We start from the raw sequence: 72,089 nt of genomic DNA on the forward strand, positions 1-72,089 counted from the left end.
GCACCTTGTGGTAGATATGGTTGTCTTGGCCTTGTGTGGAGCTCCATGCATCTTTCCTTGAACGCAAGCCCTACAAACACGATCTTTGCAAAAGGAAACATCTTCTTTTAGTCCGAGAATGTGGCCCCCTTGTGGACACTTTGCAAAGTCCTCATGTTGACATGGGCTAGTCGGCAATGCCATAACCAACTCTTGTCACCTTTAGCAAATAGACAAAGAGCGGATGAAGTTGTCTTTTCGGAGAAGTCAACAACATACAACCCGCTCTCCATATATCCAACAAAGGCTACACGGAGTGTCTTGCTACACAAGAGAACCACCATATGTTGATCAAAAAGATACAAAGACCCATGCGTGCTATTTGATGAACGGAAAGTAAATTGTAACCAAGGGTCTCGACAAGGATGACATTCACAAGTGAGATGTCGGGTGTTACCACCACCTTGCGATCCAATACCTTTGAGCTTGTGTTGTCGCCATATGATACGGTAGAATGTGATCGCTCGAGGTCAACAACAATTTCCTTGCTTCCGGTCATATGACTAGTGGCTCCACTATCAACCACCCATTTAGCACCACCAGAAGCATAGTCCTACAAGGAATAAAGTCTTGGATTTAGGTACCCATTTATCAATGGGTCCTATCATGTTAGTAACAAGGGGTTTGGGAACCCAAATAGTCCAATCAACATTTTCCTCATAAGGACCAACGAAGCGAGCACGAATACAACCATAGTAATCAACAAAAAGAACATGAGAAGGGTTTTTAGCACCGGCATAGCCCCTTGTGGTGGGATAGGGAACTCCACACCTCCTTGGGCTAGAGTCACCTCCCTCATGGGTGATACCCATGTTCTCATTGTTCTTCTTCTTCTTGGTCCTTCTTCTTCTCTTTCTCTTTGGCTTGGTAGCCACACCTCCTTCATTGCTAGAGCCCTCATTGGCTCCATCTTTAGCTTCAATGACTCCTTCCAAGTATTGGGCTTGTATTTGGAGTCTATCAATCTTGGCCTTCAAACGATTGACTTCATCTTCATGTTCCGGGTGGGGGTGAGTGATATCAAACACTTGGACCGCCTTCTCCTTGTTCACCCAGAAATGCTCTTTCAATGCATCTTCTTGGAGAGAGTTCATCTTCAAGAGTAAGCACTTGTGGCTCTCCAAAGTGGCGATGTCATGTTCATGATTGCAACAAACACGGTCCTTGCTAAAGGGAAAGTGCTACTTAAAGGCTTCCTCTTGCATGGAATTGATCTCCATGAGCTTGGCCTTCCTTCTCTTGAAGGTGGCAATCTCTTCCTCATGATCGCAACAAGTGACCTTCTCTTTGCTCATGCGGAGGCACTCCATCAAGGACTCATATTGCAAGCCATTCAACTCCAAGAGCTTGGCCTTGGTCTCCTCTAGAGTTGCGATCTCTTTTTCATGATTGCAACACGGTACCTTCTCCTTGCTCAAGCGATAATACTCATCCAAGGTTTCTTCTTGAAGGGAATTGACCTCCAAGAGCAATGTGTTATGCCTCTTCATGGAGGCAACTTGATCTAAAAGATCGTCACAACAAAAGTTAGGCACTTCAACTTCTTTCTCCTTGTGACCTTCCCCTTGAGGATGATCACTTGACTTAGAGAGAATTGCAAATTTACTCTCCAAGGATTTGTAGTCCTTGGTGAGGGTTGCCAATTCCTCAAGTAACTTATCATGGTCATCCTCAAGAGAAAGATTCTCCTTCTTGAGCTCACCCACCAAGGCAAGATCATTATCTCGATCCTTGGTGAGTTGGGAGATGATAGCATCATTGGAGGCTTCAAGGGTAATAACACTTTCTTCAGGAGACATGCGCAAGTTTTGCTCCTCCTCATGAGCTTGAGTGAGAGAGGCAATCTCATTTGCCGCCTCCCTATCAAGCCTCTCCTTCTCCCCTAGAAGATCTTGAGCCACACCAAGTTGAGCCATGAAGGCCTCATCATGGGTCTTGGTATCCCCTTGCATGTTAGTGAGAAAAGCATCCAAACCCACAATCTCACGCTTAATGGTAAGACTAGTGGAATCATCCATAGATAAAGCATTAGATGAAGATGTAGGTTTGGAAGGGGATGCTACCTCGGATGATACCTTTGCCATAAGGCAACGGGAGTTGTTGGCTACGAGGTTCTCATTAGGAGAGTCGAAGAGGGAGTTGGAGGGAGTGGAGATGGCGATGGCAGCCACTCCCTCTTCCTCCTTGTTCGAGATCTTGTCTTCACGTTCTTCACCTTCATCGGAGGAATACTCCTCATGGATGATGAAAGCTCTAGGCTTCTTGGTGAAGGAGACCTTGGCGTCACTGGCCTTGGCGGAGAACTTGGAGAATCCTTTGTAGAGGGATTTGAACTTGTCCTTGCGGATGAGCCTTCCACCATTTGCTTCCCTTCTCTCATAGATATAATCTGCGACGAAGTGACTTTTCTCGCCGCAATTGTAGCACGTTCTCCCCCTTTGCCCTTCCCTTGGGCTCTTGGAGAAATTTCTTGGAGAGTCACGAGGAGAGTATCTTGAGCTTCCTCCTGGTCTTGAGCTTCTAGTCTTGTTTCCATCCCAAAAGCTCTTGGCGGCGAGAGCCATGTGTTCATGATAGTTGGTCTTTAGATCATCCGGACCCCACTCCATGGGATCTTCATCACTTCCACTAGCTTCATGTTCCCTCATCTTCAAAGCGAGTTGGGCTTGCGGGTGTTGTGAGCACGTCCGACAAAATACTCCGCATTCTTCTTTGAGATGTCCAAAGCGATGACTTCGCTAAGGACTTCATCGGATGTCATAGCGCGGAAGGAGGCATTTTGGCGGATGGCCATCAACTTGACTTCCTCATAAGGGAGGAGAGCGTTGTAGAACTCTCTTTTGATCCAATGGTCATCCACAAAAGTTTCTCCAAGATCTTTCATTTGCACGACAAGAGCGATGAGGCGTCGGTACATCTCTTCGGGAGATTCTCCTTCAATCATGATGAAGTTGTCAGCCATTTTGTTCACTTCATCGAACGAGAGCTTTGAATGCTCTCATTTACAGGGAAGAGCTTGTCGAGTTTATCCCATGCTTCTTTGGCGGTCTTGAGAGAGCGGATGTGAGAACGGTCCTTGGGTGTGACGGCCATGTGGATCATGTTGATGGCGGTGGCGTTGAGTTGGTCATCCACCACTTCTCTTCTTGTCAGGTTTCTTGGGTCTCGTGGTGAGTAACCTTCCTGAATGATGCGCCATAGCTCGGTGGAAGCGCTGCGCACATGAGAACGCATTAAGAATTGCCAATTTTCAAAGCTATTGGACTCAAGTAGCGGTGGTGAACCATCAGACAAAATATGAGGCATTGGAATCGGAACATTTATGGTGTAATCACTTGGTGGTGGGACCGCATGATTACCCCTTAAATGTTCCGCAACCGGTGGTTCCTCCTTCCCTTTTGATGAAGTGCCGATTTCCCCAAGCTCCTCCTCTTGAGGGACTTTAGTCGATTGAGCGACAAAGCCAACAAGAGGAAATGTATTAACTTGTGGTGGGGGAACCTCGGCACTTGCCTTAGGATCTATGGCGGGGTTTGGTTTTTGGAGCAACCAACTCCATCATCATAGCCTTCATTTGGCTTACAATGGATAACTCCAATTTCTTGAGGTCATCCAACGTAGTCGTTGTGCTATCGGTGTTTTATGGTGGAGGAGGTTGCCCACCGGGAAGAGATCCATTCCCAAGCACCTCTTGTTCGGCCATTTCTTAGGCGGTAAAGCCCGAGCAAGAAAACCTGGCTCTGATACCAATTGAATGGATTGTTAGCGAAAAAGAGGGGGGGTGACTGGTCGCTACACAAATTTTATAGGTTTTTCAATTTTAGGCACGATGCGGAAGTAAAGGAGGCAAATTTTATGATAGAGGTGATCCTAGTATGATCCTAGCGATGCAACGAGTAAAGGAACCAAACAAAATTAATAGTAAGAGAGAGGGAGCGGGACAACCGGGGTAGCGGAGACGAGATGAGGTTTGTTTCCCGCAGTTCCTCCCACAAAAGGGAGTACATCTGCGTTGAGGAGGTGTGAACCACGAAGGCTCAACGGCCACACAGGCCTCACCTTGTTCCTTGAGAAAGCCCCACGAAGGAGCTTCCCCTTCTCCACTAAGTAGCCGGTCGAGGCGGCGGTTCCTTCACAAGGTTGGGGCGAGCTCCACAAACACCGAAGGCTCCCAACACCCTATGGGGTTAGAACAACTCCAAGCTAGCCTCCATAGGAGCTCTTCTTCCAAGATCCCACCATAGGAACCCTAACTCCAAGATCCACTAAGGACTAGATAATATTGGTGAAGTCTCTCTTGGTAGAACTATAGATCGGGGTCTCCTCCACCACTCCTCAAAGTTTGGGCAAGATTGGTTGGGTAGGGAGGGAGATCCTCAAGGTTTTGAGCTCAACAACAATGGAGGAGAGAGAGAAGAGTTGAAACAATCTGGGGAAGAAGGGGCCCTTTTATAGGTCCCCTCAAATCCAACCGTTATGTGCAGTTTCCGCACGATCGGTACTACCGCTTGGGAAAGCGGTAGTACCGCTCTGGATTCGACATCGGCTCACAGATCTGCCACGTGGGCTCAAAGCGGTACTACTGCTTCCGGTACCACTGAGGTACCGTCAGGGCCTCTGCGAGCCCTGAACTCCCTTCCGGTACCAGAGCGGTACCAGGGCGGTAGTTATGTAGCTTGAAGTTACGGTACCAAAGCGGTACCTTGACGGAAATACCGCTTGGGAGCGGTACTTCCGGTCGAGGTACCGTCAAGGTACCGTCACCCATACTGTGAGCCTTTTCTCAGTGCAAAGCCCAGAGCGGTACTGCTGACCGGTACCAATAGGGATAGCGGAACTACCGCTCTTGGTACTGGTAGTACCGGTCAGGCAGAAACTGCTTTTTCTCTTTCCCTCTACAACCACGTCACCTCGCGACACACACACAAAACTAGAAAACCTATAAGCTACGCTTGAGTCTTCCGATCCTGATGCGTTCATCGAGGGCACCGTGCACCTGCAAATCTATCAAAAGCAACATACGCACACGGTGAAATTCATTCTAGTGTTGTTATCAAACACACAAAACACGAGGTATAGATTTTGCTCTTTCACTCGTGCATCCAACCACCATGAAACAAACTTTGCCAATTGTGTCCACCATATCTACCTAGTAGCATTATTTCTATTCCAAGTAATTCATCATGTTTTTATTATCTTCCAAATTAAATTTTGGCATGAGAAAATTAGTCAGTAAAGCTCTCACGACCTTAATAAACTTGATTATTGTGCCTATCTTATGAAGTTTATATGTTTGCAAATTGCAAGTTGGGAGTTAGTAGAACCATGCTTTCATAGGGAACACTTTCGACATTGCACTTATATTTAGTTGATGTTATGTTCTTTTGTTTATGGATGTCTAGCGGTGCGAAATAAAATGGAAACTTGTAAGTCCACGGAGTTTGTATATGAGTTAGAGAAATGCCTGGGCCGCTAATCTAAGCCACGTATCATTCATGGTGGAAATTTGTAGCTAAGCCATAATGAGCATTCTATGAAGCATTTGCAATAAAAAGCTATACTCATAGTAAATAAAAAATTGTTGAGATGCTCATTGTTTGTTTATCTTGTCATTTTGGCATGGGATTGCTCCTACAAGAGTACCTCCATATCATCGGGCAAAAGGTACCCCGTTGGCGGTTCTCAATGATACATGTATACTTACAATGACAAGAACTTATTTGGGACCTAAGTTGAGTAGCATGAGGTTTAGGTACTCACATTCAAAGGGCATGAGATTTTCAACTTGTGATTTGCAAGCATATACCTCATTTTTGACTCACATTAACTGTAACCATTCAAGATGCTTATCATAGTGGCAATGAGAGCTCAAAGCTAATAAGTACCATACTTTTTGGAAGGTTTATAAAACTTGTTTAGCTTGCTTACTCTGCAAATAGTCTCTCTTTTTACTATTATGTTGAGTCTTCATCTTCTACTTTATGCACCAATTAAGAGATCATAATTGTTATTCTTAGTGCAATGTGCATAGTCCCAAAATTATTATTGATTGATTCATGATTGTGCTATTGCTTGTTCTTAAATTACTTGTATCTAGTCACCCTCTGAACTTTAAAGGTGTCCTGGCATTTATGTTTTTCTATTCCATAAAGGACATGGTGAGTACCACTTTGTTATGTTTTATCTATGCTCATAAATACACAGTTGCTTTCAATGCAGTATTATTCATGATCTTTTGTTTGGGTTACTCTTCATGTTATAACATAGCTGCTAAGTTCTATTGAATTACACCTATCATGCCTATGTTTAGAGTACTTTGATCCCAACTCACAATGTTTTACAATGCTTGATCAAGATTGTGTTGGCTTCATGTCACCTCAAAAAAAAATTTGTTATCACTTACCTACTTGAGGATGAGCAAGAGTTAAGCTTGGGGATGCTTGGTATGTCTCAAACGTATCTATAATTTTTGATGCTCCATGCTTATTTTACAAAAATTCATATATGTTGTGCTTACAATTCGGTGCACTTTTACATGATTTCCGGCACTAACCTATTAACAAGATGCCACAGTGTCAGTTCCCTATTTTCTGTTGTTTTTGTATTTCAGAAAAGTTGTACAGGAAATATTCTCAGAATTGGACGAAACAAAAGCCGAAGTCAATATTTTACCGAAACGAAGAAGAAGTCCAGAGGGAGGTCGAAGAGGCGCCACGGGATGGCCACACCTGCCCTTGGCGCGGCCAAGCCTAGGCCCACGCCAAGGCATGGTGTGGGACCCCAGGCACCCCACCGACCTAAATCCTCCGTCTATTTATACATCTTCTCGGGAAAACCCTGGATACCCGAGCCTCCATCCACGAAAATTTCCGTCGCGGCCGCCATCGCAGAACCCATCTCGGGGGGTTCTGAAGCTCTTCTCGGCACCCTGCCGGAGGGGGAAATCATCGCCGGAGGCATCTACATCGCCATGCCCGCCTCTGAAGTGATGCGTGAGTAGTTCATCCCTGGACCATGGGTCCATAGAAGTAGCTAGATGGTTGTCTTCTCCAATTTGTGCTTCATGTTTAGATCTTGTGAGCTGCCCTACATGATCAAGATCATCCTTATGTAATCCTACATGTTGTGTTTGCTGGGATCCGATGAATATTGTATACTATGTTGAGGTCGATTATATATTCATGTCACATGTTATTTGTGATCTTGCATGCTCTCCGTTGCTAGTAGATACCCTGGCCAAGTTGATGCTTGTGACTCCAAGAGGGGGTATTTATGCTCGATAGTAGGTTCATGCCTCTAGTTTTCTGGAAGAGTGACAATAACTTCTAAGATTGTAGATGTGTTGTTGCTACTAGGGAGAAAACAACAATGTTTTATCCAAAGTTAATTCTATTATTTACTTTAATGTGATTATCTGTTGCTTGCAACTTAATACTGAAAGGGGTTCGAACAATAACCGGAAGGTGGATTATTAGTCATAGACGCAGTTGGATTACGGTCTATGTATTATGTTGTAATGCCCAAACAAATCTCATAGTAATTCTTGTCATGTATGGTTGATATTCTGTCAATTGCCCAGCTATAATTTGTTCACCCAACATGCTATTTATCTTTATGGAGAGAGACCTCTAGTGAACTGTGGACCCCGGTTTTTTTCTTTACACTGATAAATTCAACCACTGCAATCCTGTTCTGTTTACTTTCTACAAACATCTCTTTCCACTCGATACGTCTAATCCTTTGTGTTCAGCAAACCGGTGAGATTGACAACCTCACTGTAAGTTGGGGTAAAGTACTTTGATTATGTTGTGTGCAGGTTCCACGTTGTTGCTGACGTCGGTAGTGTGCCCATGCCACTAGCCAGCTAGCAACACCTTCAGAAGTCACGCCTTTCTTCTACTAGTCGATTAAACCTTGGTTTCGTTCTGAGGAAAAACTTGCTGCTGTGCTCATCACACCTTCCTCTTGGGGTTTCCCAACCGCTTCCACAACAACTGCCAACAAGATTGTCTGGCACCATCACCGTAGCACCATCAGGTGGCTATGGAGGAAAATCTTCGTGCCATGGAGAATGATCAAAAGCTCATGTTCATGGATACCACTCACATGTATGAGAAGCAAAAGGCATATGTCGATATTTGTCGCGAGAAAGTGTTGAGGTTGAAGCAACAAGCCATGGGAGTGTGGATAATGGCTACATAGTCGGCGGCATGGGAGGTGGCTACATGGCCGGCGGCATGGATGGTGGTTTCATAGCCGGCGGCATGGGAGATGGCTTCATGGTAGATGGTGGCACGGGAGGTGGCTACATCAGAGACATTGGTGGCACAGGTGGAATGGGAGGTTGCGGCATGGGAGTTCCTCTGTAAGGTGCCATGGGAGTTCCTTTACAAAGTACAATGGTCGACGGCATTGCATATGGCAATGGAGGCACTTCAACTTCCTACAACACTCCCGTCAATGCTCATGTCCACACCAAGGAGGCGAGGTTGGCGGTCGAGAAGGAAGATGCCGATGATGGCAATGTCCCATGATGTGACCTATGTTTGTGTTGATCGTCTATGCTTTGAACTATGCATTGAGATGTTCATTTTGTGTTGAATTATCATACCATTTGAACTATGCTATGTTGGATTTGATGTTTATGTGTTGTGATGATCTAGCAGGGTTTAAATTCGTGTGTTTTTTTACATATATTCGTGGCCATGCCCTAGTTTACTTCATCTAGTGTAGCACAACTGCCAAAACCTCAAATGTAGCCTGGGCTAGTGTTTTTTTACATATATTCGTGGCCATGCCCTAGTTTACTTCATCTAGTGTAGCACAACTGCCAAAACCTCAAATGTAGCCTAGGCTACATGTAGCCCGGTTTTGTTTTTCTTTTTTCAAACTTCAAAATTTTTGATTTCAATGTTTTAGAAAACTTTGAAAAAAATAGAGGTAGAGAGAATGTTGTAATTTATGTGTAAATTTTCATATTGAAATACATTATATTTTTCCCTTATTAAAAATGACAAAATTTCACAAAATGACAAAATCTAGATTTTAGTGATCCGTTCACTACTGTTCACCAATGATAAAATCGAGATTTTTTTTTTTGCTCACTACTGTTCACCATTGGTGAAATCAAGATTTTTATTTTTGCTGAGCCTAAAATACAACATATTTTCGTTGTTAATTTTTTTAACATGTTTGAAATAAAAAAAATCATAGATTGAAAAACGATCTACATGTAGCCCGGACTACAAAAAGTTCATTCTCAGGGCATGGCCAACGCGTGGCCCTAGCATGCTGCCCTACAAACCACGTAGGTTCGGATGCCCTGGTGGCATGGTCTGCAACAAAAGGTGCTTCTTGCAGAGGAGGCCGGTTCCTCAGATCAGAAAGGGCAAAAGCAAGGAAGAGAAGAAGAAAAGGAAGAGATAAGGGAGAGGTGGAAACCAACGAGTGGACAAGTGTGAAAAAAGTGACGTGAGGAAAGAGACTAGATGATCCCCTATACGGTTGCTTTGGTTCGGATGCTTTTGTTGAATTCTCTTCTCAACGATACAAGCCTAGGTGGAGGGAACGAAGCGACTACTTGTAGCTGCCTCCGTTGCTCATGCCCTCAGCTGCGCGCTGCCCTATTTTACATCATCTTGTAAAGGCAAAACTGAGAAGGTGATGTAAACCCACTTTTTGGTGATCTAAAAATTATAGAACATCTCTTTTGGCTATCCTATTATATACCATCTATTGCCTGCACCGGCCTAAATAATGAAACTTTAGGTGCGCATCCCTTTTCTCTGAAGCAATCCATATGCTTGCAGATCATGTCCTGTTTTGTATGCATGTTAAAATAGCACAAAAGTTTGGCTGTGATCAAACACAAGAAGATTACATTGGATCAGGTAGTCAGGCTGGCGTGGTATAAAGTTTGCCCCAACAAAAGCACATAACAATCGATGATATCTTCCAGTTTCACATACATAATGAACAAGTACAAGATGGAATGTAGGAAAAGATATAGCATGGGCATTATCAACATCAACAGTACATTTCTTGTTTCATGGAGTTGCAACATGCAGATATACTATAAAATAGCTAAGGAACACATTTCAGTATTTGGCCATAAAATTACAAGTGTGCACTATAAAGTATGAACTGGCATCAATAATTAATTACCAAAAAATGCATGATTATTTCATGAAATATATATCCACCAAAGTACTATGCATTTCAATATTTTCTTCGGTATTGCTTGTACAATCAATGTAAGACATCGGAGAATGCATGATTATTTCATGAAATATATATCCACCAAAGTACTATGCATTTCAATATTTTCTTCGGTATTGCTTGTACAATCAATGTAAGACATCGGAGAATGCATGATTATTTCATGAAATATATATCCACCAAAGTACTATGCATTTCAATATTTTCTTCAGTATTGCTTGTACAATCAATGGAAGACATCGGAGAATGCTTGCTCCCCCCCCCCCAGGATCAACGGGCAACAAAGAGGCACTCAAGATAATACATCTAGTAGCAGCTCGACTGTGAGGACTCTAGCCAGGCACAATATCATACCTTAAAGGTATGAATCATAAGTCAATGTCTGCACCATGCTGTTTGCAAGGATATCACAATAGTCATATCCACAAAAATTAAGGGTATTGTCCTATCTTTGCTAACTGCTATCTCCTAAATCAGAACTTGTCATTTCAAGACATGGCACAATATCACTGCATAAACAAAACGTACATCACCTGTTTTATCCAATTTCCTTTTATTACTATCATTAGTGTGTGCCACAACCAGTGACACTATTACTCCAAGCTATTGCTAGTTGCGGATCTAGTATTCAAGCATGATGGGGCCAATGATACAATGACCACATAAAAGATACTCCCTTCTGTTAAAAATAGTAAAGCTTGACTTCTCAAAAAACAAGTACACCTTAGAAAATGGAGGTAGTATAACACAAAGAAATAAGAAGCCTTTATAACAATATGTCTTGCAGTTCAAGCAGAAGCTATAATTCTACTAGCTTGAATGTAGCTGTAAGCCCACCAAGGCAATCGAACAAATCAATAATCTCATCAATATGAAATTTTGCAGCAATTTCCTTCCCCGGTACAGACAATCATATAATGGCATAGTAAGTTTTTTCCCTATTTTATTTAATTGATGGTGAATTTCTTCATTCTTGATGCATAACAAATAAATAACTTACTTAGACTTCCAAGTAATGTCATGGCTTATGCAACTCTATGTTGATATGGAACAAGTATGTAACTTGTAATAATTGATCTAACAAATATACGAAGTTGTAAGTTTGCATATACGGAAATAGCTTATGGTCTAGGCTAGACTGAGCCGTGTCAGACGGTTGGCTGATCTGATGGTCGTGGTTGTCAGACGCCAGGTGCGGATATAACACAAGTACATAATTATAACCTAAACATCATCCTAAATGGGGCAAAGATGGTGGATATTAACAATACACCTGCTGTCCCGGAAGTAGCAGATTCAGAGTAGCAAGTAGTGTATTTAGCCATCTATAGGTCCTTAAGAGTATCAGCAATGCATAAACGCTTAGGGAGGCGCCAAAGTAACAAAAATAAATACAAAGACATAAAATTGCTAGTTAAACGCTCGCGCTCTCAAGGTGGGCACTAGTTTGAGACTCTAACTAAGCTTGTTCATTCAACCCCACTAGGCAGAAAAACTAGTTAGCGCCAGGCGATACTTTATGCGTCCATTGCTGGGGATCGAAGGCCGCAAAAGCTGATCAACTAGGATTCTGATCCTGGCATCTCCATTTTAGTGCCACGTTGTAGATGCTCTAACTGGACAACTAGGAAAAGAGCCAACAGTTTATGGAGTCGAGAAGGAAGATTCCAGCAAACTTATATTTACAAATTACACAAGTATCAGTTGCTTACACCAAACTAGTTCCTAATATAATTTGCATTACGCAACCAATATTAGCCCAAGAAAAGAAAAGAAAGGTCTTGGTTCATAGTATCTTGTTCCATTTCAATTCGACGAATTTGTTGTTTTGTTTCCACGGATGGCCATAAGCAATCACAAGGAACAAAGATCCCCCAGCCCCAAGAATCACAGGTTGGCACATATATACACAAGCATGATTTCAGGTAGAGGGACGAGAGCCGACATCAGGAGAAACCTAACCGCCGGATCGGATCCACCAGCTCAGCAGACTGTGGGAACGAAGCGCAGCGCCGCGACGCGGGCGGCAAGGAGCCCCGCGAGCCTGCGCACGGCGAACTGGGTGCAGTTGGAGAAGGCTATGAGGCACATGAGCTCGTAGACCACCCCCAGCGCCACCTCCGCCGCCGATCGCCGGTTGGCGGGGACGCCGGGCTCCGAGGAGTCCCAGCCCTGTCCAGATCCGGATCCGAACCCATAGTTCCAGCCGCCGCCGCCGCCGTTCCCGCCGCTGCCGTGCCCGAAAGGGCCGTCCCCGTCGTCGCCTGAGAAGGATTCGCCCCCGCCTGAGAGGGTCTTGGAGCGGCGGGTGCGGGGGCGGGTGCGCGCGCGGCGGCGGATGGTGGCGGAGGCGGAGGGGGAGGCGCGGCGGCGGACTGTTGTGGTGGCGGTGGTGGATGAGGTGGCGGGGGTGGAGGAGGCGTGTGGGCGGAGGAGGAGCGGCTTGGGTGGCGGGGAGGAGCCGGCGGTGGCCGTGGCGGCGGAGATCTCCATGGTTGGGGGTGTGCGATCAAAAGGTGGGAGACGTGGTGCGATGGTTCACGTGTGGCCACTGGCGAGGAGTGCGCGCGATTACGGCCGGTCGGTGTTGAGGGTTCCCACTTCCCACTGTTTGAGCCAGGGGAAATCTCACCTTGAGGTTCAGGATCTTGCACTGGGCTTCGCTCGCTGTGCTCCACGCAGCTCCAATTTATGTGTATCCTAGAATACAACATAATCAATTTAACATTCATGCTTCATTATTGGTTACATGCAGGATTTTTTTTCTCAGATCTTTTATAATTTAAGAATATGATTTCTAAAATTTTGAAAATAAAGGGCTATACTTGGCCTCCATTTGCAGTTCTCGCAAATTCCCTCACTTATAATTCGAAAAAAAACTCTCTCATCACAAGTAATCTCAATAGCTATCTTTTTTTTTTACCTGGAACACAATGATTTCATTAAGCTGGCTCAGCAGACTCGTTCGCTGCAACACACGTTAGGGCATGTACAATGGTAGAGAAGGCACGTCTTCCCTTATCTCGCCACATCATCTAGGGAAGACAATAGGCAAAAGTCCTACAATGTGTTATCATAAGCTTGAAGCTTGCCATGAAGAAATGGAGTGCAAGTTCAAAATGAGCCATCTCGAAGAGATCATTTTCTTGACTCTTGCCATCCATATGGTGTTCATGGATATGTGAAGATGCGCCGAAGAAGAAGCTCTCCCATGGTGGATTATGGAGGAGTAATCCACAAGACTTCGTTAAGCAAGCACAATCAAGAAAGGCGTTCCATCTTGTTGCGGTCAAGACCGTCATCATCAAGCTCAAGTGGAATGCGCAAGGTTAAGGTTTGCTCTTGATAGGGTTTCTTTCTCACCGGTCTCATAGTGTAGTTGGAGACCGGTTTATAGTTTAGTTGCCGTTCTATCAAGAGGGCTCTCGAGTGAGTAACTCGGTCGTATCGTTCGGAGAGAGCTCAAACCTTTACATCCTTGCATCATCTTTCTTGGTTGTTATTTGGATCTTCTCCATGTGATGTTTTAGAGCTTGTGATTATTCTCATGACAAGCTCTAGTTCATCGAAAACGGATTTCGCATAGATCACTTGTTGCGTTTTCGAGTTTGGTGATTTTCTCGGTTTCTCATGTTGAGGTGTTGCACCTCTAAATATAATAGAAAATCACCCCCCACTAGTTTCGAAAACGGATTTCGCATAGATCACTTGTTACGTTTTTCTTGGGTAAGCTCTTGTCGTCCTCTTTCCAACAAAATTGGTTTCACTCTATTCGGAGCTACTAATCTTAAGTTTTGGATTTTACAAGGTAGCAGGTTTATATCAGCAGGCTGGATATTTGGCCGGACTTTTGACCGGAATTCCCCAGGGCCGGACTTTTTTTTGGGGGGGGGGGGGCGGATTATCCGGCCCCAACTTAGGTTGGATTATCCGGCCCTGGATTTGCCCCAACGGCTCGATTTTCTTGGGGGTATAAATACCCCCTTCTTCCTCCTTGGGCTGGTGCTTCTCTCACTCTCTCTCTCCTCCATTGTTGATCTAGAGAAGCTTGCTCTATCTCTCAATCCCTCCATGATTATTGACCCCATTTAAGGGGAAAAGGGAGAGGAGATCTACATCTACATCTTGACCAATCAAATCCCTCTCTTTGTGAGTGGAATCCACTAGATCTAGATCTTGGAGAAATTTGGTGTTCCTCCTCTTATTTATTCTTCCTCTCTTATTCCCCCAATAGCTTTTGTAGCTTTGTTGGAATTTGAGAGAGAAGGACTTGAGCATCTTTGTGGTGTTCTTGCCATTGCATTTGGTGCATAGGTTTGAGTTCTCCACGGTGATTCATGGTGGTGAAAGCAAGAAGGTTGTTACTCTTGGGTTCTTGGAACCCTAGACGGATTCTAGGCCTTTGTGGCGATTTGTTGGGAGCATCCAATTAAGTTGTGGATGTGTGCCCAATCTTTGTGTAAGGCCCGGTTTCCGCCTCGAAGAAAATCCCTTAGTGGAACCGTGACCTAGGCCTTTGTGGCGAGGGTCACCGGAGAATAAGGTGAGGCACCTTCGTGGCGTTCGGTGTGTGGTGTGAGTACCGCATCTTGAGGTGAGGCCTTTGTGGCGTTGGTGTGCATCAAGCAACCACACCTCAAGGTGAGCCTCTTGTGGCGTTCGGGAGCACTAAGCCACCGCACCTCTCCAACGGAGATTAGCACTCGCAAGAGTGTGAACTTCGGGATAAATCTTCGTCTCCCGCGTGCCTCGGTTATCTCTATACCCGAGCTCTTTACTTATGCATTTTACTTTGTGATAGCCATCGTGCTTGAAGTTATATATCTTGCTATCACATAAGTTGCTTGTATTGCTTAGTATAAGTTGTTGGTGCACATTGGTGAACCTTTGCTTAGAATAAGTTGTTGGTGCACATAGGTGAACCATAGTATATAGGATTTGGGCTTGACAAAGTAAACGCTAGTTTTATTCCGCATTTGTTAAGCCCATCTCGTAAAAGTTTAAATCGCCTATTCACACCCCTCTAGGCGACATCCGTGTCCTTTCACTTATTTTTTAAGAGATGATCTTTTAGCTAAGGAAAGACAACCTTCTATTCCTTCATACTCTTCTCTCCAACTAAGCAAAAATACGACGTGGCACATCTAAGGAAATGCTGACGTCACTGAAAGGACACGGATGTCGCCTAGAGGGGGTGAATAGGCGATTTAAAACTTTTACGAGATGGGCTTAACAAATGCGGAATAAAACTAGCGTTTACTTTGTCAAGCCCAAAGCCTATATACTATGGTTCACCTATGTGCACCAACAACATATGCTAAGCAATACAAGCAAGTATGTGATAGCAAGATATATATAACTTCAAGCACGATGGCTATCACAAGGTAAAGTGCATAAGTAAAGAGCTCGGGTATAGAGATAACCGAGACACACGGGAGACGAAGATTTATCCCGAAGTTCACACTCTTGCGAGTGCTAATCTCCGTTGGAGAGGTGCGGTGGCTTAGTGATCCCGAACGCCACAAGAGGCTCACCTTGAGGTGTGGTTGCTCGATGCACACCAACGCCACAAAGGCCTCACCCCAAGATGCGGTACTCACACCACACACCGAACGCCATGAAGGCGCCTCACCTAAATCTCCGGTTGATGTAGCCCCGCTCACCGACGATGCTACACCAAGACCAACAAGTCCCCCAAGTGGACCAATGACGCGAGCTCGAGTTAAAGCTCTACATGATGAGGTGAACTCGCTCCTCACCACCCTTGATCTTAGCACCCCTTTGGATGGAATGCTACCTCATGCCGATGTGCTATGTGTCATTAGGTACAAGGCGCATCAAGACCCCGGAGAGGAGGACACGCCAAAGTCAAGGGAAGGAGAGGAGCAGCGGGACATAGAGATGATCACGAAGCTGAACCCGACGTCGCTCGAAGCGCTCAAAGGAAGAGAAGAAGTGCTGGCCGGTCCAGGACCCGGTGCAACCGGCCCCACAACCGGGTCATCCGGTCCCAGGCCCGGTCAACCGGGCGCCCAACCGGATTCCCCTGCATCGTACCGGAAGACAACCGGAAACTTCGCAAGATCCCGGTTGGCGCCCGGTCGACCGGACCCAGGACCGGACCACCCGGTCACAGGCCCGGTCTGACCGGATTCCAAACCGGATTTGACGGGAATGACTCACCAAACTGCCTAAGTTATCCATTCGCGTACCTTTTCGCCTTGCTGGCCATGTATGCCTATATAAGTAGCCTGGACCCCTCCTTTACCCCTTAGACTTGATTTGCTCTCAAACACAACTTGAGCTTAGTCTCCCTAGGGTTATCATCCCTCTGTAATCAAGGCATCCTGGTTGTTGATTTGGATATTGTTGAGTGAGATTCTAGTACAAGCTACTCTCTCTCCCTCATCAATCTCTTCTTCTCCAACCCCAATCTCTCTCCGGGAATTCTGCCGCGTGCCTCTTCCAGGAGATTCTATTGGCGTGGTCCATCGAGCCACGGGGGTAAGTATCGGGTGTATCGGGTTGGTGTGCGTGCGTGAGTACCGGCGTTCTTCGTGTTCTTCGTGTTCCTCGCGTTCTCCCACCTCTTCCCTTGGTCTTCGGGGTCAAATCGCGAGATCGGGCCACTCCCGGGATCTTAGATCCTCATCATATGGTATCAGCAGCTCTTGGTTGCCGCGATTTTGACCCTCCACCCAACCGATTTCGTTTCTAGAAAATTTTCCACAAAATCCCCAAAAATAGCCCCAAAGTGCCTCTTGACCGATCTGTGATTTGGTTGCGTTTTGAGTGGTTTTGGTCCGTGGATTCGGTGTTGTTGTGCTTGATCTACTATTTCCCCAACTTTTAGCCTCCAATTCCATCGTTTCCTGTCGATTTGCTCTTTTGGTTTTGGTTTGGGGAAGAACAGGAGAGAGAAACGTGAAACCCGGTTGAGAAACCCGGTCAACCGGACCCCAGACCGGACCAGCCGGCCCAGCACCCGGTCAACCGGGCGCCAACCGGATTCAGCCGGTCCAGAACCCGGTCCAACCGGATCCAGACCGGGCGCAGCTCCGCGCCCTTCTCCGAGCTCGATTTTCGGCTACCACCACCACCACCACCATCATCGCAGGTATAACTTGCAGTTTTCCCTTGTAACACTCTTCCTTTTGCGATCTATCCCATCGAGCATTGCTTGTTTAGTGTTGCGAGACATTACACGTGGCCCCGATTGTGAGGTGTGTGTGTCGTGTTGAGTAAAGCATCCAAGCAAACACTCGTGTGGCAAGATAGCAAAAGCAAGGCTAACGCTAACATAGTGCGTGAAAAAGCCCCAAAAACACAAAAAGAGTGCAAGTCGCACCATACATCCATACATACAAAAGTGTGAAAGTGCCACCATAGATACAAAAGAGTGCAAGTTACACCGTGTACAAAAGAGTCATAAGCTTTTAAGCAAACGAGAGAAGAGAAGAGAGGTCGCGTGTGAATCTTGTTGTCTCTTCCTTTGCAACCGAAGCTTTGGCTCTCCTTGTGTTAGTGTGACACCGAGCACCTTTGCATACACTTTTCCGCTCACTTTTGGTTGCACTAACCCCGCTTATCCCGTGTGTGTGTTCCACAACTTTTCCGTGTTTATAGTGATCTTCACATTGACATTTGGATTTTTGGACCTCACCCACTTTTAACAACATACTCGATCTTGGATTTGTCTTTTGGCTTTCCACAACACTCGCCTAACACCATATTTGCTAGCTTTTGCGTGTGGTTTTACGTGTGTCCCCGATACACTTGATCTTGCTTTTGGCTTGGTTGATTGCCTCAATACTATCTTACCTTGGTAAGAGTGCGAGGTAGTCTCCTTCCACTAACATACACAACCTAGTTCTTGTCTTTCCATCATGGATAGGAACGGAGATGAACCAAGGGAGGGAGAAGTCCTCCGCAACACCGAGAGATTGGTTACTCAACACAACCTATGGACGCAACGACAAGAGTTCAAGGAGCAACTCGCCCTCTTCGAGACGCGCATCGATGAGCAATACGATGAAGTGGCTCACAACTTCTCCGCCATGAACCAAGACTTGGCTCTCCTTCGTGAAGCTACGGACAACTTGAATGGCCAAATGGCGGCCAATGATGCGAACATGGAGCGGCGCATGGATAGCCTCGAGCGCGCCATCACCAACTTGGGTCGCCATCGCCGACACCGCTCTACTTCATCATCATCAAGCTCGCCACAAGATTACTACTCTCATGGTGGCCTTTCGCCCTCAAGCTCTTCCTCAAGGCATGAAGACCATCATCAACCTCATCGCCCACATGCTCGTCATGAAGACTCTCGCTCCAACTCTAGGCGAGGAGAAATCCATTGCCATGCTCGTCCACATGAGCGTTCTCCACAAGACCAAGTCCTACAACAAGATCGTCACCGAGCGGATCGCCATGCCCACCATGGGCGTGACGACCAACCCCAAGACCAAGGTCTTCAAGATCAACCTCGGCGAGACCTTCGACGCCACCCTCGCCATGACCAACGTGGAAGAGGAGTTCCACCACATGACCAAGATGAACGGTCCAACAATGAGCCTCGTCAACAACCTCGACAAGATCTTCAACAACAACATCACCGTGAGCCAAGTGAAGCTAGTGTCCACCTTCAACGTCAACCCAATGCTATGGTTGGCCATGGAAGACCTCCTATCCCACCTCAAGCCGCAAGAGATGAAGGCATCCGTCCTCGTCGAAGAAACTTGGAGGATGAAGAGAACATGTTTGGAAGGCTCAAATTCACCATGCCAAAGTTCAAGGGTGAAGAAGATGCCGAGGCCTACCTCTCATGGGCACTCAAGGTTGACAAGATATTCCGCATCCACAACTACTCCGGTGCCAAGAAGGTGGCTATGGCGTCTCTTGAGTTTGAGGATTATGCCAACACTTGGTGGGAACAAGTCCTCACTCTTAGGGAAGAAAAGGGCGAACCTCCAATTGACACTTGGGAAGAGATGAAGAAAGAGATGCATGCTCGCTTTGTCCCAACGCACTACATGACCGACCTCTTCAACAAGCTACAACAGTTGAAACAACGAACCAAGACCGTTGAGGAGTTCTTCAAGGAGATGGAGATCACTATGATGCGAGCCAACATCCAAGAGTCCGAGGACCAAACCATTGCTCGTTTCTTCAATGGCCTCAACTACCCCATCAAGAGAATTGTGGAGTTCCAACCATACTCCAACTTGGTTGAGTTGGTCCACCAAGCATCCAAGGCCGAGCGCCAAGTGATTGAGGACATCAAATACTCCAAGCCCAAGACGTACTTCGCCTCCAAGCTCGCGACCTCAACTCCTCCTACTACAAGTGTCAAGCCCGACGCGTCCTCTACATCATCCAAGAAACCGACTATCCAAAGTCGCATGAAGCAAACGGTGTCCTCCACCGCCTCCTCTAAGGCCTCTACGGGACCCTCTAATGTCACTTGCTTCAAGTGTGGCACCCAAGGCCACAAATCATTTGAGTGCAAGAACACCAAGGTCATGATCACTATGGAGAATGGTGATATGGAGACGCTAAGCGAAGATGAATACGAAGCCCTTGTGCAAGTCGCCGCGGCCAATGAAGAAGCTTATGAGGAAGAAAGTGGAGAAGACCCTCTCTTATGTGAGCATGACCCAAGTCCCTCACTTGTGGTCACAAGGGTGCTAACAAATCAACCGCAAGCTATGGAAGACCAACGGTGCAACATCTTCCAAACCCGTGCCGGAATTGGTGGCAAATCGATCAAGGTCATCATCGATGGTGGAAGTTGCCATAACCTTGCATGCACCGAGTTGTGTGAGAAGCTCAACCTCACTCTCCGCAAGCATCCTCACCCTTACCATATCCAATGGTTGAGTGACAAGGGCAACGTCAAGATACAACATACCGTCACCATCACCTTCAAGATTGGACCTTATGAGGATACTATTGAGTGTGACGTGGTACCCATGATGGTGTGCCACATGTTGCTTGGCCGCCCTTGGCAATTTGACAAGAAGGCTATACATGATGGACTCTCCAATACATACACCTTCAAGGTCAACGACAAGAAGTTCGAGTTGCGCCCGATGACTCCTAGCCAAATCATCGTGGATAATGCGAAGGCTTTAGCGAGGGCTCAACTCCGCACCCACCATAGTGAGATGAGAGGAGAGGGAGCGACCCACCACAAAGATAGTGAGCGCCACAAGCCATATATGAGTGAGACCAAGAGTGTTCTCCTAGCCACCAAGAGTGAGTGGAGAGAGGTCCAAGAGAACCCATCCACCATATTGCACTACGTGCTCATATGCAAGGGACCATCATCGGTGACTAACGACTTAACCAACATTCCTTCGTCTTTGTTGTCTCTTTTGAAGGAGTTTCAAGACGTCTTCCCCGACGAGCTCCCTCATGGACTACCACCACTTCGAGGCATAGAACACCGCATCGACCTCATACCCGGCGCTCCGCTCCCAAACCGTGCCGCCTACCGCAGCAACCCGGAAGACACAAAGGAGATCCAACGCCAAATTCAAGATCTCCTCGCCAAAGGGTATGTCCGCGAAAGCCTTAGCCCTTGTGCGGTTCCCGTGATTCTTGTGCCTAAACCGGATGAGACGCAACGGATGTGTATGGATTGTCGCCCCATCAATGCCATTACCGTCCGTTACCGCCATCCCATTCCGCGTTTAGATGACATGCTTGATGAATTGAGTGGTGCCACGATTTTCTCTAAAGTCGATTTGCGTAGTGGCTACCACCAAATTCGCATGGCCTTTGGAGATGAATGGAAAACGGCATTCAAGACCAAGCTTGGTCTCTATGAATGGCTCGTTATGCCTTTTGGTCTCTCCAATGCTCCATCCACATTCATGCGTCTTATGAATCACATCTTGCGTCCTCTCATTGGCAAGAGTGTGGTTGTCTATTTTGATGATATTCTCATTTATAGCAAAAATCTCGAGGACCATGTGCAACATGTGAGAGAGGTCTTATGCATCTTGCGTCTTGAGAAGCTTTATGCCAACCTCCCTAAATGCACATTTGCTCAAAACAAATTGGTTTTCCTTGGCTTTGTGGTTTCCGCTAATGGGATTGAAGTTGATTCTTCCAAGGTGGAGGCCATCCACAATTGGCCTACGCCTACCAATGTTGGTCAAGTCCGAAGTTTTCATGGACTTGCCGGTTTCTACCGCCGCTTTGTGAAAGATTTTAGCACCATTGCTTGCCCTTTGAACGAACTTACCAAGAAGAATGTTCCGTTTGTTTGGGGCAAGACCCAACAAAATGCTTTTGATGAGTTGAAGAAACGCCTTACCGAAGCTCCCCTTCTTGTGCTTCCAAATTTTTCAAAAACTTTTGAGATTGAGTGTGATGCAAGTGGACTCGGTATTGGTGGCGTTCTTATGCAAGAGGGCAAACCCGTGGCATATTATAGTGAGAAGTTAGATGGCGCACGCCTCAACTATCCTATATATGACAAGGAGCTCTATGCTTTGGTTCGTGTTCTTGAAGTTTGGCAACACTATCTTTGGCCAAAAGAGTTTATCATTCATTCCGACCATGAGTCCTTGAAATATTTGAAAAGCCAACATAACTTGAACAAACGACATGCAAAATGGGTCGAGTTCATTGAGTCCTTCCCATATGTAATCAAATACAAGAAGGGCAAGGACAATGTCGTGGCGGATGCTCTTTCCCGCAAAAACACCCTTTTGCTTACTCGTTTGGATTTTCATGTTTTGGGACTTGAAGAGATCAAAGAACTCCATCCTTCCGATTCTTTCTTTGCTCCGATTTTCGAGAAGTGTTCCGTTGAACGAGGAGTGGATGATTTCTATTTGCATGATGGCTACTTGTTTAAAGCTAACAAGATTTGCATTTCCGAGTCTTCGCTTCGAAAATTGCTTTTGCAAGAGTCACATGGAGGTGGTCTTATGGGTCACTTTGGACGTGACAAGACACTCGCGATGTTATCCACTCATTACTATTGGCCAAAGATGAAGCGGGATGTGGAGCGCCTATGCAACCGTTGCACTACATGCCTTCAAGCTAAGTCCACCTCCAACCCTTATGGTCTTTACACCCCATTGCCTATTCCATATGCACCATGGACCGATATTAGCATGGATTTCATTCTAGGATTGCCTCGCACTAAGCATGGTCATGATTCCATATTTGTGGTAGTGGATAGATTCTCTAAGATGGCTCATTTCATACCTTGCCATAAGAGCGACGATGCTTCACACATTGCTTCATTGTTTTTCAGGGAAATTGTTCGCCTACACGGAATACCGGCAAGCATTGTGTCAGATCGAGACGTCAAGTTCATGAGCTATCTATGGAAGTCGCTCATGGCAAAGTTTGGAGTGAAGCTCTTGTTCTCATCATCCTCGGACCCGCAAATGGACGGCCAAACAGAAGTGGTCAATCGAAGACTCTCTACTCTCCTACGCATCCTCGTGAAGAAGAACTTGAAGTCATGGGAGGAGTGCCTTCCTCATGCGGAGTTCGCCTACAACCGCGCCAAGCACAAGACAACATCAAGGAGCCCCTTCATGGCCGTCTATGGCTTCGAACCTTACACGGCACTCGACATACTTCCACTTCCCCTTCATGAGCGGACCAACATGGACTTCGACAAGCGCACCGCCGCCATGAAGAAACTACATGAAGAAACAAGAGCAACCATACAAGAACATGTGCTTCGTCAAGCAAACCGCATCAACGCCAAGAAGAAGGAAAGAATATTTCAAGAAGGAGACCTCATTTGGATCCACCTCCAGAAGGAACGGTTCCCTCATGAGCGCAACTCCAAGCTCAAGCCAAGAGGAGATGGCCCCTTCAAGGTCCTCAAGCGCATCAACAAAAACGCTTACGTCATCGACATCCCGACATCCAAGTACTTGGTGAGCAACACGTTCAACGTCTCGGACTTGTCACCCTATCATGGAGATGAGGAGGTGCAAGAGTCGAGGGCGACTCTTTCCCAAGGGGGGGAGATGATGTAGCCCCGCTCACCGACGACGCTACACCAAGACCAACAAGTCCCCCAAGTGGACCAATGACGCGAGCTTGAGTTAAAGCTCTACATGATGAGGTGAACTCACTCCTCACCACCCTTGATCTTAGCACCCCTTTGGATGGAATACTTACAAGGCGCATCAAGACCCCGGAGAGGAGGACACGCCAAGGTCAAGGGAAGGAGAGGAGCAGCGGGACATAGAGATGATCACGAAGCTGAACCCGACGTCGCTCGAAGCGCTCAAAGGAAGAGAAGGAGTGCTGGCCGGTCCAGGACCCGGTCCAACCGGCCCCACAACCGGGTCATCCGGTCCCAGGCCCGGTCAACCGGGCGCCCAACCGGATTCCCCTGCATCGTACCGGAAGACAACCGGAAACTTCGCAAGATCCCGGTTGGCGCCCGGTCGACCGGACCCAGGACCGGACCACCCGGTCACAGGCCCGGTCTGACCGGATTCCAAACCGGATTTGACGGGAATGACTCACCAATCTGCCTAAGTTATCCATTCGCGTACCTTTTCGCCTTGCTGGCCATGTATGCCTATATAAGTAGCCTGGACCCCTCCTTTACCCCTTAGACTTGATTTGATCTCAAACACAACTTGAGCTTAGTCTCCCTAGGGTTATCATCCCTCTGTAATCAAGGCATCCTGGTTGTTGATTTGGATATTGTTGAGTGAGATTCTAGTAAAAGCTACTCTCTCTCCCTCATCAATCTCTTCTTCTCCAACCCCAATCTCTCTCCGGGAATTCTGCCGCGTGCCTCTTCCAGAAGATTCTATTGGCGTGGTCCATCGAGCCACGGGGGTAAGTATCGGGTGTATCGGGTTGGTGTGCGTGCGTGAGTACCGGCGTTCTTCGTGTTCTTTGTGTTCCTCGCGTTCTCCCACCTCTTCCCTTGGTCTTCGGGGTCAAATCGCGAGATCGGGCCACTCCCGGGATCTCAGATCCTCATCACCGGTGACCCTCGCCACAAAGGCCTAGGTCACGGTTCCACTAAGGGATTTCCTTCGAGGTGGAAATCGGGCCTTACACAAAGATAGGGGCACACATCCACAACTTAATTGGAGGCTCCCAACAAACTGCCACAAAGGCCTAGAATCCGTCTAGGATTCCAAGAACCCAAGAGTAACAACCTTCTTGCTTTCACCACCACGAATCACCGTAGAGAACTCAAACCGATGCACCAAATGCAATGGCAAGAACACCACAAAGATGATCAAGTCCTTCTCTCTCAAATTACAACAAAGCTACAAAAGCTATTGGGGAATAAGAGAGAAAGAACAAAGGAATTCACAAAGAACACCAAGATCAAGATCTAGAGAGTTCCACTCACAAAGAGATGGATTTGATTGGTAGAAATGTAGATCTAGATCTCCTCTCTCTTTTCCCTCAAATGGGGGCAAGAATCATGGAGGGATTGAGAGATAGAACAGGCTTCTCTAGTTCAACAATGGAGGAGAGAGAGTGTGAGAGAAGCACCAGCCCAAGGAGGAAGAAGGGGGGTATAATACCCCCCAAGAAAATCGAGCCGTTGGGCATAAACCAGGGCCGGATAATCCGGTCTAAGTAAGGGCCGGATAATCCGCCCCCCGGATAATCCGGCCTCAGGGACAAAACCTGGTGAAAATCCGGCCAAAAGTCAGGCCCCTGTCCAGAGCTTCTTTTCTTCTGGTCCTTAGCCGATTTCGAGGGGGCCGGATATTTCCGAAATATCCGGCCCGGATAATCCGGCCCGGAAAATCCGGCCAGGAAAATCCGGCCTGGAAAACTGCAGAAACACCAAAACTAAAACGGGCATAACTTTAGCATCCGGACTCCGATTTTGATGATCTTGGGCTTGTTTTGAAGCTAGGAACAAGCTCTACAAGATCATTCAGGAAACCATCATAGTCCAACAAGGGAGGATAGAAATAAATGATGAAAGGTTTGACCTATCTAAAAAAGACATACCGATAAAACCTCCAATCTCAAAAATGCAACAAGTTGCCCGTGCAAAAACCATTCTTGATGAACTAGAGCTTGTCATGAGAATAAGCACAAGCTCTAAATCATCACATGAATAAGATCCAAATAACAACCAAGAAATATGATGAACCAAACTCGAAAACGCAACAAGTGATCTATGCGAAATCCGTTTTCGATGAACTAGAGCTTGTCATGAGAATAAGCACAAGCTCTAAAACATCACATGGATAAGGTCCAAATAACAACCAAGAAAAATGATGCAAGGATGCAAATGTTTGAGCTCTCTCCGAACGATACGATCGAGTTACTCACTCGAGAGCCCTCTTGATAGTACGACAACTAAACTATAAACCGGTCTCCAACTACACTATGAGACCGGTGAGAAAGAAACCCTATCAAGAGCAAACCTTATACTTGCGCATTCCACTTGAGCTTGATGACGACGATCTTGACCTCAACAAGATGGAACGCCTTTTTTGCTTGTGCTTGCTTGACGAAGTCTTGTGGATTTCTCCCCCATAATCCACCATGGGAGAGCTTCTTCTTCGGCGCATCTTCACATAACCATGACCACCATGTGGATTGCTCCCCCATAATCCACAATATGAGAGATTCTTCTTCGGCGCATCTTCACATATCCATGATCACCATATGGATGGCAAGACTCAAGCAAAGGATCTCTTCGAGATGGCTCATCTTGAACTTGCACTTCATTTCTCCATGGCAAGCTTCAAGCTTATGAACTCTTCGAGTTGGCTCATCTTGAACTTGCACTTCATTCTTCATTCTTCATCATGTTGATGTCTTGAAGTAACTTGAGGGCTCACTTCATCTTCATCTTCAAGACATACTTGACACTTGATATCCTTCATCAAATTCTTCTTATTGCAACCTTGAAGCCAACAAATGGTTCAAAAATTGCCTATGGACAACTCCTACAAATATAACTCAATGCAAACATTAGTCTATAGGGATTGTCATTAATTACCAAAACCACACATGGGGGCTCCATGCACTTTCAATCTCCCCCATTTTGGTAATTGATGACAATCTCTTTGAGAGGGTTTATATAAGGAATTTAAGCAACAAATAAGTTGAATATATAGAGCAAACTCCCCCATAATATATGCATGTGTGAATGATCTTGACTTTCATTGCATATATTGGCATTCAAAGCCTAGTGGAGTTTCCTCTAAATATTCAACTATGCAAAGCAACAAGATGCAATGCAATAAAGGCACATGCTTAAGCACTGTTGGGGGGATAACCCCCGGTATGCCAAAGGCATGCCAAACCGGATGGTTTGAGCCATCGAGATACCGGTTTAATGTTCTTACCGGAAGCCTAGTAGGAATCCAGGAAAGTAAAGCTAAGCCGGTATCCCCAAAGGGGTATGCCGGAACCCGGTATAGAAGGTACCGGAAAGGAGAGCCTGTCGGCAGGACTGGTCAAAGATTCTCTTCAGAGCAAGAAGACAAGGATGAGCTAAGCAGAGCAACTTTATTCAGAGCCCTGGCGCCAAAGAGAGAGGTGACGGAGAAAGAAGCCGGAGGACGTCAGCTTCTATGATAAAAGAAGGCCCCGGTGTCATCTATGATTAAAGTAGCTTTGTACAGTAACTCTGTAAAGTAGTTTGTCTAGTCAAAGATGCCATTAGGGTTTCTTGCCCTGTAAGCCACCCTCTCCCCTATATAAGGAGAGGGGGCAGCCCTCCTTGCGGGCACGATGAGAGAGAGGTAGACAGAACTTGTAACCATGTTGTGATCAATGAAGCTAGCGATCTAGTAAAGAGTTCTTCCTCTTGTCTCTCTTCTTGTATACCGGTCTCTGGCTGTGTTCTTGAGGAAAGCATCCGGAAGTTCTTCCCATCTAATCGCAAACCCTCCCCCGAATCCTCTTGCGTCCATTCGGCCCCAATCTAAGCCATCCTATGGCATCTGCTCGTTCACCACGACGACAGTTGGCGCCCACCGTGGGGCATGAAGTGGCGCATGATGGAGTTCACATTCGGGCGGGCGTCCTCGAGATCTCCGGCGAGCGTACGGTGTCCGCGTTGGTGCAGCGCATCTACGCCATGGACTTCATCAACGACAACGCGGGCTGCTTCGCCAACGGCGGCGTCTTCCCCAAGAACGGCCGCATCATCGAGTTCGGCAGCCACCGCATCTACTTCGGCACCGTCCCCGTGCGCCAGCGCCTCTCGCCGGTGCTGGTGGCACCGGACCCGCCAAGATGGCTCTGTGCTGGCCACTCCGCCGGCAGCGTCGAGGTAATGATGACCGGTGTGGCTGGTGCAGGAAAAGAGGTTGCGGCTGAAGGTGCCGGTCGCGCGGTTTCGACCCGTGCGGCTAAGCCACCGCTGGAGCGCGGCGCAGGCGCAGCGGGAGCATCATCCGCGCCACCGGAGACGCCGCTCCAGGCGGCGATGAACGTCCTCGCCACCCCCATCGCGCAGAACATCGACCCGGCAGCGGCTCAGGCGGAGCTGGAGGCGCAGCGCCAGAAGATGCTGGAGAGCGGCAAGGACATCGTCAGGGCGCAGCGCGAGCTGAACCTAACCGTACGTGAGTATAACGCTGCCCATGGCTTTGCTTCTGTTAGCGCGCATGCTGCTAGGATGCCGGAAAACCGGCTAAAAGCTCGCAACCTAGATCAAGATTTGCGCAAAGAGATTCTTACCGGCAAGAGTGCCTCTGCATCTGTTAGCATCGTGGAAAAGCCTAAGTATAGCAGCCCGGATAAAACTATAAAAGCTGCTAAAGCTGCTGTAGAGCTATGCGAGTCGCTTTCCGGAGAGGCTTTGGCAAAACAGCAAGAGCGTGTTAGAGAGCTGCTGGAAACTATTGAGCAGCAAAATGCTGAGCAGCTGGCTAAGCTGAACAAGGCGGCGGCCTCAAAATCCGTGCGTTCAACAAAGAATGCCGGTAGCAAGTCCCATGGGCAGGCTTCGTCCCCCCATCCGGATAGAAGGAGAGAAAAAGAAGTGAATGCGCAGCAGATGACTGTGTACGATCCGGTTCTTGCCGGAAAGCAACAAGCCGGGCAACATGATGCCGGTAGAAAAAGCCAAGGGGCAGAGCGAGGCTACGCCAGAGGCTATGCCGGAAACAATCATGCCGGTAGATATGAGACCGGGCAAAACTATCGAGCTGCAAGGGCAGCGTACGATGAGGAGGAAATAGATCCCCCAAGGTACCGGCAGGCAAGGGCCGTGGTGCCGGAATGTTATGATGAAGCCGATTCTGCAAGACCGGCAGCGTACCGGAACCCATTGGGAGAACGCCTGGGAGAGAGATACTTACCGGAACGGGATACGAGGCACCGTCTGGATAGAGTGTACTTGTCAGAAATGATCGAGGAGGAAGGTCCTCCAGGTCCAAAGTGCTTTGGCCCAAGGATCATGAAAGAAAAACCACCAGTTCGCAACTTTATGTTGCCCCGTGACACAAAGACATATGATGGCACCACAAAGCCGGAAGATTGGCTCGCGGATTACGTGACCGCGGTATACGTTGCAGGCGGTGGAGGAACCGTAGCAGGAGGAGGAAACCGGCGTTGGGCCGTGAGGATCATACCATCGTTTTTGGTTGGACCGGCAAGAATCTGGCTAAACAACTTGCCGGCAGGAAGCATAAATGGCTGGTTGGATTTTGAGGAGGCTTTTGTAAGCAATTTCAGCAGCACCTATCAGAGGCCAAACAGGCCGCAGCAGCTTGCTCTGTGTGTGCAGCGCCCGAACGAAACAGACCGGGATTATCTGGCCCGGTGGAACACCACAAGGAACTCCTGTGAAGGGGTAATCGAGGCACAAGCCATTGCTTGGTTTAGCAGTGGATGCAGAAGAGGTTCACCGTTGTGGCAAAAGTTGCAGCGCAACATGCCAACAACGCTGGCAGAGATGATACGTGTGGCGGATAGCTATGCGTTGGGAGACCCAACGCAGCCGGCAGTGCAACCGGAGCCGGAACAGCTGCGCCACGAACAACACCGGGATAACCGGAATAACAAAAGAAGGGAAGATTTTCCTGATCGAAGGTACGGTCCGCAGCAAGTTGCTGCTGTGCAGGAAAACTCTGAGGCCAGCGGCAGTCAGAGGCAAAAAACCGGATCGCAGCCATGGGCGGGTCCTAAGAAGCAGTGGGTGGAAAAGAAACCCTGGGTCCAGAAGAGAAACTGGCAAGAACCCGCAAAATACACCATGGAAGCTGCCATGGATCAACCTTGCCGGTGGCACACGCCGAATCCGGCACACCCGTCAAACCATCTGACGAAGGATTGTACCTGGACCAAGTACTTGATGCAAAAAGGAACAGCAAAAGATGCGCAGCCACCACAGGACATGCCGCGGCAGCAGCAACAGCTACCGCCACCACCGCCACTCACCGGGGCAAACGCCTTACCGGTGCAGCCAAACCGGCAGCAGTACCAGCAGGTTAACCGGGTGGAGCAAAACGATAACCAACCACCTCCGCCGGCACCTTTAGGCCGGAATGTTTACGAAGATCCGCATCTGTGCTGCGTTGTCTTTGTCACTGAGCCAACAGACAGGCAAAGTGTACACCGCCGCTCCATGGAGGTCAATGCTGTGATGCCGGCAGTTCCCAAGTACATGATGTGGTCCAATCAGGAAATTACCTGGTCATCTAAGGATCACCCAAAGATCATGCCGAATCCGGGTGGATATGCTCTTGTTGTGGACCCAATCATGAAAGGGCCGCAAACTCGAGTGAAGTTTAGCAAGGTGCTGATAGACAATGGCAGTAGCATCAACATCATGTACAAGCACACCATGCATACGCTGGGCATAACAGAAAACATGCTTCAGCCAACGCGCACAACGTTCCACGGAATCGTTCCTGGCTTGTCCTGTGCCCCGATAGGAAAAGTTCGGGTGGACGTGGCATTTGGAGGACGTGACAATTGCTGGGTGGAAAATCTGGAGTTTGAGGTGGTGGATCTAGACAGTCCCTACCATGCATTGCTGGGGAGACCGGCATTGGCAGCTTACATGGCCACAACTCATACGGCTTACCTCAAGATGAAGATGCCGGCACCTCGTGGACCATTGACTGTGGTGGGAAACTACAAGGTCTCACTGGAAACTGCGTCTGCCGGATCGAACCTAGCGGAATCGCTGGTGATCACGGAGGAAAAGAAAAGAATGCAGACAGCTGTTGCGCTGGCTCAGTCCTCACAATTGAGCTTAGCGGCAATGAGTGAAAACATGGGCACACCGGCATTCAAGCCAACCAATGAAACAAAGGACATCGTGCTGGATCCGGCTTACCCAGAGCGCACCGTTCGTATCGGTGCCGGCCTTGACCAAGCATAGGAAAGCGCGCTCGTCAGCTTCCTCTGTGAGAATCGGAATATCTTTGCCTGGTCAACTGATGATTTGGTAGGTGTTCCGAGGGAGCTGGCTGAGCACTCCTTAAACGTCCGGAAAGATGCCAAGCCGGTGCGGCAACCACTGCGCCGGTTCGCTGAAGACAGAAGAAAGATCATAGGAGAAGAGGTAACCAAGCTGCTTGTTGCCGGATTCATTGTGGAGGTCACGCACACAGAGTGGCTGGCCAATCCGGTAATGGTTGAAAAGAAGAAAGATGAGAACCTGGAGGCAAAAGCTCCGAAGGTGTGGCGCATGTGCATCGACTACACCAACCTGAACAAGGCTTGCCCAAGAGATCCTTTTCCTTTGCCACGAATCGATCAAGTGATTGATTCCACTGCTGGGTGTGAGTTGTTGTCCTTCCTGGATGCCTATTCCGGTTTCCACCAGATTCCCTTGAAAAAGGAAGATCAAATAAAAACTGCGTTCATTACCCCGCACGGGGCTTATTGCTATGTCACTATGCCTTTTGGTTTGCGCAACGCTGGTGCAACGTACCAGCGCTGTATGCAAAAATGCTTGTTTGATCAAATCGGAAAGAATGTGCAAGTCTATGTGGATGACATTGTGATAAAAACTAAGGTAAAGAACACCTTAATCGATGACATCAGGCAAACGTTCAATAACCTAAGACGGTTCCGGATGAAACTCAATCCGGCAAAATGCACCTTCGGTGTCCCTGCCGGCAAGCTGCTCGGTTTCTTGGTATCAAGCCGGGGCATAGAAGTTAATCCGGTAAAAATCCGGGCAATAGAGAGAATGGCTATCCCTCGAGAGTTAAAAGATGTGCAGAAGTTTACCGGAAGCTTGGCATCGCTAAGCCGGTTTGTAAGCAGGTTGGGAGAAAAAGCTCTGCCACTCTATGCTCTAATGAAAAAATCTGACACGTTCGTCTGGACCCCTCAGGCAGACGCAGCGTTTAAGGAGCTAAAAACAATGCTAGCCACAGCACCTATACTGGCTTCGCCTCTAGAGAGAGAGCCTATGCTGTTATACATAGCGGCAACAAACCGGGTGGTGAGTGTAGTGGTTGTAGTTGAAAGAGAAGAGGAAGAAAAAACCGTCCAGAGGCCGGTATACTACCTGAGCGAGGTGCTCTCCCTCTCAAAACAAAACTACCCTCACTTCCAAAAAATGACTTATGGCGTGTACATGGCCGCCACAAAACTCAAGCACTACTTTGAGGAGCACCCCATGAAGGTGGTGAGTGAGGCACCAATTTCCGACATCATGTGCAACAAAGACGCCAGCGGCCGGATTGCGAAATGGGCAATCCAGATATCACCGTACGTGCCGGTGTATGAAAGAAGAGATGCCATAAAATCACAGGCTTTGGCTGATTTCCTTGTTGATTGGGCGGAGATGCAATACAAACCGCCGGATCAGAGGATAGAGTACTGGAAAATGCACTTTGATGGATCCAAGCTCAAGGAGGGTCTAGGTGCCGGTGTGGTGCTTACTTCACCAAAAGGAGACCACCTCCGGTATGTTTTGCAAGTACATTTCAGGGCATCGAACAATGTCGCTGAATATGAAGCTTTGATCCATGGGCTTAAGGTCGCAAAAGAAATCGGTGCACACCGGATCATTTGCTATGGAGATTCAGACCTTGTGGTACAGCAGTGTTCCGAAGATTGGGATGCAAAAGATGCCAACATGGCCTTGTACCGGTTTCACGTGCAAAAGATTGCCGGATTCTTTGAAGGGTGTGAGTTTCACCATGTGCCGCGAGCAGAAAATGAAGCCGCGGATGCTTTGTCTAAGCTGGGCTCATCTAGGCAAGAAATTCCTCCCGGAATAGCTTTGGCTCACTTAAGAGTGCCATCGATCAAACCGAGCCTGGAATCAGAATCAATTTTTGTACCGGAGTCACACGTAGTACCCATGGATATCGATGAAGGGAACCCGGGGACTGCTCCGGCAAGCTCGGGGACTGCTCCGGTAGGCTCGGGGACTGCTGTACCCGTACCGGAAGAAATGATGCTGGTGGATAGCATGGAGATAGATGCACCGGTGTTTTTGGTTCGAGAGATACCGTCATGGGTTAAACCTATTAAGGAATTCCTGATCAGCGGCACCTTGCCGGCTGACGAAAATGAATCAAGGAGGATACAAAGAAGGTCCAAAGCTTACACATTCATCAATGGTGAGGTATACAAGAGAAGCGTTACCGGTGTCCTTCAAAGATGTGTGGAACCGGAGGAAGGGAAAGAAATGCTTGAGGAAATTCACCAAGGAGAATGTGGGCATCATGCTTCATCAAGGGCGCTAGTAGCAAAAGTATTCCGGCATGGGTTCTATTGGCCCACTGCTTTGGAGAACGCTGAGGATTTGGTAAGAAAATGCAACGGCTGCCAGAGGTACGCCAAGCAAAACCATACCCCAGCATCCGGTTTAAAGACAATACCGCTAACATGGCCATTCGCCGTTTGGTGCCTTGACATGGTTGGCCCATTCAAAACTGCAAGAAGCAGCATGACTCACATCTTGGTCATGGTGGATAAGTTCACCAAATGGCTAGAAGTGAAACCTATCGCAAAGTGTGATGGGCACACAGCGGTGAAGTTCCTAAAAGATGTCATTTTACGGTATGGATACCCGCACAGCATCATCACTGATAATGGAACCAACTTTGCTCAAGGTGAGTTCAAAAGGTTCTGTGAAGACAACAACATCCGGTTGGATTTGTGCTCAGTGGCACACCCACAAGGCAATGGCCAGGTGGAAAGAATGAATGCCTTGGTGCTTTCCGGTATCAAGCCTAGACTCATTGATGCGGTGGAAAAGTCACCGGGATGTTGGCTCGGTGAGCTACCGTCAGTACTGTGGAGTATAAGAACAACCCCAAACCGGTCTACCGGATACACTCCCTTCTTCATGGTTTATGGAGCAGAAGCAGTCATACCAACCGACATCATTCATGATTCACCAAGGGTACAGCTCTATACTGAGCAAGAGGTCAAAGAGGCCAGAGAAAACGATGTGGACTTGTTAGAAGAAGCAAGAGAGCTGGCTTTGGCAAGAACAGCCATTTACCAGCAAAACCTAAGACGCTATCATAACCGGAAGGTTAACCCGAGAGTTTTCCGGGAAGGAGATCTTGTACTTCGCACAGTGCAGCAGACCGAAGGCCGGCATAAGCTTTTGCCACCATGGGAAGGTCCCTTCATTGTAAGCAAGGTGCTTCACAATGATGCATACTACTTAATCGATGCGCAGGAGTGGAAAAAAGGAAAGGCGGACAGGTCTGGAGAGGAGAGCAAACGTCCGTGGAACGTAGCTCTGTTGCGTCCTTTCTACTCTTGAAGTGGTGGTGTAAGAAGTTCCTTTTTTGTACCTTATATGCTATGAATAAAAGATGCCGGAACCTTGAATGAATCTCGGGGACTACCCCAACTTAAGTTGCATGTAACTTGTTTATTTTTTCAGTTTACCGGTTGCTTATTGAATGTTTTTTCTTTCCGGTTTAGTAGTGTGCTAAATCCTACTGGAGTCCTTGACTCTGCTGCTGTCCGCAAACCGGCTTCATGGCAAGCAAGATAAACCGGTAGGAGATAAGCACATGAACTGCGAAAAGGGAGAGCAGGAAAGAACAATCCGGAAAATTTAACTAACCCCGGTTAAACCGGTTTTTTGCAAAATTTCAAAGTTATTTCTAAGTTCAAGAAGATGCTTGTTTGGTGAAAGAACCTTGTGCTCATACGCCAAAGAACGCCCAGAGAAGGCAGGCAGAGCCAAGGCAAAAGAACCAAGTATGCATCAAATTGGATGCGGAAACAATTGGGAAATCTTTGCAGTGCAGGATAAAGGCAGAACCAAAAGCAATGTGCTAAAGCAAACTTAGAAATACTTAGCCACCGGTATAACTTACCGGCAGGAAATGTTGTACGGCAACCACAGGCAACTTAAGTTTTACACCATAGACCCCGGCATACCGGGGCAGAATTTAACAAATATTGTCTTAAGGCAAGCAGGACCAACAGATATAGCAGGCAAACACTTCAAAGAGAATCATCACGCAGCAGGGGCTTCCGGAGGAGCATCGCCGGCATCAGCGTCATCCAGGAGCTCTTCTTCGGCTTCATCCTCCTCCTCGTCGAGATAATCCTTGACGTCAGGAGGGGGAGGGATGAAGGTGCGCATGTCGGCGTACTCCGCGATGTGGTACGCGCGATCCTGCCGCTTAGCGGTGAGGATCGGGTCCAGATCCGTTTCTGCGTCTTCACGCACGCCGGTAAGGGCGTCCAGATCGAGCTCCGGGTACCAGGAGCAGGCGACGCGGAGGGCGGAGTCCGCTCCAGCACGGGCAGCAGAGCACTGCCACTCGCGGATCCTCCTGCCGGCGCCCTTGAGACGATCGCTGATGAGGGAGAAGGTGTCCGGCACCTCCTCGCCAGGCCATAAAGTCCTGTAGAGCTGGGTAGCTACATCAGGGATGTCCGACAGATTGCGGTCTATGGCGCGCATATGGGACACCCGCGCGTTAAGCGCGACCAGATGGTCCTTGGGCGTCCATGGCACGGTAAGATCCGCTCGGCCTTGGTCCTTGTGGCGCGCGTCGACCTTCTTGACAGCGTACCTCTGCGAATCCGGAAAGAGGCCTGTGCGAAGAAAGAAAAAGGTTAAGGAAAAGAGTCCGGAAGAAAAAGAGACCGGAGAGAAAAGAATCCGGAAGAAAAGAGACCGGAAGGAAAGATAACAGAAAGAAAATGGGGTCGAAGGAAAAAAGGCTCATATGCAGTAGTCAAAGTGTAAAAGAAAAGAACTTACGGTGGGCGAGTGTGTCGGTTTGCAGGATCAACTGATCGCATTCCTTATGCTCCTCCTCCAGCCGCGCGGCCTTCTCCTCAGCACCCTTCCGGGCCTTGGCCATCTCCTCCAGCTCTGCCCGCAATACCACAGTGGCATTGCAGGCATCCTCCAGAGCCTCGTCCAACTTGGCCGCTGCGTTCACTTCAGCGGCTTTGAGGGCCTTGGCGTGGTCAAGCCCCAGCTGAATCAAGCGAGACTTGAGCTCCTGGTAGCTGGTCTTGAGGGCGTTCAGCTCCTCCTGGTCTTCTTGGTGAGCTGGTCCTTCTCCCCTGTAACCGGAAAAAAGAGTGTTAACAAGGTTATACTAGTAAAAATGAAAAGAAACCAAGTTCAAAGGAGAAAGGAAAAAATCGTACGTTGGGCCGCGGCGAGCTGCTCCTTGAGAGCATCGATGGAAGCTTCCGGGATCACTGTTGAACAGAAATTGTAAGTGTCACAAGGAAAAAAGGTTTCCGGTAGCAAAGACGCCGGTGGAACAAAAAACTTACCTTGGCACTTGTCATGTGCCTCAGCGAGCTCCCGGTGCTCCCATAAAAGCTCCTCGAAGAGGGCCTTCCGAGCGTCAGCCGTGAGCTGTTCAAGAAAAAGAAGAAATGAGTTAAGTTTTGCGCTAAGAACAAAGTTCTTAACCCGAAACTCGGGGACTGGCAATGCCGGTTTTGCGCGTTTTTAAGTTAAGTTTTGCGCTAAGTTCTTAACCCGAAACTCGGGGACTGGCAGTGCCGGTTTTGCGCGTTTCTAAGGAAAGTTGTGTGTTAAGAAGAAGGTGTTTAACCCGAAACTCGGGGACTGGCAGTGCCGGTTTCACGCTAAGTTCTTAAGTTAAGTTTTGCGCTAAGAGCTGCGCTCTCACCACAAAACTCGGGGACTGGGAAGATAGACAAGAGAGAAACCGGCATGAAACTAAAGAAAAGATAAAACAGAGCCGGAAACGAAGAAACCGGCAAAGATTGAAAGTTAGTAAAACGTACCGTCAGATTGTTCGTGGAATCGTACCACGCGCTGTCGAGCTCTTTTACGGCGCTGCGAAGCCGCATAAAGTGCTCCTCAGAACACCGATCCCCGACAGGATCAGGTGCCGGCAGCCGGTCCTTGCCCATTCCGCGGGTCGCCGGAGTGATGTCCGCGGCGTTCCACTTTTGAGCATAGGGCAGAAGGTGCCCCAGGTCCCGACCTTGGCACTGGAACTCCGTGATGCGGCCAAGGAGGCCGGTGGCCTTCATGCTGGCACCTTTGGCGGCCTTGGAGACGTGCAGCACCAAGGGCTGCTGCCCGCCCGAAGGGGCGCTGGAGGCCGTCGCCTTCCCCTTGATGAGCTTGGAAGGCTTGGGCGGCGGCGCGGTAGAGGCGGCCCCGGAGGTCTTGGCCGGCGGCGCGTTAGGAGCGGCCCTGGAGGGCTGGGCGCGAGCAGCCTCTGGCGGAGGCATGAGGATGGTGCGTGGAGAAGGGGGAGCGCTAGGAGCGTCACCCGTGTTGGAGCCTTCCGGCGCGGAAGATTCCGGCGCGGAAGTTGTCTTTTCAAGGACGGGAGGAGCAGGAGGCTCCGCCCGCCCGGCAGCTTCTTCTTCTCCGGCGCCGATGTTGCTGGCGCCGGTGTCCTGGTGTTCTGGGAGGAAGGAAAGATCCTCCTCCGTGCGGTGATCTGACGATGAAGGGGCCGCACGCCCCGAATTTGTTGTGCCCCCCGAAAGGGAGGCAGAGGTGTTGCCGGCACCAGATGGTGCCGGGCTTGAGCGAGGAGGAGGGGTTGAGGTCCTTGCGGATCCCTCAGAGCCCGATGGCCTTGGGCCAAGCTTGAGAGCGGGGCTGAGAAAAAGAAAAGACAAATGGTTGAGAAAAAGCAACCGGAAAAAGAACTTAGCAAAAAGGAGGCAAGCCGGAAAATGAAGTTACCCGGAAGCGGTTGGCATCGCTTTGCGTCCGTAGCGGCGCACGCCCACTTCCTTCTCCCCCACGGGCTCCGTCCGGAAGCGCTTGGAGGGAGGAGCATGGCTGGAGCCGGCAGTAGATGCCGGCTGCTTATTCTTTTGGCCCTGGGCCATGAGTTTGTCCACAAACTCAGAGCCGGCCTCGGCGCGCAGGGGCGGCACGCGCTCGTGGATCTGTGAGTTGAATATGGCTAAGAAGCAATTCGCAAGAAAGCAATAGCGGCGAAGTGCAGGAAACCGGAAAAGAAAGTACCTCGAGCACGGTCAGGTCGTCATGGCTTCCGGTTGGCTCCGGCGGGTCCCGGCCAAGGCGCGCAGCCGGAGTCTTCCCCATCTTCAGATCCTTCCAAAAGATGTAGGGATCCGGGTCGAAGGAGTCAAGGGCGCGCTTCCGGAGAGTTCCTCGCCGCTCTGTCTGGATGAGAGGGAAGCGGTCCCTGGCCTGAAACAAGATAAAAAGGAAGGTTAACAAAAGCAGAAAGTTACCGGCAAAGACAACCCCAAATTGCGCAATCTCTTACTTCTTGAGTCGGAGGGTTAGAGGAACTGAGGGGAAGGAGGCCCCATTCCCACGCAAAAGGCATAGCAGTTTGACAAATCTGCTTAGCCTTGCGAACAACATCCTTCTTGCTGAGAGGACGGCCTGTGATCTTGGTAGGATCGCCTGGGCCATACATCTCGCTCATCCTATGTGCGCGGCGCTTCAGAGGAAGCACCCGGCGCGATATGAAAGTCCGGATGACATCATCAGAACAGATGTTGGTCTCCTTCTTCAAAGAGGCCAAGAAGCGCACTACCCGGTTGGTTTCGGCGTGTTCCGTCCTCGGGTTGTAGCTCCAATTGGTTCTGCTGGGGGGCCCCGCTTGATATGGAGGAAGATTGATAAGATTGGCGCGGCCGCTGTTCTTCACATAGAAGAAAGTTCCTTGCCAGGCGCGGCAAGACTCGAGGCCGGAAAACTTAAGAAAGGTGCTCCCTTGGCGGGAGCCAACGATGCAAGAGCCGCACTCCACGGGCGGCTTGGGCTTAGGGATTTCCTTGCCCTGGACGGAGTTGATCCGCAAGTTGAAGAAGCGGGCAAACGTCTCACGAGTGGGACGAATGCCGATGTAAGCCTCCATGAAGGTGGCATAGCAAGAAAGATAGAAAATGGCGTTGCCAGGAAGATGGTGAGGTTGGAGTTCGTAAAAATCTAGAAACTCCCGGAAAAAAGAGGAGGCAGGAAGGCCGAAGCCACGCTCAAAGTGAGCAAGAAAAACAACATATTCATCGTCTTCGGGATCCGGTTCGATCTCGTCATCAGGAATCCGGCAGGTAACTCCTTCCGGAATCCTCCGAGACCGGTACAACCAATCGATCTCAAACTCAGTAACGTTGGAGCCCATCCAGGCTCCGCGGGTGATTGGGGAAGGCTCCTCGCCGGAAGATTGGCTGGAGCTGCTAGAGGCTTGGCCAGAGCTACTTGCTTCTTGGCTACCGGAAGCTTGGCTAAAGCTACCGGATTCTAAGTGGCCGCCGGACTCTTGGAGGCTACCGGATTCCTGCTGATTGCCGGAATCGGTCTCCATCGGATCTGAAGCCGTGGATTCACCGGGAGAGGGTCTACGGTGCTTGAGAGAAAGGGAAGAAGAAGATGCGGAGGAAGATTCCTCGTCAGACATCGCAAGGGTAGGCGAAAAAACAGGAATCCCAGACTTGAACCCCGCGTGAAGATCTACGAGTAAGAAGAAAACCAAAGAAAAAGAGGAAATAAGAACACCAAAGACCCAAGATCTGAAAAGCAAGCAGGGGGCAAGTGAAGCGAGATTGGTACCAACCTTAAGCGGCGCAGTCGCTGAGGGAAGCGTTTGCTGGCGGCGGAGCGGACCTGCGGTCGCCGGCGAGCACCGTCAACGGCGAAGCGGAGAAGCTCGCGAAGAAGGGCAAATGCGGCGGGCGCGATGAAGTTGCTGCCGAAGATCTCCGCACAGCGAAGTCCGGTGGAAGCACGGCGTGAGTTCGCCGGGCGCCGGAGCTTGAACGAGTGACGGCGGACGGAGAGCGGCGGTGGCACAAAGGCGTGGAGCTCTGTGCGCGAAGGAGGAGAATGCGAAGAAGATGAAGAAGAGGGGGCGGTTGTGTTTATAAAGGAGAGAGAAAGTGGGCAGGGAACCGCTGGGCCGCGGCGGTTCGCCTCGCGGCCCGCGACGGTTCGCACCTTGGGCCGCCACGTGGCGAAGGAATACACGCGAGAAAATGGACGCCACACGGAGGCGCACACGGGATCCCGAAGAGGTAGTGGGATCCGCAGCGGTGCATTAAATGGGCGCGCGGGAGTCGAAGCGATGTGACAGCGGACACTGGCGCGTCAGTTACAGTGCGCATGTCTCTGACAGGCGCGGGGCCCGAAATATTCTGGACTTCGCCGAGGAAGGAGTAAAGACACGTGGTGCCGGAAAAAAGAGATGCCGGAACGAGCCTTGCAAAGAGAAGAAAAGGAACAAGGGTAAAGGTGCCGGAACTAAGCTCGAGACACGAGTGATTAAACCGGTATCTTGAAGAGATGAAAACCTGGCATGGTCTGTAGGATAGAATCCTCCAGGCTATACCAGCTTCGGGGACTAATGTTGGGGGGATAACCCCCGGTATGCCAAAGGCATGCCAAACCGGATGGTTTGAGCCATCGAGATACCGGTTTAATGTTCTTACCGGAAGCCTAGTAGGAATCCGGGAAAGTAAAGCTAAGCCGGTATCCCCAAAGGGGTATGCCGGAACCCGGTATAGAAGGTACCGGAAAGGAGAGCCTGTCGGCAGGACTGGTCAAAGATTCTCTTCAGAGCAAGAAGACAAGGATGAGCTAAGCAGAGCAACTTTATTCAGAGCCCTGGCGCCAAAGAGAGAGGTGACGGAGAAAGAAGCCGGAGGACGTCAGCTTCTATGATAAAAGAAGGCCCCGGTGTCATCTATGATTAAAGTAGCTTTGTACAAGAACTCAGAAAGTAGTTTGTCCAGTCAAAGATGCCATTAGGGTTTCTTGCCCTGTAAGCCACCCTCTCCCCTATATAAGGAGAGGGGGCAGCCCTCCTTGCGGGCACGATGAGAGAGAGGTAGACAGAACTTGTAACCATGTTGTGATCAATGAAGCTAGCGATCTAGTAAAGAGTTCTTCCTCTTGTCTCTCTTCTTGTATACCGGTCTCTGGCTGTGTTCTTGAGGAAAGCATCCGGAAGTTCTTCCCATCTAATCGCAAACCCTCCCCCGAATCCTCTTGCGTCCATTCGGCCCCAATCTAAGCCATCCTATGGCATCTGCTCGTTCACCACGACGACAAGCACAAAGCAAAGACATAACCAAATTCCCTTAAACCCTCCAAACTTCTCCCCCATTGGCACCAATTGCCGAAATGGGTGAAAAATTTAGAAGGCCAATATAGTGAGAGTTCCTCCATAGCATGTGCATTTCTCATAATTTGAGTGGAATCAAATGCACATATCCAATGACGAATATTCGGAAGGAACCACACTATAGATAGGATCAAAGATTGCAAAAAGATAACAAAATCAAGAAGCTTCAACAAATGAAGCAAGCAACCAAATGAACCACAAGGAAGATACCAAAAGAACGATAGATATTATGATAAGATCAAGAAGATTGCTCTAAATAATATGAGGAAGCTCCCCAAGGTTTGTGCACAAAACTAGACAAGTTGCATTGGAGTATAAAGTGCACAAACATGGAATCATCACTCCCATAATATCATTCAAAAACAAAAGATACCAAGTGAATCAAACTCTAATGATCACCACAAGATAGTGTTCTAAATCAAATGAGGAAGCTCCCCAAGGTACATGCATAAAATAAAATGTTGCATTTGAATACAATATGCATAACATGGAATCCTCACTCCCTCATTTAAAACACAAACATTTGTAATAGATCATAGATAGAAAAGTAAGCTAAACACTTGCAACAAACAAATAGTTGAGCAACAAGTAAGAGGCACCATAATAAAAAGGCTCAACCGAGAGGATATGTGAAAGACATGATAAAGCATATTATAAGACTATTACAAGGATGAGCAAAAAGCATCATCATAGTCTTCAATGAATTATATTGCTTAGCCTGACCAATCAACACGCAATAAATAAATAAGATATCAAAAGGAGATGTATCATCTCTTATGTGTATAAGTTTCTCTAAGTGGGCAATATCACAAAGATATTTATCCACAAAGAAACATGCACACACAAAATAGATACGCAAGAAAAATAGTATGAAATCCAAGACGAAGTCATGCAATATACCAATAAGAATTTTTGCTTAATAGCATGGCGAAAGGCTCAATTTTATCTTATTGTATATTCATGAACTTCAACCACAAACAACTAAAATACATCACAAATATCAACAAGGGATAGAAGATAGTTGGGATGCATTTGAGAAAGGCAACAAGTATCACAAACGAGGAAACCAAAAGAAGTAGCTAAATTTGCACTTTCATCTATATTGCACATGTGAGAGCCTTGAGGAATTGATATGCAATAAAATTGCTAGATAGGCATAGTTGGGATGGATGAATCATGAGCATGATTTAAAATACTTCCCAACAAATGCACTCATCTCAAATTACTCACATTCACAATAAAGAGGTTTCATTAAGACTTTTGCAAGAAGCACAACATTTGCAAATCAAGAGATTCATGCCAAGATGCAACCATAAGGTTGGATACAAGAAAAGTATGCATGAGAAGATACTTGTTACCAAGATAGCATTGGTGTGGATGTAGTAGATATGTGTTCGTTGACCATCCTAGCTTGCCTCAAGTTACCATTGAGTCACCACTTCTTTCCAAGAGTGAGACAAGCATCCAATGCATATCCATTATACCTAACACGAAGGTAAGTACAAAATGGTCCCCAAACTAATTGGGTCCGAAGTAGTTAGACACACTACAACATATAGGACAAACTCCACAATTCTATGTGCATATAGATATGAAACTGAATTTCATGCACATCTTAGCCAAATTAGGATTTGATGAAGTTTACCCTATATATTGGATCAAAGAAAGTGACACATGCCATAAGATATACATATGTTAAATATGCATGCACAATACTTTCAAGGACCAAATGGAGATACAATTTGGACAAAACACAAAATAAATCAAGAGACAATGGTTGTCCAAATTATATCAAAGAATCAAATCAACACAAGATTGACTCCAAAGACTTATCTCGTTATAAGAAGCTAATTAAACCTAAACACAAAGGAATGAGATAACCAACTCCCAAGAGAGCAAGGTTCCAACAAATAAACCAAACCCTCAAAACTTTTTATGATGGCACAAAGTACCAAAAAAAAATTATGTCTCCCAAAACCAAATTTTTGATAAAGATCAAGAGATGTTAAGCATTCTAATAAATATAGAAGAGCTCCCCCAAGATTGGTGCATTATCTAGGATTTTTTATATGAATACAAAATGCACAAAACTAGGATCATCACGCTACCTATATCTTCTAACAATGCTAAGAAAGTTTGAATAGACAACTTAGATCCATAAGATGCAAGGAAGACACATGGGAGTCAAAGCACAACAAATTCATGGAAATAAATAAGGCAATTTAAACACAAGAGCCAATGTAGATATGATCAATAAATATCTACCTCATAATGATTACCAATTGTCCTAGGACAAGAGGTATTAGGAAATATTTCCCGGTGGTAGTTTGTAAGTATACATAAGATCATATTTACAACGAATAAAGCATATGGTAAAAGATAAGAGTTAACCATCATGCAAAGATAGTTTCTTGATAGCTTCATTTAGTCATACCAACATGCAAGGCAATTAATAGTATTCATACCAATATGCAAAGCAATTAATAGTATTCATACCAACATGGAAAGCAATTAATAGTATGACTTGAAGCACATGGTTTTCTAAAAATGTATTGAGGGACACGTTGTGAAAAACCATGCCAAGAAAAACTTTCACAAATAAGATCCACAAATATATTAGCAATGAAGCCATTTAAGCAAATTGGAGCTTGTTTGAGCAAACATGCCACATAGGAGAGAGATAAATTACGGTATCAATTATATGTGACACAACCTCAAATGTTCACATTTTCTAGGCTTGTAATATGCACAAAGCTTATTACTCCCCCACAATGTGATAAGGAATTTACTTTCACAAGAGGCAAATAATATCCAACTAGAGATATTAATGGACATTAGAATTTGAATTTCTCATGAAGATGACATATCACATAGTGACTAGATAATCTCGCAATATCAATTCTAAGTGATATTCCTCATGTACACACATTGTTTAGGATCATGAAATTCCCAAAGGAATATCACTCCCCCAAAATGGGATAGTCCATTAATCGCTCATAAGAGCCATATAAGATACAACAAGATGCAAAGTGGCTCCAACACAAACACAAATACATGGTGTGTGACACGCGTACAGCACAAGACCGTTGGGAACCCCAAGTGGAAGGTGTGATGCGTACAGCAGTAAGTTTCCCTCAGTTAGAAACCAAGGTTTATCGAACCAGTAGGAGTCAAGAAGCACGTTGAAGGTTGATGGCGGCGAGATGTAGTGCGGCGCAACACCAGGGATTCCGGCGCCAACGTGGAACCTGCACAACACAACCAAGATACTTTGCCCCAACGAAACAGTGAGGTTGTCAATCTCACCGGCTTGCTGTAACAAAGGATTAGATGTATAGTGCGGATGATGATTGTTTGCAGAGAACAGTAGAACAAGTATTGCAGTAGATTGTATTTCAGATGTAAAGAATTGGACCGGGGTGCACAGTTCACTAGTGGTGTCTCTCCCATAAGATAATTAGCATGTTGGGTGAACAAATTACAGTTGGGCAATTGACAAATAGAGAGGGCATGACCATGCACATACATATTATGATGAGTATTGTGAGATTTAATTGGGCATTACGACAAAGTACATAGACCGCTATCCAGCATGCATCTATGCCTAAAAATTCCACCTTCAGGTTATCATCCGAACCCCTTCCAGTATTAAGTTGAAAACAACAGACAATTGCATTAAGTATTGTGCGTAATGTAATCAATAACTACATCCTCGGACATAGCATCAATGTTTTATCCCTAGTGGCAACAGCACATCCATAATCTTAGAGGTTTCTCTCACTCCCCCAGATTCACGGAGACATGAACCCACTATCGAGCATAAATACTCCCTCTTGGAGTTACTAGCATCAACTTGGCCAGAGCCTCTACTAATAACGGAGAGCATGCAAGATCATAAACAACACATAGATATAAATTGATAATCAACATAACATAGTATTCTCTATTCATCGGATCCCAACAAACACAACATATAGCATTACAGATAGATGATCTTGATCATGTTCGGCAGCTCACAAGATCCGACAATGAAGCATAATGAGGAGAAGACAACCATCTAGCTACTGCTATGGACCCATAGTCCAGGGGTAGACTACTCACTCATCACTCCGGAGGCGACCATGGCGGCGTAGAGTCCTCCGGGAGATGAATCCCCTCTCCGGCAGGGTGCCGGAGGCGATCTCCTGAATCCCCCGAGATGGAATTGGCGGCGGCGGCGTCTCTGGAAGGTTTTCCGTATCGTGGCTCTTGGTACTGGGGGTTTCGCGACGAAGGCTATTTGTAGGCGGAAGGGCAGGTCAGGGGGCGTCATGAGGGGCCCAGGAGACAGGTCGGCGCGGCCAAGACCTGGGCCGCACCGCCCTATCATCTGGCCACCTGGGCCGCACCGCCCTATCATCTGGCCACCTCGTGGCCCCACTTCATTGACTCTTCGGTCTTCTGGAAGCTTCGTGTGAAAATAGGCCCCTGGGCGTTGATTTCGTCCAATTCCGAGAATATTTCCTTACTAGGATTTCTGAAACCAAAAACAGCAGAAAAACAAGAATCGGCTCTTCGGCATCTCGTTAATAGGTTAGTGCCGTAAAAATGCATAAATATGACATAAAGTATGCATAAAACATGTAGATATCATCAATAATGTGGCATGGAACATAAGAAATTATCGATACGTCGGAGACGTATCAGCATCCCCAAGCTTAGTTTCTGCTCGTCCCGAGCAGGTAAACGATAACAAAGATAATTTCTGGAGTGACATGCCATCATAACCTTGATCATACTATTGTAAGCATATGTAGTGAATGCAACGATCAAAACAATGTAAATGACATGAGTAAACAACTGAATCATATAGCAAAGACTTTTCATGAATAGTACTTCAAGACAAGCATCAATAAGTCTTGCATAAGAGTTAACTCATAAAGCAATAATTCAAAGTAGAGGTATTGAAGCAACACAAAGGAAGATGAAGTTTCAGCGGTTGCTTTCAACTTATAACATGTATATCTCATGGATATTGTCAATGTAAAGTAATATAACAAGTGCAATATGCAAGTATGTAGGAATCAATGCACATATCACACAAGTGTTTGCTTCTTGAGGTGGAGAGAGATAGGTGAACTGACTCAACATAAAGATAAAAGAAAGGTCCTTCAAAGAGGAAAGCATCGATTGCTATATTTGTGCTAGAGCTTTGGTTTTGAAAACAAGAAACAATTTTGTCAACGGTAGTAATAAAGCATATGTGTTATGTAAATTATATCTTACAAGTTGCAAGCCTCATGCATAGTATACTAATAGTGCCCGCACCTTGTCCTAATTAGCTTGGATTACCTGGATTATCATCGCAATGCACATGTTTTAACCAAGTGTCACAAAGGGGTACCTCTATGCCGCCTGTACAACGGTCTAAGGAGAAAGCTCGCATTGGATTTCTCGCTATTGATTATTCTCAACTTAGACATCCATACCGGGACAACATAGACAACAGATAATGGACTCCTCTTTAATGCATAAGCAATTAGCAACAATTAATTTTCTCATATGAGATTGAGGATATTTGTCCAAAACTGAAACTTCCACCATGGATCATGGCTTTAGTTAGCGGCCCAATGTTCTTCTCTAACATTATGCAATGCTCTAACCATTTTATTGGTAGATCTCCCTTACTTCAGACAAGACGAACATGCATAGCAACTCACATGATATTCAACAAAGAGTAGTTGATGGCGTCCCCAGGAACATGGTTATCGCTCAACAAGCAACTTAATAAGAGATAAAGTGCATAAGTACATATTCAATACCACAATAGTTTTTAGGCTATTTGTCCCATGAGCTATATATTGTAAAGATGAAGAATAGAAATTTAAAGGTAGCACTCAAGCAATTTACTTTGGAATGGCGGAGAAATACCATGTAGTAGGTAGGTATGGTGGACACAAATGGCATAGTGGTTGGCTCAAGTATTTTGGATGCATGAGAAGTATTCCCTCTCGATACAAGGTTTAGGCTAGCAAGGTTTATTTGAAATAAACACAAGGATGAAGCGGTGCAGCAAAACTCACATAAAAGACATATTGTAAACATTATAAGACTCTACACCGTCTTCCTTGTTGTTCAAACTCAATACTAGAAATTATCTAGACTTTAGAGAGACCAAATATGCAAACCAAATTTTAGCAAGCTCTATGTATTTCTTCATTAATAAGTGCAAAGTATATGATGCAAGAGCTTAAACATGAGCACAACAATTGCCAAGTATCACATTATCCAAGACATTATAGCAATTACTACATGTATCATTTTCCAATTCCAACCATATAACAATTTAACGAAGAAGATTCAACCTTCGCCATGAATATTATGAGTACAGCCTAAGGACATATTTGTCCATATGCAACAGCGGAGCGTGTCTCTCTCCCACACAATGAATGCTAGGATCCACTTTATTCAAACAAAAACAAAAACAAAAACAAACCGACGCTCCAAGCAAAGCACATAAGATGTGATGGAATAAAAATATAGTTTCAGGGGAGGAACCTGATAATGTTGTCGATGAAGAAGGGGATGCCTTGGGAATCCCCAAGCTTAGACGCTTGAGTCTTCTTGATATATGCAGGGGTGAACCACCGGGGCATCCCCAAGCTTAGAGCTTTCACTCTCCTTGATCATGTTGTATCATCTCCCTCTCTTGATCCTTGAAAACTTCCTCCACACCAAACTTGAAACAACTCATTAGAGGGTTAGTGCACAATCAAAATATACATGTTCAGAGGTGACATAATCATTCTTAACACTTCTGGACATTGCACAAAGCTACTGAAAGTCAATGGAATCAAAAAATCCATCGAACATATCAAAACAGGCAATGCGAAATAAAAGGCAGAATCTGTCAAAACAGAATAGTTCGTAAAGACGAATTTTATTGAGGCACCAGACTTGCTCAAATGAAAATGCTCAAACAGAATGAAAGTTGCGTACATATCTGAGGATCACTCACGTAAATTGGCATAATTTTCTGAGTTACCTACAGAGAATTTTGCCCAGATTTGTGACAGCAAAGAAATCTGTTTCTGCGTAGTAATCCAAATCTAGTATGAACCTTACTATCAACGACTTTACTTGGCACAACAATGCACAAAACTAAGATAAGGAGAGGTTGCTACAGTAGTAAACAACTTCCAAGACTCAAAATAAAAATAAAGGTACTGTAGTAAAAACATGGGTTGTCTCCCATAAGCGCTTTTCTTTAACGCCTTTCAGCTAGGCGCAGAAAGTGTATATCAAGTATTATCAAGAGACGAAGTGTCAACATCATAATTTGTTCTAATAATAGAATCAAAAGGTAACTTCATTCTATTTCTAGGGAAGTGTTCCATACCTTTCTTCAGAGGAAATTGATATTTAATATTACCTTCCTTCATATCAATGATAGCACCAACAGTTCGAAGAAAAGGTCTTCCCAATATGATGGGACAAGATGCATTGCATTCAATATCCAAGACAACAAAATCAATGGGGAAAAGGTTATTGTTAACGGTAATGTGAACATTATCAACTTTCTCCAAAGGTTTCTTTGTAGAATGATCAGCAAGATTAACATCCAAATAACAATTTTTCAGCGGTGGCAAGTCAAGCATATTATAGATTTTCTTAGGCATAACGGAAATACTTGCACCAAGATCACATAAAGCATTACAATCAAAATCTTTAACCTTCATCTTAATGATGGGCTCCCAACCATCCTCTAGCTTTCTAGGAATAGAAGCTTCGCGCTCTAATTTCTCTTCTCTAGCTTTTATGAGAGCATTTGTAATATGTTGCGTGAAAGCCAAATTTATAGCACTAGCATTAGGACTTTTAGCAAGTTTTTGCAAGAACTTTATAACTTCAGAGATGTGGCAATCATCAAAATTCAAACCATTATAATCTAAAGCAATGGGATCATCATCCCCAATGTTGGAAAAAAATTCAGCAGTTTTATCACAGCTTTCAATGATTTTAGCAGCTTTTAGCAGCAGTTTTTCGCGCTTTGCATTTGAAGTGGAAACATTGCTAACACCAATTCTTTTACCATTATTAGTATGAGGTGCAGCAACATGTGGAGCATTAGCATTGCTAGTAGTGGTAATAGTCCAAACTTTAGCTATATTATCTTCTTTTTCATTTTCTTCTCTTTCCCACCTGGCACGCAATTCGGCCATCAATCTTATATTCTCATTAATTCTAACTTGGATGGCATTTGCTGTAGTAACAATTTTATTATTATGATTTTCATGAGGCATAACTTTCGATTTCAAAAGATCAACATCAGCAGCAAGACTATCGACTTTAGAAGCAAGTATATCAATTTTCCCAAGCTTTTCTTCAATAGATTTGTTAAAAGCAGTTTGTGTACTAATAAATTCTTTAAGCATGGCTTCAAGTCCAGGGGGTGTGTTCCTATTATTGTTGTAAGAATTCCCATAAGAATTACCATAGCCGTTGCCATTATTATAAGGATATGGCCTATAGTTGTTACTAGAATTGTTCCGGTAAGCATTGTTGTTGAAATTATTATTTTTAATGAAGTTTACATCAACATGTTCTTCTTGAGCAACCAATGAAGCTAACGAAACATTATTAGGATCAACATTTGTCCTATCATTCACAAGCATAGACATAATAGCATCAATCTTATCACTCAAGGAGGAGGTTTCTTCGACAGAATTTACCTTCTTACCTTGTGGAGTTCTTTCCGTGTGCCATTCAGAGTAATTAATCATCATATTATCAAGAAGCTTTGTTGCTTCACCAAGAGTGATGGACATAAAGGTACCTCCAGCAACTGAATCCAATAGGTTCCGCGAAGAAAAATTCAGTCCTGCATAAAAGGTTTGGATGATCATCCAAGTAGTCAGTCCATGGGTTGGGCAATTTTTAACCAAAGATTTCATTCTTTCCCATGCTTGTGCAACATGCTCATTATCCAATTGTTTAAAATTCATTATGCTACTCCTCAAAGATATAATTTTAGCAGGGGGATAATATCTACCAATAAAAGCATCCTTGCATTTAGTCCATGAATCAATACTATTCTTAGGCAGAGATAGCAACCAATCTTTAGCTCTTCCTCTTAATGAGAAAGGGAACAATTTTAATTTTATAATGTCACCATCTACATCTTTATACTTTTGCATTTCACAAAGTTCAACAAAATTATTGAGATGGGCAGCAACATCATCAGAACTAACACCAGAAAATTGCTCTCGCATAACAAGATTTAGTAAAGCAGGTTTAATTTCAAAGAATTCTGCTGTAGTAGCAGGTGGAGCATAGGTGTGCATAAGAAATCATTATTATTTGTGGTTGTGAAGTCACACAACTTAGTATTTTCAGGAGTACCCATTTTAGCAGTAGTAAATAAAGCAAACTAGATAAAGTAAATGCAAGTAACTAATTTTTTTTTGTGTTTTTGATATAGCAAACAAGATAGCAAATAAAGTAAAACTAGCAACTAATTTTTTTGTATTTTGATTTAGTGCAGCAAACAAAGTAGTAAATAAAATAAAGCAAGACAAAAACAAAGTAAAGAGATTGGGATGTGGAGACTCCCCTTGCAGCGTGTCTTGATCTCCCCGGCAACGGCGCCAGAAATTTAGCTTGACACGCGTACAGCACGCGACCGTTGGGAACCCCAAGTGGAAGGTGTGATGCGTACAGCAGTAAGTTTCCCTCAGTTAGAAACCAAGGTTTATCGAACCAGTAGGAGTCAAGAAGCACGTTGAAGGTTGATGGCGGCGAGATGTAGTGCAGCGCAACACCAGGGATTCCGGCGCCAACGTGGAACCTGCACAACACAACCAAGATACTTTGCCCCAACGAAACAGTGAGGTTGTCAATCTCACCGGCTTGCTGTAATAAAGGATTAGATGTATAGTGTGGATGATGATTGTTTGCAGAGAACAATAGAACAAGTATTGCAGTAGATTGTATTTCAGATGTAAAGAATTGGACCGGGGTCCACAGTTCACTAGTGGTGTCTCTCCCATAAGATAATTAGCATGTTGGGTGAACAAATTACTGTTGGGCAATTGACAAATAGAGAGGGCATGACCATGCACATACATATTATGATGAGTATTGTGAGATTTAATTGGGCATTACGACAAAGTACATAGACCGCTATCCAGCATGCATCTATGCATAAAAAGTCCACCTTCAGGTTATCATCCGAACCCCTTCCAGTATTAAGTTGAAAACAACAGACAATTGCATTAAGTATTGAGCGTAATGTAATCAATAACTACATCCTCGGACATAGCATCAATGTTTTATCCCTAGTGGCAACAGCACATCCATAATCTTAGAGGTTTCTCTCACTCCCCCAGATTCACAGAGACATGAACCCACTATCGAGCATAAATACTCCCTCTTGGAGTTACTAGCATCAACTTGGCCAGAGCCTCTACTAATAACAGAGAGCATGCAAGATCATAAACAACACATAGATATAAATTGATAATCAACATAACATAGTATTATCTATTCATCGGATCCCAACAAACACAACATATAGCATTACAGATAGATGATCTTGATCATGTTCGGCAGCTCACAAGATCTGACAATGAAGCATAATGAGGAGAAGACAACCATCTAGCTACTGCTATGGACCCATAGTCCAGGGGTAGACTACTCACTCATCACTCCGGAGGCGACCATGGCGGCGTAGAGTCCTCCGGGAGATGAATCCCCTCTCCGGCAGGGTGCCGGAGGCGATCTCCTAAATCCCCCGAGATGGGATTGGCGGCGGCGGCGTCTCTGGAAGGTTTTCCGTATCGTGGCTCTCGTTACTGGGGGTTTCGCGACGAAGACTATTTGTAGGCGGAAGGGCAGGTCAGGGGGCGTCACGAGGGGCCCAGGAGATAGGTCGGTGCGGCCAAGACCTGGGCCGCGCCGCCCTATCATCTGGCCACCTCGTGGCCCCACTTCATTGACTCTTCGGTCTTCTGGAAGCTTCGTGTGAAAATAAGCCCCTGGGCGTTGATTTCGTCCAATTCCGAGAATATTTCCTTACTAGGATTTCTGAAACCAAAAACAGCAGAAAACAGCAACTGGCTCTTCGGCATCTCGTTAATAGGTTAGTGCCGGAAAATGCATAAATATGACATAAAGTATGCATAAAACATGTAGATATCATCAATAATGTGGCATCGAACATAAGAAATTATTGATACGTCGGAGACGTATCAGTGTGCAACCCGACATGCATAGACTTGATTTCTCAAGAAAAGCAAGTAGGAAGCACAACATATACAAACACATGTTAGGAACAAAAACTAACACATGCAAAGGGGCGAGTAACTTTCAATATAAATGAGTTGAGAGCATGTTACTGCAAGGAGGAACATTGAATATATGATAGAAGCAAGATAACCAAAAGACTTGGCTTGAGATAATATAAATGATGAAGATCCCTTAATTCTTCATGATGTAGCCAAGTCTCCAATGCCCTCCAAAAAGCACCTATTGATCAAGTTTTGGATTGTTGGTCCCCAACTAAGTTGGGTCCTAAGAGGTTAGTGACAATAGGCTTGGCAACCCAAATGGTTCTTTTCTTGACACCACTTTGAGCACCAAAAAATTTAGCAAACACATTGCCATCCTCATCCTTACAAAGAGAATAAACATCATCAATGGTGATAGAGTTGGATGAGGTACCAATAGTGCAAAAGGAGGAGATGTGGCCCTTCTCACGGCATATGTACCAAGTTCTTTTCTTCTCCTTCTTCTCACTAGATTTCTCCACAATGGGAGCATTGGCTTGAATCTTCTTGGGAAGTGGCATTTCTTCAACTTGAGGTTGAATATGAGTTTGAGCTTGGGGCCACTTCCCTTTTTGCTTCTTCTTCAAAGGACAAGATCTAACATGATGCCCTTCAATTTTGCACTTGAAGCAAACAATCTTGGCCGGGTCTTTGACTTGTAATTGGCCCTTCTTAATCTTGTTGTTCTTGGACTTGTTCTTGTTGCTGGAGTTGAATCCAAGTCCACTCTTGTCATTGGGGGATTGTTGCACACTTAACATCTTGTCAAGTTTGCATTTCCCTTCATGACCCTTTACCAAGTCGTTCTTCAAAGAAGAGACTTGGGCCTTGAGCTCTTTGATTTCCTCTACATGGTTAGTAACAACACAAGTACTAGAGGAAGTAGAACCTTCTTTGTTAGAGCAACAAGGAAAGGAAGATAATTCATCACAAGATTTAGCAATATTATGAGTGGATGAATTACTAGGACTAGCACATGGTAATATAACATTTTGAGTAGTAGTGCTAGTACCCACATGAGGCTCACAAGGTGTTGCCTTAGATATTATAGCCTCATGAGCTAACTTTAGCCTATCATGAGAGGCTAGAAGATCCTCATGGGAGCTAGAAAGCTTTCCATGATTTTCTTCCAATTTCCCATAATTGCTAGTTAGCAATTTAAGTTGAGCCCTTAGCTCAACATTCTCCTTCAAGATAGATGCTTCACAAGAAGTAGAGTTAGTAGCACAAGCATCATTATTAATAGTAATGGGAGAAGGCAAGTTGTCATGCTCTTTTAGATAAGAAGCTTTAAGTTGTTCATGCGACTCGGTGAGTTTGGTGAGCGCACTCTCAATAACCATTGAGCCCTTTTTGAGTTGCTCAAAATCCTCAAGGAGTTTAGCATTAACAAACACAAGCTTATCATTTTTTAGCTTTAGTTCATTTGCCACCTCAAGAGCTTTATCATGGTTTTCCTTTTCTCTAGACAATTCTAGAGCAAAGGTTTCCTCAAGAGCTTCCTTGGTGGTTTGTTCTTCTTCAAGTTCATCCTTTAGAGATGCCACATCATTGGCGTACTCACGTTAAAGAGCACCCATTTTATCAATGGTGTTCTCATGCATCCAAATAAGTTTTTGGCTCTCAATAGCGGTAGTCAAGATTTCAAAGAAGTGAGTGCTAGCAATTTTATCTTTGCAAAGAACCTTGAATACACTCTTACCCTTATCGCGTAGAGAGACAACCCAATCCTCTTCTTCATATTCATCCTCATCCTTATCACCACGAGACATATTAGGTTCCATGGTAGGAGGTACCGTGGAACCCTTGGCCATAAGGCATACATGAGGACCGTGAGATAAAGATGAGGAGTTACTCGAGGCTCCTTTCAAGATCTTGTCTTGACCAATATAATCTTTGGTTTCCTCTACAATGTTAGTCACACAACAACTAGAGGAAATAGAAGAATTTTTATCATGGCCACAAGACAAAGCAAGCATATCATCATTAGATTTATTCAAGCAACTTACACATGATATGCAAGGACTATCAACACAAGCATGTAAATCATTTCTAGTGCTAGATGTGTTTGAGTCCGTAGATGAAACATTGCAATGAGATAGAGATGAAGAATCATCAATAGAAAGCTCAATATCAACATTGCAATTTTCATCACCACTCACCATATCATTACCTTGTGTCTTGACACACTTTGGTGAAGTGGATGAAGATGAGAACTCATCACGGCCGAAAGTGGAAGCAATACAATCATCCTTAATGATATTGGACACATCATATTTGTCTTGAAGCTTTGTCCATAATTCATGAGAGCTCCCAAAAGGCATGATTGACGAAGTAACTACATTGCTCACAACAATGGAAAACACATGAGAAGCAAGAGCATCGAGGCAAGAGTTTTTCTCCTCCTCAAGAGATAAATTTTGAGGATCCTTAGGAGAAGAAAAACCCATGCCAAGAAATCGCTCCATGTCCGGGGACATACCCCGTAAGATTTTAAGCACATAAATTTTCCATAGATCATAATTTGTGCCATCAAATATAAACAAGTTATTGTGCGCTAATCCCCTAACCGACATCTTTACTCTCAAGGCGGTGAAGCCTAAGAATGAGAGACCTTGCTCTGATACCAATTGAAAGGACACGGATGTCGCCTAGAGGGGGGTGATTAGGCGATTTAAAACTTTTACGAGATGGGATTAACAAATGCGGAATAAAACTAGCGTTTACTTTGTCAAGCCCAAAGCCTATATACTATGGTTCACCTATGTGCACCAACAACATATGCTAAGCAATACAAGCAAGTATGTGATAGCAAGATATATATAACTTCAAGCACGATGGCTATCACAAGGTAAAGTGCATAAGTAAAGAGCTCGGGTATAGAGATAACCGAGGCACGCGGGAGACGAAGATTTATCCCGAAGTTCACACTCTTGCGAGTGCTAATCTCCGTTGGAGAGGTGCAGTGGCTTAGTGATCCCGAACGCCACAAGAGGCTCACCTTGAGGTGTGGTTGCTCGATGCACACCAACGCCACAAAGGCCTCACCCCAAGATGCGGTACTCACACCACACACCGAATGCCACGAAGGCGCCTCACCTAAATCTCCGGTGACCCTCGCCACAAAGACCTAGGTCACGGTTCCACTAAGGGATTTCCTTCGAGGCGGAAACCGGGCCTTACACAAAGATTGGGGCACACATCCACAACTTAATTGGAGGCTCCCAACAAACCTCCACAAAGGCCTAGAATCCGTCTAGGGTTCCAAGAACCCAAGAGTAACAACCTTCTTGCTTTCACCACCACGAATCACCGTGGAGAACTCAAACCGATGCACCAAATGCAATGGCAAGAACACCACAAAGATGCTCAAGTCCTTCTCTCTCAAATTACAACAAAGCTACAAAAGCTATTGGGGGAATAAGAGAGAAAGAACAAAGGAATTCACAAAGAACACCAAGATCAAGATCTAGAGAGTTCCACTCACAAAGAGATGGATTTGATTGGTAGAAATGTAGATCTAGATCTCCTCTCTCTTTTCCCTCAAATGGGGGCAAGAATTATGGAGGGATTGAGAGATAGAACAAGCTTCTCTAGTTCAACAATGGAGGAGAGAGAGTGTGAGAGAAGCACCAGCCCAAGGAGGAAGAAGGGGGGTATTTATACCCCCCAAGAAAATCGAGCCGTTGGGCAAAACCAGGGCCGGATAATCCGGCCTAAGTAAGGGCCGGATAATCCGCCACCCCCCCGGATAATCCGGCCTCAGGGAAAAAACCTGGTGAAAATCCGGCCAAAAGTCCGGCCCCTGTCCAGAGCTGCTTTTCTTATGGTCCTTAGCCGATTTCGAGGGGGCCGGATATTTCCGAAATATCCGGCCCGGATAATCCGGCCCGGAAAATCCGGCCAGGAAAATCCGGCCTGGCAAACTGTAGAAACACCAAAACTAAAACGGGCATAACTTTAGCATCCGGACTCCGATTTTGATGATCTTGGGCTTGTTTTGAAGCTAGGAACAAGCTCTACAAGATCATGCAGGAAACCATCATAGTCCAACAAGGGAGGATAGAAACAAATGATGAAAGGTTTGACCTATCTAAAAAAGACATACCGGTAAAACCTCCAATCTCGAAAATGCAACAAGTTGCCCGTGCAAAAACCATTCTTGATGAACTAGATCTTGTCATGAGAATAAGCACAAGCTCTAAATCATCACATGGATAAGATCCAAATAACAACCAAGAAATATGATGAACCAAACTCGAAAACGCAACAAGTGATCTATGCGAAATCCGTTTTCGATGAACTAGAGCTTGTCATGAGAATAAGCACAAGCTCTAAAACATCACATGGATAAGGTCCAAATAACAACCAAGAAAGATGATGCAAGGATGCAAAGGTTTGAGCTCTCTCCGAACGATACGATCGAGTTACTCACTCGAGAGCCCTCTTGATAGTACGACAACTAAACTATAAACCGGTCTCCAACTACACTATGAGACCGGTGAGAAAGAAACCCTATCAAGAGAAAACCTTATACTTGCGCATTCCACTTGAGCTTGATGACGACGATCTTGACCTCAACAGGATGGAACGCCTTTCTTGCTTGTGCTTGCTTGACGAAGTCCTGTGGATTTCTCCCCCATAATCCACCATGGGAGAGCTTCTTCTTCGGCGCATCTTCACATAACCATGACCACCATGTGGATTGCTCCCCCATAATCCACCATGGGAGAGCTTCTTCTTCGGCGCATCTTCACATATCCATGATCACCATATGGATGGCAAGACTCAAGCAAAGGATCTCTTCGAGATGGCTCATCTTGAACTTGCACTTCATTTCTCCATGGCAAGCTTCAAGCTTATGAACTCTTCGAGTTGGCTCATCTTGAACTTGCACTTCATTCTTCATCATGTTGATGTCTTGAAGTAACTTGAGGGCTCACTTCATCTTCATCTTCAAGACATACTTGACACTTGATATCTTTCATCAAATTCTTCTTATTGCAACCTTGAAGCCAACAAATGGTTCAAGAATTGCCTATGGACAACTCCTACAAATATAACTCAATGCAAACATTAGTCCATAGGGGATTGTCATTAATTACCAAAACCACACATGGGGGCTCCATGCACTTTCAGTCACCCCATTGTGGGTCTCATGTCCACCTAGCTTGCACAATCAGCCTCATGACATGCACCGTACGCAGCTAACTCATAGGCTACCTTATTACAAGAACGGGGAAGCAAAACTAATCTCATCCGCACTAAAGTTTAGCCGAACAAAATATATCTAATATCTCCAAATAGAACACTTGCAGGCGCTAGATCGAAATCGGTACTCTGCAGAGCACTGACCAGGTTTAGGGAATCCGATTCAACTTGCACATTACTCATGCCCCAGTCTAAAGCTGCTTGGAGGGCCTCGGCACGCAATTGTTGTTGTCGCAATAGCTATCTAATCACAGCTAATGCATTTGTCGCCTAATCACTCCACAACATATAGTAGCTCGATTCCATTGAATGGAGTGGGCCTACACGAAGATGAAAAATCCGGGGTGAACATCTAGTCATGAATCGACCGTTTTTTCTTTTAGAAAAGGTAGAAGGAACGTTACATTCTAGCCTAATTTTGTACTCAGTTGTCTTCCATTCACAGTGTTTAAAATGCGAGTGCTAGCAAATCAGCCCGGGAATCAGTTGGCTCCCTAGCCGTCTGATTTATTTTTAAGGGGAATCTTATGTGTCTAATCAATGCAATAAATTCGTGTAATATTTTATAATGCAACATTCTTTTGTGTAACAATTTTTTTCTTGTAAAATTTAAAATTGATTTTTTTGGATATGCCCTTGCAGAAAAAAAGTGTATGACAAATATTGTAGCAAATGTGAAAAAGTGTGTCGTCATTTGCAACAAAAAAAGCCAACACATCCAACATATGTGCCCAATGCGTACAACGTCACTGAAACATGTCTATAGCATTCCAGAAATCACATTGTTGCATGCGCCCATAAAACATTGAAACATTTTAGTAATGCCTACACAACAATGATGATAGACATTTGTAGCATGTCAAAACAACCTATACAACATCCGAAATCCCAGAAAATACTGACCTCCACCATTGTCAAACTCGCCCTGGTCTAACGACCCTAGAACCATCTACCCATGGACACCATCTTCCTTCAACTTGGGCATGAACAATCTACCATGGAGAGTTCAAAATTAGTAGCGGAGGAGGAGATGCGGTAGTGGTCGTGGGTGCATGGAGGAGCAGCGGGTGAGCCGCTTATGCAAATTTTACCGCAAACTACGGGTGAGCCGCTTCTGCAAGTTGTACCGCAAACTGCGGGCGCACATCCTAGCCATGACAAAGTTGCATCAGTGGCGGAGACCCGACAGCTAGCAACTGGAGCTAGTAGCGGAGGAGCAACTAGTGCGTTGCGACACATCTTAGCGCGATGAACTAATAAGAAGCGAGATAAAGATGACCGGCTAATGCATCATTCGTTCGCAAATAAGCATTTACCTTTTTAAATGTAGTATATACCATTGTTGGCGAGGCTTCTTTGTGGTCACTTTTTCAACAGGTCGCGTGTCGTTTTGCACTTGGAATGGGGCTATCGAAGGTAGGAGGTGGTTGGAGAGGAGGAATAATGAGAGATCTGTCATCGCAACACCTTTCTTCCAACAATGACACCCACCCCTAACCCTATGGTTAGGGCTCATCGCCTTCTCTGTCACAGTGTCGCTAGCTCCCAGGAGGTGGGCGGCAGTATGGTGGAGGAGGTTAGAAGTGGGCAACAGACTGGATTGGGACGCGGCTGGGGGAGAGCGAAAAGGAAGAGGATAAGGGAACAATTCCTTGGTGAGACCCACCGCATGACACTCACGAGGGAGCACTCTCTTAATCAGATCTATGACATAACAACTTTATGACGGGTAGTGTAATGTGCAAATATATTAGTAAGAGAAACTTCATTTGTACTTCTTTGGGATATATGATGATATTTTATTTTAAGTTCGTATTATTTCATCTGGGCCGATTTTGATTGTTTTTTGTTTAACGTGAGTACATGGTTGCACACCTGCAAAACTACACACACATATAGGTAGTACATAGATCTAAAGTATGCAAGTTGACAGCTACTATACATTTATACTTACGCACGATCCAGAAATAATGTGAAAAAAATATAAAAGAAATGCGTTAGTCTCCTTCGGAACGGGAAAACGGACGCCACCTTCCCTTCATTGGTCACGAACTTCACCAATTTCCTGAAGAACTCGATTCATAGGCACGCATTTGGCCAGATTTTCCCACACCAGAAGAATCGGAATGGAAGAGGGAAGCACAGAATCGGGATCCTTCTCACGCTCTTCCTCCTTCGTAAGTGCGTCGAAATTAGAATCTCGAACCAGAAAAATGATCCCTTTGTTCCCGTCCATGTTCTTGGGGGAAAAGAGGTACCAGCTTGATCTCAATTCTCGCAGGGTGGGTTCAAGGAATGGCTAGCGTCGATGAGGAAGCGCAGCGGGAAGTTCTCCTCGTTATCACGGGCGCCGCAAACGAAGCCTGGCATTTTGGCTATCGAATCCACAATCAGGTAAGCAATTAGTTCTGGTCGCTCTTCGGATCAATTACTGATCATATGATTTGCTCTGCGTTGTATGCAGAGTACCATGTTAGGTAAGGATCGAACTCTTTTAGTCCTCGTGTGATTGCTGATGAGATAGGATAAGTTGCTTATGAATTTTATCTTCTACGTCTGCCCGGCGATATTATTTCTGATGAGTTGTTTGGTTCCAAGTTGCCTGCCCACTGGATATATATTTGATCAAACATGAAGAGCTTTCGAAAGGTTCTCTCAAGTAAATAGTCTCGTAGTCAGTTGCAGCATTAATCTAAGTTTATTCAGATGTTCACAATAGTAGAGAATTATGGCATGATTTGGTTCATTAGATGATTTTCTCAACCAAGTTAGTATTACTAATGCACTTTCTATATTGCAGCTCAGACGGAATAGAAAATGTAGACACCGATAGCGATGCAATATACCCCGACCCATTTGATCAGCTGCCAAAAACAAGCCTGTGGGATAGGCTTGGGAGGGTTTCCATGATGGACATTGAGTCAAGTAACTTCAGCTGGAGTTCTCTTTCTTCTTTGCACCACACAAAACATACTTCTACCAGTACGGAGCCCACTGAGGATGATACAAACAGAAGTTTTGAGGTTTGTACTTGTTTTACTTATAAATATCCTTCTGTAAATTATCTTCCTTGCTGTTAATCAAATTTTGGCGATAAGTAGTAGGCTTGATTATTTTCCTAGACAGTGCACTTCTCTAGTCTTTTTTGTGCTTGAATCTCATCCTAGGAGTCATCAAGTCGAGATTGGTTGCATGATGTGTGTATCATTCTTCATAGGTGACTGTAAATTCTGGAGGAGTCGTATTCATTGCGTTATTCAGAACATCTGAAATTGATGAAGTTCCTTCCAAGGAGGCTGCTGCAGTCATTAAGATAGCACCATCAAGGATGGCCACGCAGTCAGAACGGTTTGGGTACGAACTTGCTAAATGGCTTGGCGTGAGGACCCCTCAAGTAAGTAGCCCCTATGCTATGGCAGGCATTCAGGCTACCTATGTAAACATTGCATTGTCAACTCTTTTGACCAATGCAGGGCAGAGTCATTCATAGCTCCTCATGTGAATGGCCACAAATCAAGGATGCAGTTGAGAATGCTCGACATGCAGCCGTAGCTATTGGTGATGAGCTTCAGGAGATGATTTGCACCGAGATGCAAGAAGCTCTTGAGCTGAGCCGATGCCTATTCCTGATGAAGTACTAATTCCAAGTTACCAGTAATGTACCTGACAATATGGTACCGAGTTAACATGAAAGAAATTTCAATGCTGTTTTGCAGTTATGTACATGGCTCCCCACTACTGGAGAGCACAAGACCATTTGATTCACGGGAGTTTGCTGAAAAAACTGCTGAAGCTTTAGGTAGGATCCTGATTCTGGACCTCATTCTGAGAAATGAGGATAGGCTGCGGTGTCGACCCCTTGGTTGGCGTGGAAACTACGCAAACCTACTTGTTGCCGACAAAGATGCTTATGCAAACCTTGATTCACTGGATGATGTTCGCGATTCTGCCATCATCCGTTACAAGCCAGAGATCATCAAAAGCCCTCAGAGACAGAAGCAGAGAAGAGCCGTCTCAATAAGTGGCAGTATCGGCTCAGATATCTCAGACCTTGTGTTGGATGACACTTATGATCCCATTGAGCCTGAGATTTCAAGCTTGCGTATTGTAGCCATTGATTCGGGTGTACCACGCAGACCACCTGCCGGTAAACGGGCGAAAGATCAGGAGAACTACCCAAGGCTGGTGGAACTAACATTAAACAACTGGGACTATTCTTCCAACCTCTTGTTTGAGGTGTCCATTGGAAAACTTGGTACCCCTGGACCCGAGGAATTTGACATGTCATCTGATTATAACCATCATTCTCCTCTGCCTGAGAGTGATATGCTAGCAGTAGTGAATTCCTTCCGAGGAGGTTTTCGTAGTGCTCTGAGAGACCTTCAACGGTTCCACATTTTCCTGCTCACACTTTATCAGAAGCTGGATACTCTAATGAAAATTTTCTTCAATCTTATGCATAAATGTTCAAACGAATCTGACAAGGAAGAAGCAGGTCTTTCTGAATCACCATTGTGTTCTGTAGAGGCGCATACTGATATAAGTGATGCTGAAATTCCACGGCATATGCGTAGGCCTTCCCGCACCTTATCCCGTGATAGTTTTGACATGTCATCTCCTGCCTGTCGAGAGAGCTTTATGATGAAGAATTTCAAAGCAAATGGTGATGCATCCCGTGGTCTGCGGTTGACGATGAAACTCAGGGAATTTAACAAGTATGCCAAGGTTAATATCTTTGAAGCGCCGATAGAAAATTCATCTATCTTTTAACAGATTATACACAGCCACCTAGTTCCTATCTATCTGTTTCACACTCCTTGAATGCTCGGCTAATTGTTTTGTGAAAGTATTTTTACAGTTACGCTAATGACTGAAATGATATACTCCCACAGGCCCAAATTAATTGGCACAGCCATATAATATGTCTAGTACAAGTGTACCCCTGAGCTGCTCAATTAATTTCGCCCGGAGGGAGTAATAGCTTTCAAAAATATTAACCTAGAACGTATCCTATAATTAGAAAAATTAGCTGTAGGAAACCAAATAGTCTATAAATAATTTCACACCCTAAATTAGCAACTATCTTGATGCCTGTTTGCTCTGTGTGAGTATTATAATGGTGGCTTGTCTCCATAGTTCATAAAAATTATCAACCGGTTATATTCATTATCAATGCTATTGCAGGTAGACAGCGAATTAAGCAAAGAAATAGAACAGTGGAATGACATGCTCAGGATTGATGTTGTAAAATTGTGTCAAGACAACAACTTTAACACGGGCTTCTTTGAAGGGATAGATAATAGCATTGCTGTTGATGCTTATGAGTTGAAGGTAATCCTAATTTACCCCCTGTCTGGCTGGCAACTATCTGTTGCAGAAACTGAGCCAATGAATTCCTTTTTTTTCAGGTTCGTCTTGAGCACCTTCTAGAGAGGATTTCACTGATTTCTGATGCTGCAAGTACTGAACGTCCTTCTCAAATAACAGATTTTATGTATATTGGTGGTGCTCTCGCTGCTCGGTCAACATACACACTTCAGCACCTTGGGGTCACCCATGTGTTGTGCTTGTGTGCAAATGAAATTGGACAGTCAGAATCTCAGAAACCTTGCCTTTTCGACTACCGAAACTTCTCTGTGAGTACATCTGAAATTTTGTGAAAACATTTCATGTGAAGATCATTTTCAAGCAGCAAAAGGTTGAAGCTCCATTTTGGAGCTTTCTCGGCCGTAATAGGGAACTGATCTTGTCCTTTCCTTGTGACGCTTGGTGTTTTTTTCTGCAGATAAACGATGATGAAAATGCTGACATCAGTGATGTGTTCCAAGATGCCTCAGATTTCATTGATTTTGTAGAACATCTGCACGGCAAAGTTCTAGTGCACTGTTTTGAAGGAAAAAGCAGGAGTGCAACCGTTGTACTTGCTTACCTGATGCTGAGAAAGTAAGGCTGCATAACTTTTTCTCTGTCAGTTGAGGGGTAGAATCATCATATGTCATTTTACTGGTAGTACTCCCCCCGGGATCATCTGCTTAATATGTTTCGTCTCAGAAACTATACTCTTCTAGAAGCATGGAACATGCTCAAGAAGGTGCACCGACGCGCGCAACCCAATGACGGCTTTGCCAGGGTCTTGCTGGATCTTGACAAGAGGCTGCACGGGAGAATCTCCATGGAGTGGCAGCACAAGAGGCCAGCGATGAAGGTGTGCCCCATCTGTGGCAAGAACGCTGGGCTCAGCAGCAGCTCACTCAAGCTCCACCTGCAGAAGTCTCACCGCAAGATATCGTCAGGAAGCGTGGACTCCGCAATGTCCCTGGAGATACAGAAGGCGGTAGAGGCAATGATGAAGGCGGGTTGAGGCCAGAGCACAAACTCAATGTGAAACCTGCCGTCACTCAGAACATCATACTGGCATTGTAAACTTGGCTTGTATCTAGCCAAATCCGCATAAATTAATTTAGAACAGAGGGAGTAGTCCAAAAGGCATGAGGTTTTCCCTAGAGAAATTGCAAGAGATGGGAAACGTATATTTTCTGAGGCAAGATTGAAACATCTTCTGGAACTCTTTCAATGGAACATGTATCCTTTGTATACTTCACAATTACAATGCACTCCAAGGAATAGAAGATTTTGATCTATCGACAAACCATAAAGGACAAGAAATCAAGCCATTTTTAGCCATGAAATTTTTCCTTTTTTCATAAGCCATGTATCACAACCATAATCAGACGCGCGCCAAGATCATTATTTGTCCTGTACATTTTCTTCACAAAGTTATCTCCATCAGGGCTTCAAGGTATAAGAGCTTGCCTGTATAGCTCATCCTTGCCATCAGTAGGTGAGTACTTGGTGGGCATCACTCCGTTAGGCACAGTCTCTGCAGAGCTCAAAACACGCACCGCATTCCGATACCATGGCTGCAAGTGAGGGTCAAGGGAAGGCGAGCTTGGAAGCATCACAGAACCCCAGTCTCTCTGCCCTACCTGTGGTTCATGTATTCTTCGTCGCACCAGAAGCCCAGCCACATCTTCCCTTCTAATCTCCGTCATTGTCCGTGTGATTGCCATGCATAAGAGAAGTACAAAAACTGCATCCTCTTGGGGTAAGAACTCTACTGCAAGTAATTTCCAATTAAGGAGCACGGTTGCTCTACCATCAGGATGATCTGCTGATGTACGGACTAGGGTGATGTATTGCTCCTCCTCATTATGGTTATATGATGTGCTATCCTTGTTTATGCTGTAGCTCAATCTCCTCCCTACAAGCAGCCTTGCCTGCTAAGACGAAAGAATGTTTTACGGAACGAAAATAGCAGCACATCTGCATTAGGTAGAAAAGTCTACAAATACGGTTGATCAGTCAAATGAAATGTATTTTACTTAAACAAGAAAAGTTAAATGGCATCTGTTGTAGACTTGTACATACAGACAACTCACATGGTGGTTGCATTTCTACAAGCAACAAAAAGATAAACTCTGTAATCTTTTGTCTGGTACTGAATTACTAAATTAACTACCACAGAATCTTCATGCGGCCAGAGCTTTCAGCAGTGAACAACAAATGAACGAAAGCTATGTAACTTCAAGATTATCCCTACTAACTCCAATTGAGGACAAAATGTATCAAGCAATCATTTGAAAGAAACTTATGACAGCATGGGACCATACCTCTTCTTCTGGGCTCTCATTTTGTAGTTGAAAGTTCAGGTCATCTCCCAACCACACTGTCAGTACATCTCCAGTAGAAAAATTCCAAACCACCTTATTCTCCTGTTGATCTTTAGTTGGTGTTGTTGTGCCAACCACTTTTTCTGCACCACACATGGAAAAAGCTAGTCACCTCTCAAGACAAGGTATAACACTGACATCAATTATTCAGCATAACTAAGTACCTGGTGCATAACCAACGGATGTTGCACTTGCAATGTAGGACCATGAGCCTTCTCGGACCTCAATGCTCCTGTCTTCCCATTTCACTGCCATGGGAGTTTCAGGTCCTCTCCGCCAAATTCCTCTGCCTATTCTACACATGTTGCAATAGAATTCAACAAAAATATATTGAGACATAAAAGTAAATGTCATTCCCCCCAGCATAAGCTTAGTAGTGCATCCATTCAATACAAGAGTGTAACTTCTTCACAAAAACTACATGGAGTATTTGGTTATGTGCCAACAATTACATAATAATGCTAGGTTGTGATTCTGAAACCCAACTACACATATATTCTGAACAATACCTCATCCGAATGACGAAACATTCTCTCCCACCGTAATCAAGCACTGTACGGGTCAGCCACCGTCCTTCTTGCGGACGGTAACTTCTCATGCGCAGTATGACATCAGAAATCATGGCCCCACCATCATCAGTGACTCTGTCAGGTACGCACTTCAACAAGTAAGGTGCTTGAATTGGAGGGGTAATCGATGCCATAACCCTCATCCTGGCATCCAGCTCTCCTGTAAGAATAAGTGATTTCTCATGCAACATATCGTTCCATGAGAATGATATGTTCCTGAGGATCTTGCTATTCCTGAAGCACCCACTCGTGCTGCGCCTAACCTCAATTGTGAGACCTCGGGTTGCAAATTCACAATACAGATGCCATGTTTTCTGCCAGTTTTTGCAGGATAAACTGGACATCGGTTTGTCGAGCTTTAATGATCTGTAGCACCTCTGTGCTCGCAAACGGAGAAATTCTTTGCTTATGTTCTCGCTGTCAAATTCTCCTTTCAGGAACACGTATACCTGTTAGCAAGAATCACTGATATAACATTGCCAACATGCAAAATAGGTACATACGTAACATAAAAAGGAAAAAGCTGCAGGTGTAGCCTTCCCTTGCATATCACGCAGTGAGTTTACATGATAAATTAATTTATATCAATTTAGATAATGGGCCAATTCTCTACTTTTCAGTATTCAGCGGGAGCGTGAACTCAAGTTGGCAACAACTGTTCCTTTATCAAGTTCATGCCTTCTAGGTACGATATTATTTCTAAGAAGAAATTTCAGTGAAAATACAAAAAGGGTGTTTCAGCCTAATCATTTCCCAAGACTGAAATCAGCTGCAATAACTAATGACTAGGTGCAAATAAAGGTCACTAACTCAATTATGGTGTGAACTATAGCCTATTGTCCTTTTAAGGGTAGAACAGCAGCACATAAGAATTAACTTTTTTACTTGCAAGTTATATTGGTAGATCCCTGTGAATCAGTGTAAATAAAATGCCACTATAACTGAATTTTAATATAACTGAATTATATTGATATAGAAATTCACTATATATTTGCGACATGATGACCATAATAAAATAAAATGCAACTACACTCGCTACTTGACGCATCAGTGTAAATAATCCCGCTTCTTGGCTTGAAGTGCCCACAGTGTGGAATATACTATTGCTTTTTAAACTTCTGTTGTTGATATTATGATGGCCTGTTGACATTATGCCTGACAGATCCCCAAGCTTTCAGTTATTTGCAATCCAGGGTGTAATAAAATGCCAAAGCAGATGATTTTTGCGAAGAAACAATCGGCCAGGTCGACATTGTTTCTTACTGACCAGTGACCAAGCCATCAAGAACACTATCATGCATGATTGTTTCTTCGCAAAAATAGTGCTCTTCTGAAATACCTCCATTAGAAATCTAGGTTGCAACCCCTTGTACAGCCGGTTGGCGTCCTCTTCTGATGCTGCAGTGTCCCAGTGGAATGCTTCCCTTGCTGTGTCAACTGCTCTGGCATCAAGCTCTGAACCAGAAAGATCGTATGGCTCATCATATGCCTCTTCCCACAACACCCTTGTCCTCTCCACAACCTCCTCACTCACCACCTCTCCATAACTGACCACCATTTTCATAACATTGTCCCTGATAGCCATTGCTGTCATGTCTGTTGCATAGCTCACTGGAAAACTCTGTCAAGGATACATAACAATTGTATAAATGCAGACGAATATACATCATTTGTTTGCTACTTTGCTTAATAGCTTTATGTGACTGGGATGTTGTCACTAAGCATACCTGGTGAGCAAGCCACATCAGTAATATGTCCAGGCTTGGTACGAGCCGTGTGTCTTGTCTGGTTGTGCACACACCCTCTCTGATGAGGTCAAGGAACCGCATGTACCGCCGTTTCGCAGCAACATGGTAGACGCCTTCCGAGACAAAGGGTGAGGCAAAGCGGGCTGCTAGGCCAGCATAAGTTTGAACTATCTTGACAATTTCAGTATTAGCATTGTCATTGTCAATGGCATTCAAATTGCTTCCATCAAATTCATTGTTGTCAAGGTCAAACGGGTCCAATGGATAGCGTGCAGCCCAGAGGTCCCGACAACAGTCGGCAGCATACTCCTCATTCTCAGCATCAAGTATTGAAGGCCGATCGATGAGGCGTCCGAACCTCGATATGCAGTATGAGAAATAGCTCTGCTGGGAACACAAAAGAATCAACTTCAAATCGTACACTTTGTAAGAAAATATAATTCAAAATATAATTTTGTTAAGAGCAAGCAGGGTGTCTGTAACTTGTAAAGTGAGAGGAATATTGTCAAAAATTTCGAACAATTTGTTATCTGTAATTCTGTATACAATAAGGTGATCAATTTTGTTCGATGGCGCAATTATTAACAGGCATTCAGTAACGAATCAATAGAGCTTAAGCTGTCCTAGAACAAACTATTTACTGATTATGCTACGTTCAACTAGCCGTCAGTAATAAAACAACCTACTGTATAAAAAAACATGAGTAGTTCTCCAAAACGCGACGCAAAGTAAAAGAGAACATGGCGGTGACAAGGCTCACATGGTGGAAGCAGTGACAGAGCCAGATGAGCTGCACGTCGGGCGGGGGCACCAACATCGCCGGCTCCTCTCCTCCTCCACCCGCCGCCTCCGCCGCGAGCGGCAGCCACAGATCCTCGTACCTCCGCACAGACCGCGGGCCGACGGCTCCGCCGGCCGCCGCAGAGCGTAGAAACGCGAGGAGGCGTCGCGAGGCGGCGGCGAGGTCTACGGAGAAGAAAGCCTGCCCGCGGGAGCCGGGGGACGAGGAGGACATGGATGCGGTGGCGGTGGGCTCCGACGGCGCCTCTGCTGCGGAGGGCATTCGGTTTGTTGCTGCCGTGCCGCGGCTGAAAGTGATGGTGGGCGTCAGTGCAGAGAGTGGTTGGTCAAAAGGGCCGACGTGTGCCGACTAATGATGCTTCATCGTGCATGATTAGGACGGGACGGACCGAACAATAAACCATTTTGGTTGATGCTGTTGGGTCTTCTGCCAGGAATGATGGACGACGACGGAATGGAAGGGCTGTTTTGGGTTACAGTGTCAGCCTAATGGAGGACATCGGCACGCCTAAATCGGCAGCTTTGATTGGATTTCTTAGACAAACTAAATAATGTTTTAACGGAGCGAGTCCAGGTTCGTCATTATTCATTCCTCGATTCCAGATGACATGTGAAATTGGCTTCAGCTCTAACCTACTGGTCGCCCGGCTCTATGGAGAGGTGGACGTGCACGTATGTTGTCGTACGACTCGACGATCGCCCGATGTTGCGCCGCCTGCTCCTCCGGTGATCCTCCGTCGTCGATCTCCCGCTGCTCTCTCCGTCACAAACTCCAAGTAGGTCGCTCTATCCGCGGCCGCCACCTCCTGACGCACATGCTGCTCCAGCTCCTCCCGCTGCCGACGGTGCTCAACCTCCTGCCTCCTAGCCGCACATGCATCTCCTCCAAGCGCCGCCGCTCGTAGACTTCATTCTGACGTTGTTGCTCCTCCCACAGCTCCCGCCGTCGCGCAGGCTCCTCCCGCCGCTGCTGCTGCCACTCGACAGGCTGCTCCCACCACTCGACAGTCTGCTGCCGCCACTCCGCCTCCTGGTGCCGCCGCTCGTCCGCGACAAATGCATCTGCGGTCGCCGCTAGCGCCGCCTCGTACTCTGCGAGTTGCGGGTCCTCCTCCACGGCATCTACAGTCATTGCTGACGCCGCCTCTAACAAGGGTTTAACTTGTCAATGCCTACAAGTTGTAAACTAGGGTTTCACGGAAAGTAAAGGGCAAGTAGTTCTCGAAGGTTCAGCCGAAACAGGTGCTCGACTATGAAAACTAGGGTTTGTGTTGACAATGATTCGATACTTTCTTTCTCCCTCGGCTCCCCTTTATATAGGAGGTGGAGCCGAGGTTTTCGTATCGCTCAAGTTACAAAGTCCGGGAGGTTATATGAGTCCTTCCCGTATTATTACAATACTCTATTCATAGTCTATCTCTACTTTCCATATCGACGCTTGTTGGGCTTTCGGGCTTCATAAACTTCGAGTCGTGGGCCTCCAGCCATCCACGGGTACTTTATTCGGCAGGCCCATTCGGGATGCCTATGTCAGTAGCCCCCGAGATTTTGCTTGAATCGTAGAGTCGAGTAAAATCTCTACCGTAAAATCAATCCATAAACTCTTCGAATCACCATAATGCTTTGTCTAGAACATTTATATTTTATGCAGGGATAGCGGTAGATGGGGCTGGTTCATCTGACGGATCAGGTACCAGTTAACTCCTCTCGTGGCAAACTCGCAAAAACCTACTTCAAGGTCAAGTCCCTGGACTCGATCTCGGTATACTGGCGTAATTCGACATGTGCCGCTTAAGGTCTTACCACGAGCCGAATTCCAGTCATATTTTATCGAGTACCTAACGCGTCAGCTAGGATTTTTCTCCGCGTCTGTTGACACGGATAAAGTAGTAGAGCGCATTCGGGTGCGATATCACGCCTCACCGGACGGATCCTGGGGACTTACCTTCGTAAAATATTACGGCATCCAGAATTTACCCCGCATCGGACGCGCTCTGGGAATATATTGTCGAGTGCCTTTTTCGGCTGCTGGAATTGCTAATTTCTTCGAATTGTGAATGATAATATCTTGATCTCTCGATGGGAGTACATGACGAGTTATATATAACTCGAAGATGTACGACAATAACTTCTCTCCTTGTTTTTTGTCTTGTCATCCTGTTTTTCCTTCTTTTCTTCATGTTTCATCAGGTGCGTGACCAGCGCTCCAGATGGGAGTAGCCCCCGAGGCTACAGGCGAGTTCTTGCACTTGGGTGTAGGTTCAACTTATATTACCCATACCATCTATTTTTTGAGGTTGAACTTGCCGCTTTCTTTCATTATTTATTTTCATCGGGTGCGCGACCAGCGCTCCTGATGGGAGTAGCCCCCGAGGCTACAGGCAAGTGTTTGCACTTGGATGTAGGCTCAGCTTTTGCTACTTTGACCAACTCTATATTTTTGTTTTTCAACTTGTCCTCTTATCAGAACTATGAACAATGTTTCTGATAAGAATAGCCCCCGAGCATATGAACAAATGCTTGTATTTGATCATAGGCTCCCGAAGTTTCTTTTGTTGGAACACTCGAAATTTCCAAGTCGCTATCTTTGATAAAGCCACACGAAGTTTTCTTTGATATGACATCATTTTTGACGATGGCCACGATTGCCTCCTTGGGAAACCACGGCTCCTGTCACCTCACTGAGACGTGGGTCTAAAGTTTTGCACCATTGACACGTTGCGCAAGTGGGGGACACACGTCCTCCGTAATTTCCGGCACGTGTGCAGTAACTCCTGTTCGGTAATTTCAGGCTGATAAGACCATTCTACCCCTATGGACACGCGTAAGGCCAAAAATGCCTCTCCTTTTCATCCAATGGCGCGGCGGGTCACCTTATCGCTATAAATTTACCGTATCATCCTCATTCATCCCCTTCGCCACGCCGCACATCTGCTCTCCCTCGCACTCTGCCATTGCTACCTATTGAGCTCCTTGCGCTCCTGTTGTTCTTGCTACTACTTCATCCTCTTTGTTGTCCCACTGCATGACTCGCACAAAGCGATGCACATCCCGCGCCCCTGACGCCAGTGAATCCATGGAGCAGGCCAAGATCTCCGGGTGGGAGCGCTCGAAGATCACTGCCCAGGACCAAAAGATGCTAAAGAAGCTCGGCATGTTCAACAAAGAATCCCTAATCTTTCCTGGTGATGAGAGCACTCCACGCCCTCCTATCAATTTCCGGGTAACATTCATCGATTTTATCTTCCGTGGCCTTTCTGTCCCTCTTCATGAATTTCTCCGCGGTTTTCTTTTCATCCACGGGATTCAGCTACACCAGCTGACCCCCAACTCCATTCTGCATATTTCTATCTTTATCACTCTTTGTGAGTGTTTCCTTGGCATCCATCCACAATGGGCCCTTTGGAAACGTATCTTTTATCATCGGTGCAACAACTCGAAAAACATCGCCTACAACGTAGGTGGCATTGTTATCTGCGTTCGCTCGAATGTCGACTATTTTGATGTCAAATTCGCCGACTCTGTCCAAGGCTGGCGCAAAAAGTGGCTCTACATAGAGGATAAATATTCTGAGGGCCAACAAATATGGCATTGCGCCTCTTGACGCTGACGAAGAAATTCAAAGGCGCCGATCTTGGGATGCTGAAGCAACTGCCGAGGAAAAGGCGGCCATAGAAGTCCTCATCACTCGCATCCATGAGCTCCAAAACACTAATGGGGCTGAATTATCGGGTGTCCAGATTATTGCATATTTTCTGCGCATCCGCATTCAACCTCTCCAGGCCCGAAAAAATCCCATGTGGATGTATTCGGGTTCCAAAGATTCTGACAGAGTCTCTGTCGAGCTTCCTTTGAAGGACATGGAAAGACTTGCCCGCCGTTTTACTTCGTTGAGCAAGAATAACGAAGTTCCCTCCTCCTGTCACGTGGTGCCCTTCAGTGGTAGCCACGCTCTTCC

The 72,089-nt window shown here is 45.8% G+C and overlaps 3 protein-coding genes across 4 annotated transcripts; 1 reads left to right on the forward strand and 2 right to left on the reverse strand.

Moving 5' to 3' along the window:
• Window positions 1-11,909: 11,909 nt before the first annotated feature.
• LOC127326924 (uncharacterized) lies at window positions 11,910-12,881 on the reverse strand. The gene has a single exon (XM_051353707.2). The coding sequence runs from the start codon at window positions 12,748-12,750 to the stop codon at window positions 12,241-12,243; it is 510 nt and encodes a 169-aa protein (XP_051209667.1). The 5' UTR covers window positions 12,751-12,881; the 3' UTR covers window positions 11,910-12,240.
• A 46,402-nt stretch (window positions 12,882-59,283) lies between these two features.
• Window positions 59,284-63,836, forward strand: LOC127327040 (dual specificity protein phosphatase PHS1-like). The gene is made up of 10 exons (XM_051353823.2): window positions 59,284-59,460; window positions 59,565-59,677; window positions 60,084-60,306; window positions 60,501-60,677; window positions 60,757-60,917; window positions 61,000-62,008; window positions 62,468-62,614; window positions 62,692-62,919; window positions 63,069-63,226; window positions 63,335-63,836. The coding sequence occupies exons 1-10, from the start codon at window positions 59,410-59,412 to the stop codon at window positions 63,642-63,644; spliced, it is 2,577 nt and encodes an 858-aa protein (XP_051209783.1). The 5' UTR covers window positions 59,284-59,409; the 3' UTR covers window positions 63,645-63,836.
• On the reverse strand, window positions 63,785-68,481 carry LOC127327041 (glycine-rich domain-containing protein 2). 2 transcript variants are annotated; one of them, XM_051353825.2, is made up of 7 exons: window positions 68,091-68,481; window positions 67,310-67,714; window positions 66,922-67,203; window positions 65,523-66,031; window positions 65,178-65,308; window positions 64,954-65,096; window positions 63,785-64,560 (listed from the first exon to the last, which is right to left on the reverse strand). In XM_051353825.2, exons 1-7 carry the CDS (start codon window positions 68,391-68,393, stop codon window positions 64,078-64,080), a joined length of 2,256 nt encoding a protein of 751 aa, XP_051209785.1. In that variant the 5' UTR covers window positions 68,394-68,481; the 3' UTR covers window positions 63,785-64,077. The 2 variants fall into 2 exon arrangements, with proteins under 2 accessions (XP_051209785.1, XP_051209784.1); XM_051353824.2 differs by having other exon boundaries at window positions 67,310-67,717.
• Window positions 68,482-72,089: the final 3,608 nt, after the last annotated feature.

Source organism: Lolium perenne, chromosome 3 (assembly GCF_019359855.2).
Source record: "Lolium perenne isolate Kyuss_39 chromosome 3, Kyuss_2.0, whole genome shotgun sequence".
In the NCBI taxonomy this organism is placed as follows: domain Eukaryota; kingdom Viridiplantae; phylum Streptophyta; class Magnoliopsida; order Poales; family Poaceae; genus Lolium; species Lolium perenne.

Bases quoted from the DNA above. Each gene is read 5' to 3' on its own strand.
- LOC127326924 (XM_051353707.2), bottom strand. From the start codon at position 12,750: ATGGAGATCTCCGCCGCCACGGCCACCGCCGGCTCCTCCCCGCCACCC.
- LOC127327040 (XM_051353823.2), top strand. From the start codon at position 59,410: ATGGAAGAGGGAAGCACAGAATCGGGATCCTTCTCACGCTCTTCCTCC. The intron at 59,461-59,564 runs GTAAGTGCGTCG...CAATTCTCGCAG, and splicing joins TCTCACGCTCTTCCTCCTTC to GGTGGGTTCAAGGAATGGCT. The intron at 62,009-62,467 runs GTTAATATCTTT...ATGCTATTGCAG, and splicing joins AATTTAACAAGTATGCCAAG to GTAGACAGCGAATTAAGCAA.
- LOC127327041 (XM_051353824.2), bottom strand. From the start codon at position 68,393: ATGCCCTCCGCAGCAGAGGCGCCGTCGGAGCCCACCGCCACCGCATCC. The intron at 66,032-66,921 runs GTATTTCAGAAG...TCTTGCTAACAG, and splicing joins AACCTAGATTTCTAATGGAG to GTATACGTGTTCCTGAAAGG. The intron at 64,561-64,953 runs GTATGGTCCCAT...TCGTCTTAGCAG, and splicing joins ATGAGAGCCCAGAAGAAGAG to GCAAGGCTGCTTGTAGGGAG.